Source organism: Loxodonta africana, chromosome 24, assembly GCF_030014295.1.
Source record: "Loxodonta africana isolate mLoxAfr1 chromosome 24, mLoxAfr1.hap2, whole genome shotgun sequence".
NCBI classification, from domain to species: domain Eukaryota; kingdom Metazoa; phylum Chordata; class Mammalia; order Proboscidea; family Elephantidae; genus Loxodonta; species Loxodonta africana.
Window position 1 is genome coordinate 1,791,105 of NC_087365.1, and position 72,089 is coordinate 1,863,193.

Consider the following 72,089-nt stretch of genomic DNA (forward strand, 5'->3'; position numbering starts at 1 on the left):
CCATATCTTTGTAGTTGCTTTGGGGGTGAGAAGATACCAGATCCTTAGCCCAACCTCTCCTTTATTCTCATAACCCCACCCCACCCTACCCCAGACCAAATGAGGAGCTGACCTGCAGCTGCCTCACTCACTTCCCAGCTTCTCACTCACATGGCATTCTGTCAATTCCAGGACCTAGAACTCCATAATCTGACTTGCCAGATCCAGGAGCTACTGCCCTGGATGTCAAAGCATTGGCAGACTTTAGACAAACCAGCAAGTAAGACCAACAAGCACTTTTATCATAGGTGTGGACAATCCCTGTATTGCTCCCATAGGGACCAGGCTCCTCTCTAGCAACGGCCAATCTGGGGCTTCCAGGGAAAGACCCTAATGTGTTGTCTTTTTCAGTGAGTGTTATATGTATATAGTACATGGTTTCATGAATTTTGGAAAGTTTATGGTTTGAGATCTTATTCTCAGGAGTTCAAGGAAAAAAAGGAAGGTGACAGTGTAACAGAATATTGGTAGCCCTAAATCTGGTGGTGTGACAGACAGGGGTGCTGTTATGTGCTCTACCTCATCGAGGAAGAATTTCTTTCTCCTAAACCTGATTTGGTTACCTCAGATGTGTCATGGCATGTTTCCCTTTCTGAGTATGTGGGAATGCTGTCACCTGAACACTATGTTTTAGATAAATGTTTAACTTTACCTTATTCCACGTGCCCTCTGTCCTAATACATGCTAAGGATGTGGATGCCTGGATAGACACAACATGCCTGGAACCACTGGGCAGTGAGAGTACTTGCAGTCACAGTTGCATTAGCCTAAATGGAAAATTCCTCCCTGGGGCTATTTATGAACAGAACCTGGTGGTGTCAAATGGAAGCGAGCACTTGGGATAAATCAAGGCCAGAGGTGGGGGCTTGCAGAGGCAAAATCATACTCCAGGCCTTGGGGTCAATAGCCTCCTTTTATTTCTGCCATCCTGGTACACGCATTCTGGACTTGTTAAAAAAACTACCACCCGTCTGTCAGTCTGCCGTACTGAGGTGGCCTGCGTGTTACTGTGATGCAGGAAGCCAGTATTTCAAATACCAGCAGAGTCATCTGTCGTGGACAGGTTTCAGCAGAGCTTCCATAATAAGACAGACTAGGAAGGAAGGCCTTGTGATCAACTTCTGAAAATTAGCCAATTAAAACCCTGTGGGATCACAACAGAACACTGCCTGATATAGATGATGAGCCCCCTAGGTGGGAAGGCCCTCAAAATACACAACAGCTGAAACAATGCACTAGAGCATACCAACCATCGTGAAGATGGCGCAGGACTGGGCAACATTTTATTCTGTTATACGTGGGGTCACCATGAGTCGGAGCTGACTTGGCAGCAACTAACAACAACAAAGTTAAAAGAAACCATTTCCCTGCCTCTGGTTACCACTGAACCACAAAATTTAGGATTGGGAGAGTGAGACAACTGAAAACATCTTTTAATAACATGTCATTATCTACAGCATTTTTTTAAAGCTTTGCTTCAAAGGCTACAAGGATAAGGTCTAACATCTAATACCTGTATTAGATTTCTGGCCTCTTAAAATGAGCCCTACCCTGACTTGCCTTGGTGTGTATGATCTTCTCTCCTAAGAGAGTGCTGAGAAGTGAGCCAGTTAACAGGAACACCCAAGCAGGTTACCAGAGTAAAAAATGAGGCAACGAATATGGGTAGAGGTCACCTGGGATCTTATTAAATTTAAATCTTATTAAAAATGTTTCAGTGCCATTAAAAAACAAACCCTGAGGTCTGAGAAACCCATGTGGATTCCTAAAATGCACCCAAATTTAGTGGTGAGGTTGAGGAAGGAGGACAGGTCCCAGGGTGTGGATATTCAGGAATAAATCTGACATCTCGCCCCCGCACCCGTCTTCTCAAATAACCAGTGGCCTAAACGTCCATAAGCCAGATGGCTGCTTTCCAAGCCAGGCTGTGCTTGACCTCTCAGGACCAAACTGACCTCTGACAATTCCCTTCTCTGTGAGACAATTCCCCTTGGCTCCCATGACCCTACATTCTCTGGTCTTTCTTGCTGTTTCTCCAGGTCTCCTACCTGCTCTTCTTCACCAGATCACCTTCCTCCATACAACTCATAGGGAACGGGTTTAATCCTTTTCTCTTTCATAATCTCCTGTAGCCCATGGCTGCCACTACTATCCATGAGACAATGACCTCCAGACCCACTAGGATATCCTGGGCCCTCTGCAGTGTTCTCACCCACATCTGTGCCTGACTGGCATCATCATCTCTCCAACTGTGAAGCCCAAGCCTGGGAGTGAGTCCAGTTTCACTACCACCTCCTCCTCACCACCAAAACCTAATCATCTGACAAGCCCTGCCCATTCTCTGCTCTATCTCCCACCCTGGACAAGGCGAAAACCATCTCCCACCCAGACAACTTCAACTATCTTCCAAGCCCTTCCCACATCCATTCTTGGCTGTAGGGGTCTTCTAGAAAGGCAACTGATCTGTGACACCCCTGCATAAATTACCGCAGTGACTTCCCACTACTCCTGCAGTACAGAACAAAGGCCTTAACACAGCTTTCAAGGCCTAGTATGCACCAACCCCTGTTGGTTCCCCACCTCCATCCACCACCCCTAGCTTTCTGAGCTTCAGCCATCTGGCCTTTTTTATTCTCTGAAGTAAAAGCTGTTCTCCATGAAGTATAGACTTAGAAGTTTGGATCTTGATTCAGTCTGAAGAAAACTGTAAACTAAGAACTGTTATGCTTCAAAGCAAGGGCCGTTGTAAATCCCAAGTCCAGCTCCCGCACAGCCTGGTAGCTATAGATGGAGATACACCACAAGGCCAGTATGTTCAGATCCCATGCTTTCTCAGGGTGTGGTGCATATTACTTGAATTAAGACGTAAGCAAGGAGAAGAAAAGTATTTGCTTTTGTTTGCCCATTAGAAACATCAGATTCTGTACGTTGATACTGAAATGTCCAAATAGCTCAATGGCCCATGGAAACACACGGAAAGGGATAAACATAGCACTTTACGGAAAGGAATGTGCTTGATCCTTTCTTTGGTACCCCTAAGGCATTTCTATTTTTTTCTGGCATTTTCCATCAGTAACATCTTCCAACTCTATCCATTTTAAAAGAAGTATCAGAGCCACCATTTGGCATCATTTTCTGTATCACTTGAGATGTAAATAACTAAATCAAAGTGTAACCTGACCCTACAAATGCCAGCAAATTTCCATTAGTCCTTAAACTAGCCCTAGCCAGATTTCGCCCACGCTGCATGCACGGAAGGGCCAGGTGTGACCACTAACTGATATCAACAGTGGATGCAGCAACAGATGGAATCAATCAGAAGGAAAATCAGCACCTGGACCCTATTCCAAAGTGGGAGGTCTGACAGAAACCACGTCACCTCCTATTTCCTGGCCACCTTCTAGAATTTTCCTTCCCCAGTATCCCTATGTGGCCACTGTCTTGCTGCCCAAATCACATATAAGCCGTGCTTCCCCATAGCTAGGGAAGTCAGATCTGAGGAACTTCCTCATGGCTCCTTGCTTTACACATTGCAATACTTAGTTTCTCTTCTTCAAAGACTGGTGTCCAGATAACTGGCAAGTCTGAGGATGCCAGCCAACAACCCAACTTTGAGGGTTCAGTAGCAAAAGCACCACCCAGAGGGCCAGAGCTGCCAACTCTGCTCCATGATTTTGTCTGCACAGATGAACAGACACTGACTCCTGAGTCTGTCGCAGCAAACCAACAGCTGGTATATCGATAACTTGCTGGCCTTCATTTCTTTGCCTTTACTGATGCCCACCTTTTGACCATTTTGCTCCCCATCAAATCTGGGGAGATAAGTGGGTATAGAAAGAAAGTGACTATGGCACTTCCAAATGCAGCTATCTGCATTAGAAACATGCTTTGTTCAGAATCATTAAAATTAATGACATGAGTTATGAAGCATCTATTATCACTGATCCCTTGGCTAGTATTCAGGTGTCAGCCTTACATGTATTTACATAAACTAGTCATAAAGATTTCCATCTTGGGAGGTGGGGCTAAAATGGCAGCATAGTCAGATGTTTCCAGTGGTTCCTCTAAAAAACAAAGACCCCAAAACACAAGTGAATCGATCATATATATGACAAGCTAGGAACCCTGAATATCAAAGGCAAAGTTAAGAAATCAGACTGACTGGCAGGGGAAGGGAGAGACAGTGCAGAAGCAGTAAAGAGTTACTGGACCTCACTTGGTGGGAGCCAGCACCCCTCAGCCCCATCCCCTGGCACAAATGCAGTGGAGCTGGCAGTAGCATTTGGGACATGGTTATTTCAGCAAAAGAAGGCAAGCGAAGTGGTTCAAACCTGATGCCTGGTGCAACCGCAACCGGGCCAAGCCAGAGCATAGAATCTATGCATGCCTCCAGAATCAGTGAAAAAAAAGAGCTCTTGGCACAAGATAAGTGATTTCATCTAATTAACCATGTGGATCTAATAGCTCCTCCTTTTAAAAGAACTCTCTCTCATCTATCTGATCCCTCCTCCCTCTGCCCCAGCTGGCTTCAGTGACAATTGATCTCCCTGGGCCTGCTGCACTCCCTGAGCCATTCTCTTGGCATTTGAGAAGGAATTAATTAATGGGGGAACAAATAATCTGCTGGATTCCTTAATGTGGAAACTTAGAACAGAAGAGGCTACTGCCCAGGCACAAGTGGCCCACAGATTTTGAATGTCTTTCACCCCTCCGTGGACCCAGGTGGCCCCATTTCAGCAGCTAGGATCTGGCTGTTACATTGCAAGTGTAAATGTGCTTGAGGTCTGACTGTAACTGTTTCAGCTGTGCAGTGGAGAGGGGGATTTTTGATGTTTGATATCACTCTGCCTATTAAACAAGGTCTTCACCTACCCACATCAGGGGTCTGAGGATGGGTGGCTCCAACCCACACCACCTAGCCACTCATGACAGGGGTCCAAGGATAAGTGATTCCTCCCAGTCCTTACAGTTAAAAGCACTGGGTGCCTATGGTACGACTACAGAGCCCACCCACCAGTGTGCTCTACAGAACAGGAATGCACCTTCCCCAAAGACACTCGGGGGAAGGTTGTCAGCCCTTGCCTTCCTCAGACTTGGAACTCCTGATGCAACTGGAAACTTGTGCATACACCAATCACCATCTAAGATTGTAAGTGAGAGTGAGCACCCCACACTTGGTGACCAACTACCTGGACACCTGCCCTAAATCTATACAAGAATAGTGAAGGACTCCTAGGCTCATATACCTGATAATAGACCAAGCCTTCTAGTGACAGGACATTAGTGCTTCAAAGGCTCCAATAATCAAGTTAGTTCACTTTAGTAGCCTATTCGGGTATATCAAAACAAAACAAAGCGAGAGGCTAGAACACAGTGAACAAACATAAAATAAATTAATATGATAACTTATAGATGGCATGGAGAGAACTGTCAGTATCAAATCGCATAAAGAAGCAGACCATGATCACTTCAACAAACTCCCAAAACAAAGACCCAAGGAATCTTCCAGATGAAGATGTATTTCCGGAATTACCAGAGGTACGATACAAAAGCTTAATATACAGACCTCTTCAAGACATCAGAAAGGAAATCAGGCAAAATGCAGAACAATCCAAGGAGCACACAGATAAAGCAGTCAAGGAAATTAAGAAGGTTATCCAAAAACATAATGAAAAATTTAATAGCCTGCAAGAATCCGTAGAGAGACAGCAATCAGAAATTCAGAAGATTAACAATAAAACTTCAGAATTAGACAACTCAGTACAAAGTCACCAGAAGAGAATTGAGGAACTGAAAGTTAGGATAAGCGAGAATGAAGATAAAGCACTTGGCAACAATATATTCAAAGAAAAATCAGAAAAAAGATTAAAAAAAAAACGAAGAAACCTTAAAAATCATAAGTGACTCTATGAAGAAAAATCACCTATGAGTGAATGCAGTACCAGAACAGGGAGGGAAAACACAAAATAAACAGAGAATTGTTGAAGATTTGTTGGAAGAAAACATCCATGATATAGTGAAAGATGAGAAGACATCTATCCAAGATCCTCATTGAACCAAATACAAGGTAGATGCGAAAACAAACTCACCAAGAAATACTATAATCAAACTTGCCAAAACCAAAGATAAAGAGAAAATTTTAAGAATGGCTAGGGATAAACAAAAAGTCACTTATAAAAGAGTAAATAAAAATAAGCTGAAATTACTCAGCAGAAACCATGCAGGCAAGAAGGCAAAGGGATGACTTATAGAAAGCACTGAAGGAAAAAAATTGCCAGCCAAGAATCATATATCCTGCAAAACTGTCTCTCAAATACGAAGGCAAAATTAGGACATTCTCAGATAAAAAGAAGTTTACGGAATTTGCAAAAAACAAACCAAAACTACAAGAAGTAATACAGGGAATTCTCTGGTTAGAAAATCAATAATATCAGTACCAACCCAACACCACAACACAGGACAGAGAGCAACTAGATATCAACACAGACAGGGAAATCACAAAAATAAATCAACATAGTGGAGGCAGAGCCAAGACGGCAGAAGAGACAGATGCTTCCAGCGAGCACTCTTTACAACAAAGACCCAAAAAAAACAAGTGAAACAAGTGTATTTATGACAGCCTAGGAGCCCTGAGCATCAAAGGCAAGCATAGAAAACAAACAGAGGGTCGGAGGAAGAAGAGACCATTCAGAAGTGAAGAGGAGTTACCGGACCTGAATCACAGGGAGTCTTCCGGCATCATTCCCAGAGCGGTGGTGGTGTGCTGGTACTTGCATTCGGCCACAGTTTCCTCGGAGAGAAGCAGCCAGCCACACAGCCTACTCACACCTGTGGAACCAGGGAAGGACAGCGCTCTCAGCAAAAGCTAAGTACTTGCATATATTTTGTCATGCCCTCCCCACCCTCAAGCTGGCTCCAGTGGCTGAATTCCCTTCGCCTGAGATAGGCACTGCTGAGCGCCTATAGCCATCCTCCTGGCCTTGGAGAAGGAAAAAATTTGCAGTTGGGGGAGAAGATAATTTGCCAGCTCCACTAACTGGGGAGCTCAGGACAGAAACAGCTCCTGTCCAGGCATAAACAGTCTGTGGACTTTGAGCACCTTTCCATTCTGCATGGACCTCTGTGGGCCTATTTCAGGAGAATAGGGCACTGTTGGCAGACTCCAACCATTTCCGCTGTGGAGAGGTGGGTGTTTGATGGCTGACATTACTTTGCCTATTAACAGGATCCACACCTACCCACATCAAGGGCCTGAGGTCTAGTAGCTCCACTCAGTTGACCAAGCCACCTGCGACAGGGGTCCAAGATAACTGGTACCTCCCACGACTTACAACCAAAAACATTGGTACCCATGGTCGGTCTTCCCACCCACCTGCATGCTCTAGGGAACAGGGATGTGCTTTGCTCAGAGACACTGGGTGGCCATATCTCAGCACCCAGCCTTACTCAAAGTGTCACCCCCTGCTGCAATCAGATCGTACATATACCAATCACTCCTGCCACTCTCAGACTGTAGGACAGAGCATGTACCACACACTTGATGATTAGCTACCTGGAAACCTGAGGTGAATTCATACAAGAAAAGTGGATGGAATCCTAGACAGATATACCTAATAACAGCTCTACGAATCTGGAGACAGGACATCAGAGCTCCAAAGGCAAAAATAATGGAGCTAGCTCACTTAAGCAACCCATCTGGGTATACCAGAAAAAAAAAAAAAGCAAGCAGCTATGACACGGTAAGCAAGCATAAACTAATACAATAACTTATAGATGGCTCAGAGACAACAGTCAATTTCAAGAAACATAAAGAAACAGACCATGATTACCTCAACAAGCTCTCAAAACAAAGAATCCAGGGATCTTCTAGATGAAAGTGTATTCCTAGAATTAACAGAGGCAGAATACAAAAGATTAATATACAGAACCCTTCAAGACATCAGGAAGGAAATGAGGCAATACACAGAACAAGCCAAGGAACACACAGATAAAGCAAATGAAGAAATTAGAAAGATTTTTCAGGAACATAATGAAAAGTTTAATTAGCTGGAAAAATCCATAGGCAGACAGCAATCAGAAATTCCGAAGATTAACAATAAAATTAAAGAAGTAGACAACTCAATAGAAAGTCAGAGGAGCAGAATTGAGCAAGTAGAAGCAAGAATTTCTGAACTTCAAGATAAATCACGTGGCACTAAAATACTTGAAGAAAAAAAACAGATAAAAGAATTTGAAAAAATGAAGAAAACTTAGGAATCATGTGGGGCTCTACCAAGAGAAATAACTTATGAGTGATTGGAGCACCAAAACAGGAAGGGATAACAGAAATTACAGAGAGAATTGTTGAAGATTTCTGGACAGAAAATTTCCCTGATATCATGAAAGATGAGACGATATCTATCCAAGATACACATTGGACTCCACATAAGGTAGATGTTAAAATCACCAAGACCTATTATAATCAAACTTGCCAAAACCAAACATAAAGAGAGAATTTTAAGAGCAGCTAGGGATGAAAAGTCACCCACAAAGGAGAGCCAATAAGAATAAGCTCGGATTACTTGGCATAAACTATGCAGGAAAGAATGCAATGGAGTGACTTATTTAAAAAACTGAAGGAAAAAATTCCCAGCCAAGAATCATATATCCAACAAAACTGTCTCTTAAATATGAAGGTTAATTAGGACATTTCCAGATAAACAGAAGATTAGGGAATTCATTAAAACCAAACCAAAACCACAAGAAATATTAATGGGAGTTCTTTCATTAGCAAATCAATAATATCAGGTATCAACCCAAGACTAGAACACTGGGCAGGGCAATCAGAAGTCAACCTAGACAGAGAAATCAAAAAAACAAAGTAACATTTAAAAGAAAAAAAAAAAACTCAAACAGGGTAACAGTGATGTTATGTATAAAAGAAAACAACATTAAAATAATAAAGAGGACTAAGACATGCAATCATAGATCTTCCACATAGAGAGGAAGATACCACAAAACAAATAAATAAAAGTTAGGTTTAAATTTAGAAAAATAGAGGTAAAGGAGACAACTGTCCTACTCATTAAAATAAGGAGACAAACTATCTTACATATCAAAAGAAAATAATACAGACTCAGCAGAAACAAAATCAACAACAACAAATATGAGCAAAGGACAATGTAAAAAATAATCTACTCGGCACATAAAATTAAGTGGGAAAAAGAAACGATCAACAACACACAAAAAAAGACATCAAAATGATAGCACTAAATTCATTCCTATCTGTAATCACCCTGAATGTAAACGGACTAAATGAACCAATAAAGAGACAGAGAGTGGCAGAATGGATTAAAAAACACGATCCATCTATATGTTGCCTACAACAGACACACCTTAGAGACACGAACAAACTAAAACTCAAAGAATGGGAAAAAATATGCCAAGCAAACAACAATCTAAAAAGAGCAGGAGTGGCAATTTTAATTTCTGACAAAATAGATTTTGAAGTTAAATCCGTCATAAAGGATAAGGAAGGACAATATATAATGATTAAAGGGACAATATACCAAAAAGATGTAACCATATTAAATATTTTTGCACCCAATGACAGGACTGCAAGATACATAAAATAAACTCTATCGGCATTGAAAAGTGAGATAGACAGCTCCACAATAAGAGTAGGAGACTTCAACACACCACTTTCGGTGGAGGACAGGACATCCATACAACAAGCCTTAGCAGAATCCAAAACATTGAAATATTACAAAGCATCTTTCTCTGACCATAAGGCCATAAAAGTGGAAATAAATGACAAAAAATGCAGGTAAAAGAAATCAAACACTTGGAAACTGAACAATACACTACTTACAAAAGACTGGATTATAGAAGACATTAAGGATGGAATAAAGAAATTCATAGAATCCAATGAAAATGACAACCTTTGGGACACAGTGAAAGCAGTGCTCAGAGGCCAATTTATATCAATAAATGCGCACAAACAAAAAGGAGAAAGGGACAAAATCAAAGAATTATCCCTCTATCTTGAACAAATAGAAAGAGAGCAACAAAAGAAACCCTCAGGTACCAGAAGAAAACAATAAAAGTTAGAGCAGAACTAAATGAAATAGAAAACAACAAAAACAATTTAAAGACCAAAAGCTGGTTCTTTGAAAAAAAATAACAAAATTGATAAACCATTGGCCAAATTAACAAAAGAAAAACAGGAGAGGAAACAAATAACCCAAATAAGAAATAAGATGGGCAATATTACAACACACACAAATGAAATTAAAGAATCATATCAGATGACTTCAAAATATTGTACTATAACAAATTTGACAACCTAGAAGAAATGGATGAATTCCTAGAAACACGCTACCTACCTAAACTAACACAAACAGAGGTAGAACAACTAAATAGACACATGACAAAAGAAGAGATTGAAAGGTAATCAAAAAACTCCAAATGAAAAAAGCCCTGGCCCAGAGGGCTTCACTGCAGAGTTCTACCTAACTTTCAGAGAAGAGTTAACACCACTAATACTATAGGTATTCAGGGCACAGAAAAGGATGGAATACTACCAAACTCATTCTATGAAGCCAGCATATCCCAAATACCAAAACCAGGTGAACACACCACAAAAAAAGAAAATTACAAACCTATATCCCTCATGAACTTAGATGCAAAAATCCTCAACAAAATTCTAGCCAATAGAATTCAACAACATATCAAAAAATAATTCACCATGACCAAGTGGGATTCATACCAGGATGGTTCAACATTAGAAAAACAATCAATATAATCCACCACATAAATAAAACAGAAGACAAAAATCACACGATTTTATCAACTGATGCACAAAAGGCATTTGACAAAGTTCAACACCCATTCATGATAAAACACTCAACAAAATAGGACTAGAAGGAAAATTCCTCAACATAATAAAGGGCATTTATACGAAGCCAACAGCCAACATCACCTTAAATAGAGACAGCCTGAAATCATTCCTCTTGAGATCTGGAACCAGACAAGAATGCCCTTTATCACTGCTCTTTCAATATTGATAAGAAAAAAAAAAAAAAATTTTTTTTTTTCTTATTCAATATTGAGCTGGAGGTCCTAGCTGGAGCATTTAGACTAGATAAAGAAATAAGGGGCATCCAGATTCAGAAGGCAGTAGTAAAAGTAACTCTATTTGCAGATGACATGATCTTATACACAGAAAACCCTAAGGGAGCCTCAAGAAAACTACTGAAACTAACAGAAGAGCTCAGCAGAGAACCAGGATACAACATAAACATACAAAAATCAGTTGGATTCCGAGCCAGAGCCAAGATGGCGGAATAGACAGATGCTTCCGTTGAGCCCTCTTTACAACAAAGACCCAAAAAAATAAGTGAAATGAGTATATTTGTGACAAGCTGGGAGCCCTGAGCATCAAAGGCAAGCTTAGACAATGAACTGATGGGCAGGGGGAGGAAGAGGCTGTTCAGAAGCAAAGAGGAGTTACCGGACCTGAATTGCAGGGAGCCCTCAGGTACCATTCCCACAGCAGCGGCAGCGGAGGCGGGCTGGTCCTAGCGTTCAGCTGCAGTTTCCTCAGGGAGAAGCAGCCAGCCACAAAGCCCACTCGCATCTCCGGAACCTGAGCAGAAGGGTGCTCTCCGCAAAAGCTAAGTACTTGCGTATATTTTACCGCACACCCCAACCCCAAGCCGGCTTCAGCGGCTGAATCCCTAGACCTGAGATAGACCCTGGTGAGCACCTAGAGCTGTCCTCCCGGCCTTGGGGAAGGAAAAAATTTGCAACTACAGGGAAAAGATAATTTGCTAGCTCCATTAACTGGGGGAGCTCAGGACAGAAGCGGCTCCTATCTGGGCATACACCATCTGTGGACCTTGTGCACCTTTCCCTTCTGCATGGACCTGTGTGGGCCTATTTCAGAATAGGCCCTTGTTGGCAAACTCCAACCATTTCAGCTGTGCGGTGGAGAGGTGCGTGTTTGACGTTTGACATTACTTTGCCTATTAAACAAGGTCCTCACCTACCCACAACAGGGACCAAAGGACTGGTAGCTCCACTCAGGTCACACAGCCACCCCCAACAGGGGTCCAAAGATAACTGGTACCTCCCAGTCCTTACAACAAAAACTTTGGGTGCCCATGGTCCCTCTGCAGAGCCCACCCACCAGCACGCTCTAAGGAACAGAGACATGTTTTCCTCAGAGACACTTGGGGGTCGGTTCTCAGCCCCTGCCTTGTTCACAGCATGACCCCCTGCTGCAGTCAGATATGGGTATATACGCCAATCACCCCTGCCCCTCTAAGACTGTAGGAGAGAGCCTGTACCACACACTTGATATCAGCTACCTGGAAACCTGAGCTGAATTCATACAAAAAAACTGAATGGACTCCTAGACTGATATACCTGATAACACCTCTAGCCAGCTGGGACAGGACACCAGAGCTCCGAAGGTGAAAATAGTCAAGTTAGCTCATTCAAGCAACCCATAGGGGTATACCAAAACAAAACAAAGCAAGCAGCTACGACACAGTAAGCAAGCATAAACTAATACAATAACTTATAGATGGCTTGGAGACAACAGTCAATATCAAGTTACATAAAGAAACAGGCCATGATCACCTCAACAGGCTCTCAGAACAAAGAATCCAGGGATCTTCTAGATGAAATTGCATTCCTGGAATTACCAGATGCGGAATACAAAAGTTTAATATACAGAACCCTTCAAGACATCAGGAAGGAAATGAGGCAATACGCAGAACAAGCCAAGGAACACACAGATAAAGCAACTGAAGAAATCAGAAAGATTATTCAGGAACATAATGAGAAGTTGAATAAGCTGGAAAAACCCATAGACAGACAGCAATCAGAAATTCAGAAGATTAACAATACAATTACAGAATTAGATAACTCAATAGAAAGTCAGAGGAGCAGAATTGAGCAAGTAGAAGCTAGAATTTCTGTAATTGAAGATAAATCACTTGCCACTAATATATTTGAAGAAAAATCAGATAAAAGAATTTAAAAAAATGAAGAGACCTTAAGAATCATGTGGGACTCTATCAAGAGAAATAACCTACGAGTGACTGGAGTACCAGAACAGGGAGGGATAACAGGAAATACAGAGAAAATGGTTGAGGATTTGTTGGCAGAAAACTTCCCTGATACTGTGAAAGATAAGACATCTATCTAAGATGCTCATTGAACTCCACATAAGGTAGATCTTAAAAGAAAGTCACCAAGACATATTATAATCAAGCTTGCCAAAACCAAAGATAAAGACAATTATAAGAGCAGCTAGGGATAAATGAAAAGTCACCTACAAGGGAGAGCCAATAAGAATAAGCTTGGACTACTTGCCAGAAACCATGCAGGCAAAAAGGCAATGGGATGACATATTTAAAAAACTGAAGGAAAAAAAATGCCTCATATATCCATCAAAACTGTCTCTTAAATATGAAGGTGAAATTAAGACATTTCCAGATAAACACAAGTTGAGGGAATTTGTAAAAACCAAACCAAAACTACAAGAAATACTAAAGGTAGTTCTTTGGTTAGAAAATCAATAATATCAGGTATCAACCCAAGACTAGAACACTGGGCAGAGCAACCAGAAGTCAAACCAGGCAGGGAAATCAAAAAAACACAGCAAGATTTAAAAAAAAAAAAAAGCCCATAAAAGAAGACAGCAATAAAATAATAAAGAGGGACTAAGAAATACAATCATACATCTTCCATATGGAGAGGAAGATACGGCGATACAAAGAACTAAAAGTTAGTTTTAAATTTAGAAAAATAGGGGTAAATAATGAGGTACCCACTAAGGGGACAAACTATCCTACTCATCAAAATAAAATACAAAAGAAAAATACAGGCTCAGCAGAAACAAAATAACCAACAACAAATACGAGGAAAGGACAACATATAAAGAAAATCTACTCAGCACATAAGATCAAGTAGGAAAAAGAAACTGTCAACACACAAAAAAAGACATCAAAATGATAGCACTAAATTCATTCCTATCCATAATTACCCTGAATGTAAATGGACTAAAAGCACCAATAAAGAGACAGAGAGTGGCAGAATAGATTAAAAAATAAAAAGCAAGATCCGTCTATATGCTGCCTACAAGAGACACACCTTAGACTTAGAGACACAAACAAACTAAAACTCAAAGGATGGAAAAAAATATATCAAGCAAGCAACAATCAAAAAAGAGCAGGAGTGGCAATATTAATTTCTCACAAAATAGACTTTAAAGTTAAATCCATCAGAAAGGATAAGGAAGGACATTATATAATGATTAAAGGGACAATACACCAAGAAGATGTAACCATATTAAATATTTATGCACCCAATGACAGGGCTGCAAGATACATAAAACAAACTCTATCAGCATTGAAAAGTGAGATAGACAGCTCCACAATAATAGTAGGAGACTTCAACACACCACTTTCGGTGAAGGACAGGACATCCAGAAAGAAGCTCAATAAAGACACCGAAGATCTAAATGCCACAATCAACCAGCTTAACCTCGGAGACATATACAGAACACTCCACCCAACAGCAACCAACTATACTTTCTTTTATAGCACACATGGAACTTTCTCTAGAATGGACCACATATTAGGTCATAAAGCAAGCTTTAGCAGAATCCAAAACATTGAAATATTACAAAGCATCTTCTCTGACCATAAGACCATAAAAGTGGAATTCAATAAGAGGAAAAGCAGGGAAAAGAAATCAAACACTTGCAAACTGAACAATACCCTGCTCAAAAAAGACTGGATTATAGAAGACGCTAAGGATGGAATAAAGAAATTCATAGAATCCAATGAGAATGAAAACACTTTCTATCAGAACCTTTGGGACACAGCAAAAGCAGTGTTCAGAGGCCAATTTATGTCAATAAATGCACACATCCAAAAAGAAGAAAGGGCCAAAATCAAAGAACTATCCCTACAACTTGAACAAATAGAAAGAGAGCAACAAAAGAAACCCACAGGCACCAGAAGAAAACAAATAATAAAAATTAGAGCTGAACTAATTGAAATAGAAAACAGGAAAACAATTGAAAGAATTAACAAGACCAAAAGCTGGTTTTTTGAAAAAAATCAACAAAATTGATAAACCATTGGCCAATATGACAAAAGAAAAACAGGAGAGGAAGCAAATAACCTGAATAAGAAATGAGATGGGCGATATTACAACACATCCAACTGAAATTAAAAGAATCATATCAGATTACTATGAAAAAGTATACTTAAATTGGAAAACCTAGAAGTGGATGAATTCCTAGAAACACACTACCTACCTAAACTAACACAAACAGAGGTAGAACAACTAAATAGACCCATAAAAAAGAAGAGATTGAAAAGGTAATCAAAAAACTCCCAACAAAAAAAAGTCCTGGTGAGGACGGCTTCACTGCAGAGTTCTACCTAACTTTCAGAGAAGAGTTAACACCACTACTACTAAAGGTATTTCAGAGCACAGAAAAGGATGGAATACTACCAAACTCATTCTATGAAGCCACCATATCCCTGATACCAAAACCAGGTAAGGAAACCACAAGAAAAGAAATTTATAGACCTATATCCCTCAATAATGTAGATGCAAAAATCCTCAACAAAACTCAAGCCAATAGAATTGAACAACATATCAAAAAAAATAATTCACTGTGACCAAGTGGAATTCATACCAGGTATGCAGGGATGGTTCAACATTAGAAAAACAATTAGTGTAATCCACCACATAAATAAAACAAAAGACAAAAATCACATGATTTTATCAATTGATGCAGAAAAGGCCTTTGACGAAGTTCAACACTTATTCATGATAAAAACTCTCAGCAAAATAGGAATAGAAGGAAAATTCCTCAACATAATAAAGGGCATTTATACAAAGCCAACAGCCAACATCACCCTAAATGGAGAGAGCCTGAAAACATTCCCACTGAGATCACGAACCAGACAAGGATGCCCGTTATCACCACTCTTATTCAACATTGTGCTGGAGGTCCTAGCCAGAGCAATTAGGCTAGATAAAGAAAAAAAGGGCATCCAGATTGGCAAGGAAGAAGTCAAAGTATCTCTATTTGCAGATGACATGATCTTATACACAGAAAACCCGAAGGAATCCTCCAGAAAATTGCTGAAACTAATAGAAGAGTTCAGCAGAGTATTGGGATACAAGATAAACATACAAAAATCAGTTGGATTCCTCTATACCAACAAAAAGAACGTCGAAGAGGAAATCACCAAATCAATACCATTTACAGTAGCCCCCAAGAAGATAAAATACTTAGGAATAAATCTTACCAGAGATGTAAAAGACTTATACAAAGAAAACTACAGTATACTTCTGCAAGAAACCAAAAGAGACTTACATAAGTGGAAGAACGTGCCTTGCTCGTGGATAGGAAGACTTAACATTATAAAAATGTCTATTCTTCCAAAAGCGGTCTATACATTTAATGCAATACCAATCCAAATCCCAAGGACATTCTTTAATGAGATGGAGAAACAAATCACCAATTTCATATGGAAGGGAAAGAGGCCCCGATAAATAAGGCATTACTGAAAAAGAAGAACAAAGTGGGAGGCCTTACTTTACTTGATTTTAGAACCTATTATACCGCCACAGTAGTCAAAACAGCCTGCTACTGGTACAACAACAGATACGTAGACCAATGGAACAGAATTGAGAATTCAGACATAAATGTAGCCATGTATGAGCGGCTGATATTTGACAAAGGCCCAAAGTCAGTTAAAAGGGGAAAAGACAGTCTCCTTAATAAATGGTGCTGTCATAACTGGATATCCATCGGCAAAAAAAATGAAACAAGACCCATACCTCATACCATGCACAAAAACTAACTCAAAATGGATCAAAGACCTAAATATAAAATCTAAAATGATAAAGGTCATTGAAGAAAAAATAGGGACAACTCCTGGAGCCCTAATACATGGCACAAACAGTATACAAAACATTACTAACAATGCAGAAACACCAGAAGAGAAGCTAGATAACCTGGAGCTCCTAAAAGTCAAGCACCTGTGCTCATCCAAAGACTTCACCAAAAGACTAAACAGATTACCTACAGACTGGGAAAAAGGTTTTAGCTATGACATTTCTGATCAGACTCTGATCTCTAAAATCTACATGATACTGCAAAAACTCAACAACAAAAAGACAACCCGATTAAAAAATGGGCAAAGGATATGAACAGGTACTTCACTAAAGAAGACATTCAGGTAGCTAACATACATGAGGAAATGCTCATGATCATTAGCCATTAGAGAAATGTAAATCAAAATGACAATGAGATTCCATCTCATTCCTACAAGGTTGGGAGTAATCCAAGAAACACAAAATCATAAGTGTTGCAGAGGTTGTGGAGAGGCTGGAACACTAATACACTGTTGGAAATGTAAAATGGTACAACCACTTTGGAAATCAAATTGGCACTTCCTTAAAAAGCTAGAAATGCAACTACCATAGGATCCAACAGTTCCACTCCTTAGAATATATCCTAGAGAAATAAGAGCCTTCACACGAACAGATGTATGCATACCTATGTTCACTGCAGCACTGTTTACAATAGCAAAAAGATGGAAGCAACCAAGGTGCCCATCAACAGATGAATGGATAAATAAATTATGGTATATTCACAAAACAGAATACTACACAATGATGAAGAACATGGAGGAATATGGAAGGCAATACGCTGAGTGAAATCAGTCAGTTGCAAAAGGACAAATATTGTATGAGACCACTATTATAAGAACTCTAGATAAAGTTTAAACACAGAAGGGGGTGGGCAGGGAAAGAGAGGGATATTCCCTAATTAGATAGTAGACAAGAATTATTTTAGGTGACGGGAAGGGCAACACACAACACAGGGGAAGTTGGCACAACTGGACTAAACGAAAGGGAAGGAAGTTTCCTGAATACAACAGAATGCTTCGAAGGCTAGGGGTGGGGGTTTGGGGACCATGGTTTCAGGGGACATCTAAATCAACTGGCATAGCAAAATGTATGAAGAAAACATTCTGCGTCCCACCTTGGTGAATGGGGTCTGGGGTCTTAAACGGTATCAAGCAGTCATCTAAGGTGCATCAATTGGTCTCAACCTACCTGGAGCAAAGGAGAACGAGCACCAAAGACATATGGTAAAGATGAGCCCAAGAGACAGAAAGGGCCACATAAGCCAGAGACTCCATCAGCCTGAAACTGGAAGAAATAGATAGTGCCTGGCTACCACTGATCACTGCCCTGAGAGGGAACACAACAGAGAATCCCTGATGGAGCAGGAGAACAGTGAGATGCAGATCTCAAATTCTTGTAAAAAAAGACCAGGCTTAATGGTCTGACTGAGACTGGAGGGACCCTGACGGTCATGGTCCCCGGACCCTTTGTTAGCCCAAGATTGGAACCATTCCTGATGCCAACTCTACAGACAGGGATTGGACTGGAGTGTAAGATAGGCAATGATACTGGTGAGGAGTGAGCTTATTGGCTCAAGCAGACACATGAGACTATGTGGGCAACTCCTGTCTGCTGGTGAGATGAGAAGGAAGATGGGGACAGAAGCTGGTTAAATGGACATGGGAAATACAGGGTGAAGAGAAGGAATGTGGTATCTCATTAGGAGGAGAGCAGCTATGAGTACATAGCAAGGTATGTATAAATTTTTGTATGAAAGGCTGACCTGACTTGCAAACTTTCACCTAAAGCACAATAAATAAATAAATAAAAAGAAGGGAGGAGGGGGCAGGAAAGCTGGACAAATGGAAATGGAGAACCCAAGATGGGAAGAGTGCTGACATGTCATAGGGTTGGCAACCAATGTCACAAAACAATACGTGTATGAATTGTTGAATGAGAAACTAATTTGCCCTGTAAACCTTCACCTAAAAAAAAAAGCACAGTAAAAATAAAAAAAGATTTCCCTGTTGTTTTACAGAACTGTTAAATGACAAGAGTGTGTTCTCTACTTGCTTTACCTAGGGTGCCTGTTTTTCTCACTTTCCCACTGGTGAGCAACCTCTACCTGATAAGGCTGGGGAAACTGCCATTTGTGTATTTGAGATTCTCTGCAGAGCTAGTTTATCTGGAGGGATACCATCCACCTCTAACAAGTCACTCCTAATTATTGATATTAAATATCCTGTTGTTTATAAGACACCAGGTCAGCATTATGGTTCTCATTTTATGTTAGGTGCACTCATATGTTCATGGGTAAATGCCATAACTGCCAATTTACAGGAGACACAAAGTGAAGACTTGCCCGGAGCAGCGACGGTGGACAGTGGAGAATATAAACCAATTACCTGCCACCACTCGCCTGAAACAAACTGTGCAGCACTCAAGTTGAAAATGAGAGAGAATAAAACCTCATTTTCCTGGCCCTCTTCTGACCACTTATTACTGACAATTGAATCAGGAAAAAATTCCATCTCTCCTTAAGAGAGTAAAACTTAAATGCTCTGCTAAGTAAAATAAGTCAGACACAAGAGAACAAATATTGTATAATCCCACTAATATGACACACCTAAAACAGGCAATTATATAGAAACCAAAGGAGATTAATGGTTACCAGGGACTGCGGGGGAGGACGAGTTAAGGCTTATGGGGCACTGAGTTTCTGTTTGAGTGATGAAAAAGTTTTAGAAGTAGATAGTGGTGATGGCTACACAACTTGGTGAATGTAATTAAGGTCACTGAATTCCACTTAAAAATTGTTAAATGAAAATATATATATATACATATTTTACCACAATACATTTTTTAAAGAAATCACCACAAACAAACACAAAGAGTAAAACTCATGCATATCAAGAGTATGAATTGTGATGCTTCTTTAAGGTCTAGACCATGATATCCCCATGCAAGAAGCCACCCAAGAATGAGGGCTTTGAGAGCTTTGGGTGTTTATTTAAATAACGTGTCTGTGCACCAGACTGAAAAAAAAATCTCTGCATAAGAGTGTGTATTGAGTTCCCATTGTAAAATCATATATTTCAACAGCCCAGGTGGAGAAAGTCATTTACTATTATTATCTAGCCATCATTTTCCATCTAGCTCTGGCAGAAGTGAAATTATGCATCACGTGTAAAATCAGAACAGTGAATGGTCTACAAATATTCCCTGGGGTTGTTAGATAACTCAGTATTTGAATTCATGTTGCTGGCATTCTTCACCAGATCATGGATTTTCTTTTAACAGCAACGGCTTCCAGTGTTATTTAAAAGTCTAATTCTATTTATTTTGTCAGAGTCCTAAATTGCTCTTACAAGTTCATCCAACTAAGCAACAAAGAGCAGACACACTTGTGTACACCACAGCAGTGTGTGCAATGGTACACCTGTCACCAACTGCAGGTGTGCAGCACGGCACTCCCTTCTCCCCACTGCGTGTGTGTGCCACAGCACACCCCTACCCCCCACAGCATGTGTGCACAGCACACCCCTACTCCCCACTGTGTGTGGGTGGCACAGCACACCTGTCACTCCACCTGCAGTGTGTGCAGTGCAGCACATGTGAAATGACTGGGCCTGTCCCTTGAAGGCCAGGTGGTCAGTCCCTCAGTGTCCTGAAATCCAAGTATTCCATGCACAATAATGAATTAAAGACTGGTAATAAACTTGCCTGACCTACAGGGCCTAGGCATCAGTCAGTTCATTTATTTCATCATATTCTTAAGTATGATAAGGTGTATTTATATATACGTAAGGACAGAACAGAAGAATGAAATTCTGATAAAACTCAACGCTTCTAAGAGAATATGAGCTAATAATGAGGTATTACCTGTCGTTTTTGAGATGATTCCAACTCAAAGTGACCCGACAGGATGAAGTAGAAGTGTCCTATAGGGTTTCTAAGGCTGTAATATTTACAGAAGCAAACTGCCACATCCTTCTCCTGTGGAGTGGCTGGTGGGTTCAAACCACTGACTTTTCAGTTAGCAGCTGAGTGCTTAGCCGGTGGGCCACCAGGGCTCCTTAAAAGACGTAAATTGTATTATTATTGATGTTGTTGACTGCCATCAAGTTGGCCCGATTCATGACAGCACCGTGAGCAACAGAATTAAATGCTGCTTGGTCCTGCACCATCCCGATTATCAGTTGCAGATTGGACTGTTGTGATCCATAGGGTTTTCACTGCCTAATTTTCAGAGTTAGATTGCCAGGCCTTTCTTCCTAGTCCATTTTAGTTTGGAAGCTCTGATGAAACTGGTTCACCATCACAGCAACAGGCAAGCCTCCAATGACAGATGAGTGGTGGTTGCACATGAGGCCTGTTGGCCAGGAGTTGAACCTGGGTCTCCCACACGGAAGGCAAGAATTCTACCACTGAACCACCACTGCCCCCGAATTACATTCACGCTATCTTAAAGAGGTGAGACTGTTTAATAAACTCAAAGACTGGTTTTAAATTGAAGAAGCTCAGAGATTCCAGTGTTTGGGGCAGGCAGAGAGAATGGAGAATTAGAAATACATTTTTTAAATTATATCATTGAAGAGAAAGAAAGAGTGAAAAATATATATTTTTTCTAACTCTGTTGAAGGTACTTTGATTCAGGAGGGTAAGATGTCATATGTGAAAAAAATAATTTTACTGCAGATCAAATAAAAGAAGGAGTGAAACTAATATTTGTTAGCATTGTGCTATGCATGTTCATATACATCATCCTTGGTGATCATTTCACCAACCCCAGCAAGAATGACTTATGATGCCCAGTTTAAAAATGATGAAATAGAAGTTCAGAGAAACCAGTATCTACAAACCTGGTCAGTACAGATACAGAATTTAAACCTAGTTTGTCAAACGCCAAAACTCATGCTTGTTCCACTCCATGCTTTTAGCATCAAAAAGAATAAAATAATTAGGAATAAATTTCACAAAAGAAACACAAGGCTCATGCACTGAAAACTACAAAATATCATTGAAAGAACTTTAAAAAGACCTAAATAAATGGAAAGATATTCCATGTTCATTGTTTGGAAAACAATATTGTTATGATGGGAATAATTCCCAAATTGATTAACAGGTGGTACGTCTAAGAATAAACATGTATTGGAGGCAGGGCCAAGATGGTGAAGTAGTCAGACGATTCCATTGATCCCTCTTACAACAAAGACCCAAAAAAACAAGTGAAATGATTACATATACGACAAGCTAGGATCCCTGCACATCAAAGGCAAAGTTAGGAAATCGGACTGAGCAGCAGGGAGAGGGAGAGACAGTTCAGAAGCAGTGAGGAGCTGCTGGGCCTGACTCGGCGGGAACCAATGCCCCTCAGGCACGATCCCCTGGAGTGACTGCAGCGAGGCGGTAGCCTTAGGGAGCGGTTTCCTCAGGGAGAGACAGCGAGCCATGCAGCCTACTCACACCTCCGGAACCAGAGAAGAACAGTGCTTTCGGCAAAAGTGAAGTACTTGTGTTTATTTTACTGTACCCCCAGCCCCCAAGCTGGCATCAGTGACTGTCGATTTCCCTGGGCCTGAGATAGGTCCTGCTGCACCCCCTGAACCATTCTCTAGCCTTGGAGAAAGAATAAATAAACTGTTGGGGGAAAAGATAATCTGCCAGCTCCACTAAGCTGGGGCGCTCAGGAGAGAAGCGGCTCCTGTCCAGGCACAAACAGTCCGCCTGTGGACATTCAATATCTTTCACCCCTGTGTGGACTGTGTGGGCCCATTTCACTAGGTTAAGCCCTTGTTGGCAGTGTATGTGCTTGAGATCTGACTACAACTGTTTCAACTGTGAGGCCCAGAGGTGGGTTTTTGATGTTTGACATCATTTTGCCTATTAAACAGGGTCCTCACCTACCCACATCAGGGGACTGAGGACTGGTGGCTCCACCCACTTCACCTAGCCACCCGCGACAGGAGTCCAAGGATAAATGGCACCTCCCAGTCCTTACAACCCAAAGCATTGGGAGCCCATGGTCCAGCTGCATAATGCACCAAGCTGTGAGCTCATGGGAACAGAAACGTGCTTTCCTCACGTATACTCAGGAGACAGATGTCAGCCCCCTGCCTTGTTCAGAGCATGACCCCCTGCTGCAACCAAATACCTGTGCCTAGATCTATCACCCCTGCCCCTCTAAGACTGTAGGACAGAGCCTGAAACACACACTTGATGTCCAACTACCTGGACACCTGAGCTGAATCCGTAAAAGTGAATGGACTCCTAGGCTAATATACCTAGTAATTGCTCTAGCCATCTAGTGACAGGATGTTAGAGTTTCAAAGATAGAAAAAATCAAGCTAGCTCACTCAAGCAGCCTATCTGGGCATATCAAAAGAAAACAAAGCAAGAAGCTAGGATACAGTACACAAACATAAAAAAAATTAATACAATAACTTATGGATGGCTCAGAGACAACAGTCAATATCAAATCACATAAAGAAGCAGACCACGATCACTTCAACAAGCTCTCAAGACAAATAATCAAGGAATCTTCTGGATGAAGATGTATTCCTGGAATTACCAGAGGTAGAATACAAAAAAATTAATGTACAGAATTCTTCAAGAAATCAGGAAGGAGATAAGCAAAATGCAGAACAAGCCAAGGAACATGCAGATAAAGCAGCTGAAGAAATTAAAAAGGTTACTCAAGAATATAATGAAAAATTTAATAGGCTGCAAGAATCCATACAGAGACAGTAATCAGAATTCAGAAGATCAACAATAAAATTATAGAATTAGACAACTCAGTAGAAAGTCTGGGGAGCAGAATTGAGGAAATGGAGATCAGAAATAGCAGGACTGAAGATAAAACACTTGGCACCAACATATTTGAAGAAAAAACAGATAAAAGAATTTTTAAAATGAAGAAATGCTAAGAAACATGTGGAACTTCCTCAAGAGAAATAACCTACGAGTGATTGGAGTACCAGAACAGGGAGGGAGAACAAGAATACAGCAAGAATTGCTGAAGATTTGTTGGCAGAAAACTTCCCTGATTTCATGTTGGATAAGAAGATATCTATCCAAGATGCTCATCGAACCACACATAAGGTAGATCTCAAAAGAAAGTCACCAAGACATATTATACTCAAACTTGCCAAAACGAAACATAAAGAGAGAATTTTAAGAGTGACATGGGATAAATGAAAAGGCACCTACAAAGGAAAGTCAACAAGAATAAACTCAGACTACTCGGCAGAAACCATGCAAGTAAGGAGGAGACAATGGGATGGCTTATATAAAGCCTTGAAAGAAAAAAGCTGTCGGCCAAGAATCATATATCCAGCAAAACTGTCTTTCAAATATGAAGGTGAAATTAGGACAATTCCAGATGAAGAGAAGTTTACGGAATTTGCAAAAACCAAACCAAAACTACAAGAAATATTAAAGGGAATTCTCTGGTTAGAAAATCAATAGTATCAGATATCAACTCAAGACTAGAACATAGGACAGAGCAACCAGATATCAACCCACATAGGAAAATAACAAAAATAAATAAAGATAAAAAAAGTCTCAAAACAGGGAAACATCGATGTCATTATGTAAAAGACGACAACATTAAAACAATACAGAGGAACGAAAACATGTAGTCATAGATCTTTCACATGGAGAGAAAGTAAAGGTGATACAAAGAAATAAAAGTTTGCTTTAATTTAAGAAAACAAGGGGTAAATATTAAGGTAACCACAATGGAGACTAACATTTCTACACATCAAAATAAAATACAAGAAAAAAAATAGAGAATCACCAAAAACAAAATAAACAACAACAAATGAGAGGAAAAGACACTATGTAATGAAAAATTACTCAGCCCAAAAAATTCAGTGGAAAAAAGAAACTGTCAAAACACACACATAAAAGACATCAAAATGACAGCACTAAATTCATACCTATCCATAATTATGCTGAATGTAAATGGAATAAATGTACCAATAAAGAGACAGAGAGTTGCAGGATGGATAAAAAAAACACGAGCTGTCTACATGCTGCCTGTAAGAGAAACACCTTACACTTAATGACACAAACTAAAACTCAAAGGATGAAAAAAAATGTATCGCGCAAACAACAATCAAAAAAGAGTAGGAGTGGCAATGTTAATTTCTGACAAAATAGACTTTAAAGTTAAACCCACCACAAAGGATAAGGAAGGACAGTACATAATGATTAAATGGACATATACCAGGAGTATATAATCATATTAAATATTTATGCACCCAAGGACAGGGCTGCAAGATACATAAAACTAACTCTAACAGCATTGAAGAATAAGACAGGCAGCTCCACAATAACAGTAGGGGACTTCAACACATCACTTTCAGGGAAGGAGAGAGCATCCGGAAAGAAGCTCAATAAAACACAGAAGATCTAAATACCACAATCAGCCACCTTGACGTCATAAACATATACAGAACACTCCACCCAACAGCTGACAAATATACTTTCTTTTCAAACACACAAGAAACATTGTCTAGAATAGACAACATATTAGGTCATAAAGCAAGCCTGAACAGAATCCAAAACATCAAAATATTACAAAGCATCTCCTCTGACCATAAAGCCATAAAAGTAGAAATCAATTACAGAAAAAGCAGGAAAAAGAAATCAAACACTTAGAAACTGAACAACACCCTGCTCAAAAATGACTGGGTTATAGAAGAAATTAAGGATGGAATAAAGGAATTCATAGAATCTGATGAGAATGAAAACAGTTCCTATCAGAACCTTTAGGACACAGCTAAAGCAGTACTGAGAGGTCAGTTTATAGCAATAAACTCAAAAAGAAGAAAAGGCTAAAATCAAAGAATTTTCCCTACAACTTGAACTAATACAAAGAGAGCAACAAAGCAAACCTTCAGACACCAGAAGAAAGCAAATAATAAAAATTAGAGCAGAATTAAATAAAATAGAGAACAGAAAAACAACTGAAAGAGTTAACAAGACCAAAAGTTGGTTCTTTGAAAAAAATAATAAAATTGATAAACCATTGCCCAAACTGACAAAAGAAAACCAGGAGAAGAAGAAAATAACTCAAATAAAAATGAGATGGGCAATATCACAACAGACCCAACTGGAATTAAAAGAATTATATCCAATTACTATGAAAAATTGTACTCTAAAAAATTTGAAAGCCTAGAGGAAATGGACAAATTTCTAGAAACACACTACCTACCTAAACTAACACAAACAGAGGTAGAACTAAATAGACCCGTAACAAAAAAGAGATTGAAAAGGTAACTAAAAAACTCCCAGCAAAAAAAAAAGCCCAGGCCTGGACAGCTTCACTGGAAAGTTCTACCAAACTTTCAGAGAAGAGTTAACACCACTACAACAAAAGGTATTTCAGGGCATAGAAGAGGATGAAATACTCCCAAACTCAATCGATGAAGCCAGCATATCCCTGATAACAAAACCAGGTAAAGACAACACACAAAAAAAGAAAATTACAGAACTATACCCCTCTGCTGGCGTAGTGGTTAAGAGTTTGGCTGCTAACCAAAAAGTCAACAGTTCAAATCCACAAGGTGCTCCTTGGAAACCCTATGGGGCAGTTCTGCTCTGTCCTATAGGATCACTATGAGTCGGAATCGACTCAACAGGAATGGGTTTTTAATGGGTAATATCCCTATTTTTTAACATCCCTCATGAACTTAGATGCAAAAGTCCTCAACAAAATTCTGCCCAATAGAATTCAACAATATATCAAAAACATGATTCACCACGGCCAAGTGGGATTCATACCAGGTATGCAGGGATTGTTCCACATTAGAAAAACAACCAATGTAATCCTTCATAATAAATAAAACAAAAGATAAGAACCACATGACCTTATCAATGGATACAGAAAAAGCATCTCAAAAAGTCCAACACACATTCATGATAAAAACTCTCAGCAAAATAGGAATAGAAGGAAGATTCCTCAACGTAATAAAGGGCATTTATACTAAGCCAACAGGCAACATCGTCTTAAGTGGAGAGAGTCTGAAAGCATTCCTCTTGAGAAGGAGAACCAGACAAGAATGCCCTTTATCACCACTCTTAGATAAGGACGCCCTTTATCACCACACTTATTCACACTGTGGTGGAGGTCCTAGCCCGAGCAATTAGGCTAGATAAAGAAATAAAGGGCATCCAGATTGGTAGGGAAGAAGTAAAAGTATCTCTATTTGCAGAAGACACGACCTTATACGCAGAAAACCCTAAAGAATCCTCAAGAAAACAATTGAAACTAATAGAAGAGTTCAGCAGATTATCAGGATACAAGATAAAACATACAAAAATCAGTTGTATTCCTTCACACCAACAAAGAGAATGTCAAAGAGGAAATCACCAAATCAATACCATTTACAGTAGCCCCGAAGAAGATAAAATACTTAGGAATAAATCTAATCAGAAACGTAAAAGGCATATACAAAGAAAACTACAAGACACTATTGCAAGAAACCAAAAGAGACCTACATAAGTTGAAAAACATACCTTGCTCACGGATAGGAAAACTCAACACTGTAAAAATGTCTATTCTACCAAAAGCAATCCATACATACAATGCAATTCAGATCCAAATTCCAAAGACATTTTTTCATGAGACGAGAAACATATCACCAACTTCATATGGAAGGGAAAGAAGCCTCGGATAAGAAAAGCATTACTGAAAAAGAAGAAAAAAGTGGTAGGCCTCACATTACCTGATTTTAGAATGTATTGTATCGCCACAGTGTCAAAACAGCCTGGTACTGGTATGACTACAGATACATAGACCAATGGAACAGAATTGAGAATCCAGACGTAAATCCATCCACACATGAGCTGCTGATATTTGACAAAGATCTAAGTCAGTTACCCCACATGTCTGTCAGTGTGTCGTACTGTGGGGGCTCGCGTGTTGCTGTGATGTTGGAGGCCATGCCCCCAATATTCAGATATCAGCAGGATCACCCATGGAGGACTGGTTTCAGCTGAGCTTTCAGACTAAGACAGACTAGGCAGAAGGATCTAGTGGTCCACTTCTGAAAAGAATTAGCCAGTGAAAACCTTATGAATAGCAGCAAAACATTGTCTGATATAGTGCAGGAAGATCAGCCCGCCAGGTCGGAAGGCACTCAAAACAAGAATGGGGAAGAGTTGCCTCTTCAAAATGTAGTCAACCTTAATGACGTGGACGGAGCAAAGCTTTCGAGACCTTCGTTTGCTGATGTGTCATGACTCAAAATGAGAAAAAACACCTGCAAACATCCATTATTTGGAACCTGGAATGTACAAAGTATGAATCTAGGAAAATTGGAAAATGTCAAAAATGAAATAGAACACATAAACATCAATATCCTAGCCATTAGTGAGCTCAAATGAACTGATTTGGGCCCTTTTGAATCTGACAATCTTACAGTCTACTACACCAGGAATGACAAGTTGAAGAGAAATGGTGCAGTATTCATCATTAGAAAGAACAATTCAAGATCCATCCTGAAGCACAACAATGTCAGTGATAGGATAATATGCATATGCCTACAAGGAAAACCAGTTAATACGACTATTATTCAAATTTACACACCAACTACTAAGGCCAAAGATGAAGAAATGGAAGATTTTTTTATCAGCTTCTGCAGTATGAAATTGACCGAACATGCAGCCAGAATGCATTGATAATTACTGGAGATTGGAATGTGACAGGCAGAAACAAAGAAGAAGGATTGGTAGTTGGAAAATACAGCCTTGGTGATAGAAACAATGCCAGAGATTGCATGACAGAATTTTGCAAGACCAATGACTCCTTCACTGCAAATACCTTTTTTCTTGAACATAAATGGTGACTATACACATGGACCTCGCCAGATGGAATACACAGGAATCAAATCAACTACATCTGTGGAAAGAGATGATGGAAAAGCTCAGTATCATCAGTGAGAACAAGGTCAGGGCCAACTGCAGAAGAGAACGTCAATTGCTCATAAGCAAGTTCAAGCTGAAAATGAAGAAAATGAGAGCAAGTCCATGAGAGCCAAAATAGGACCTTGAGTATATCCCACCTGAACTTAGAGACCATCTCAAGAATAGATTTCATGTGTTGCACACTAACAACCGAAGACCTGACGAGTTGTGGAATGACATCAAGGACATCATACATGAAGAAAGCAAGAGGTCACTGCAAAGACAGGAAAGAAAGACCAAGATGGATTTCAGAGGAGATTCTGAAGCTTTCTCTCGAACACTGAGCAGATAAAACAAAAGGAAGAAATGATGAAGTAAAAGAACTGAACAGAAGATTTCAAAGGGCGGCTCAAGAAGATAGTAAAGTATTGTAACGACATGTGCAAAGAGCTGGAGATAGAAAACCAAAAGGATAGAACACTCTTGTTGTTTCTCAAACTGAAAGAACAGGAGAAAAAATTCAAGCCTCGAGTTGCAATAGTGAAGGATTCTATGGGGAAAATATTAAATTACACAAGAAGCATCAAAAGAAGATGGAAGAAATACACAGAGACATTATACCAAAAAGAATTAGTTGATGTTCAACCATTCCAAGAGGTAGCATATGATCAGGAACCAATGGTACTGAAGGAAGAAATCCAAGCTGCACTGAAGGCACTGATGAAAAACAAGGCTCCAGGAACTGACAGAATATCAGCTGAGATGTTTCAGTAAATGGATGCAGCACTGGAACTGCTCATTCATCTATGCCAAGAAATATGGAAGACAGCTTCCTGGCCAACAGACTGGAAGAAATCTATAGTTCTGCCTATTCAGAAGAAAGGTGATCCAACCCAATGTGGAAATTATAGAATAATATTGTTAATATTGCACCCAAGCAAAATGTTGCTGAAGATCATTCAAAAGTGGCTGCAGCAGTATATCCACAAGGAACTGCCAAAAATTTAAGCTGGATTCAGAAGAGGGCGTGGAACCAGGGATATCATTGCTGATATCAGATGGATCCTGGATGAAAGCAGAGAATGCTAGAAGGATGTTTACCTGTGTTTTATTGACTGTGTGAAGGCATTCAACTGTGTGGATCATAACAAATTATAGATAACATTGCGAAGAACGGGGATTCCAGAACACTTAATTGTGCTCATGAGGAACCTGTACATAGATGAAGAAGCAGTTGTTCAGACAGGACAAAAGGATACTGAGTGGTTCAAAGTCAGGAAAGGTGTGCGTCAGGGTTGTACCCTTTCACCATACCTATCCAATCTGTATGCTGAGCAAATAATCCGAGAAGATGGACTATATGACGAAGAATGGTGCAACAGGATTGGAGGAAGAGTTATTAACAACCTGTGTTATGCAGATGACACAACCTTGCTTGCTGAAAAGGAGGACCTGAAGCACTTACTGACGAAGATCAAAGACCACAGCTTTCAGTATGGATTACACCTCAACATAAAGGAAACAAAAATTTTTACAACTGGATGAACTAGAGACAGCATGATAAACTGAGAAAAGATTGACGTTGTCAAGGATTTCACTTTACTTGGACCCACAATCAACACCAAAGGAAGCAGCAGTCAAGAAATCAAAAGATGCATTGCACTGGGCAAATCTGATGCAAAGGTCCTTTATCAAGTGTTGAAAAGCAAAGATGGCACCTTGAAGACTAAGGTGCACCTGACCCAAGCCATGGTATTTTCAATTGCATCATATGCATGTGAAAGCTGGACAATGAACAAAACCAGGAAGACCAAAAAAGAACTGACGCCTTTGAAGAGTGGTGTTGGCAAAGAATATTGAATATACCATGGACTGCCAAAAGAATAACAACTCTGTCTTGGAGGAAGCACAACAAAAACGATCCTTAGAAGTCAGGATGGTGAGACTGTGACTTTCATACCTTGGACATGTTGTCAGGAAGGATCAGTCCCTAGAGAAGCACATAATGCTTGGTAAAGTACAGGGTTAGCAGAAAAGAAGACCCTCAATGAGATGCACTGATGCAGTGGCTGCAACAATGGGCTCAAGCATAGCAGTGATTGTAACGATGGGACAGGACTGGGCAGTGTTTCATCCTGTTATGCACAGAGTCACTACGAGTCGGAACCAACTCTACGGCACGTAACAACTAACAAAGCCAGTTAAATGGGGAAAAGACAGTCTCTTCAACAAATGGTGCCAGCATAACTGGATATCCATCTGCAAAAAATGAAACAAGACCCATACCTCACACCGTGTACAAAAGCTATCTCAAAATGGATCAAAGACCTAAATATAAAATCTAAAACAACAAAGATCATGGAAGAAACAATAGGGACAATGCTAGGAGCCCTAATACATGGCATAAACAGAATACAAAACATCACTAACAATGCACAAATACCAGAAGAGAAAACTACATAATTGGGAGCTCCTAAAAATCGAACACCTATGCTCATCAAAGGACTTAACCAAAAGAGTAAAAGGACAACCTACAGACTGAGAAAAACTTTTGGCTATGACAAATCCTACCAGCATCTGACCTCTAAAATCTAAAAGATAATGTATAACCTCAACAACAAAAAGACAAATAACCCAATTAAAAAATGAACAAAGGATATAAATAAACACTTCACCAAAGAAGACATTCGGGCAGCTAACAGATACATGAGGAAATGCTTAAGGTCATTAGCCATTAAAGAAATGCAAATCAAAAACTACAATGAGATTCCATCTCACTCCAACAAGGCTAGCATTAATCCAAAAAACACAAAAAATTCAATGTTGGAGAGGTTGTGGAGAGCCTGGAACACTTATACACTGCTGGTGGGAATGTAAAATGGTACAACCACTTTGGGAATTGATTTGGCACTTCCTTAAAAAGCTGGAAATAGAACTAGCATACAATCTGGCAATCCCACTCCTTGGAATATATCCTAGAGAAATAAGAGCCTTTACACGAACAGATATATGCACACCCATGTTCACTGTAGCACTGTTTACAATAGCAAAAAGATAGAAGCAACCAAGATGCCCATCAATGGATGAATGGATAAATAAATTATGGTACATTCACACAATGGAATACTACACATCCATAAAGAACAATGATGAATCCATGAAACATTTCATAACATGGAGGAATCTGGAAGACGTTATTCTGAGAGAAATTAGTCAGCTGCAAAAGGACAAATATTGTATGTGACCACTATTATAAGAACTCAAGAAATAGTTTAAACAGAGAAGAAAATATTCTTTGATGGTTAGGAATGTGGGGAGAGAGGAAGGGACAGGGGCATTCACTAATTAGATAGTAGACAAGAACTATTTTAGGTGATGGGAAAGAAAACACACAACACAGGAGAGGTCAGCACAACTGAACTAAACCAAAAGCAAAGAAGTTGCCTGAATAAACCAAATGCTTTGAAGGCCAGAGTAGCAGGGGCCAGGGTCTGGGGACCATGGTTGCAGGGGACATCTAGGTCAACAGGCATAATAAAACACATTAAGAAAACATTCTGCATCCCACTTTGGTGAGTGGCCTCTGGGGTCTTAAACGCTAGAAAGTGGCCACCTAAGATGCATCAACTGGTCTCAACTCACCTGGAGCAAAGGAGAATGAAGAACACCAAAGACACAAGGTAATTATGAGCCCAAGAGACAGAAAGGACCACATAAATCAGAGACTACATCAGCCTGAAACCAGACATACTAGATGGTGCCTGGCTACAACTGATGACTGCCCTCACAGGGAGCACAACAGAGAATCCCCGAAGGCGCAGGAAAACAGTGAGATGCAGACCTCAAATTCTCATATAAAGACCAGACTAAATGGTCTGACTGAGGCTAGAAGGACCCCGGAGGTCATGGTCCACAGACCTTCTGTTAGCACAAGACTGGAAGCATTCCCAAAACCAGCTATTCAGACAGGGATTGGACTGGACTATAAGGTAAAAAATGATACTGGTGAGGAGTGAGCTTCTTGGCTCAAGTAGACCCATGAGACTACGTGGGTACCTCCTGTCTGGAGGGGAGGTGAAAAGGCAGAATGGGACGGAAGCAGGCTGAATGGACACAGGGAATACAGTGTGAAGGGAAGGAGTGTGCTGTCTCACTAGGAGGAGAACATCTAGGAGGACATAGCAAGGTGTATATAAATTTTTGTATGAGATACTGACTTGATTTGTAAACTTTCATTTAAAGCACAACAATAATAATAATAAAATAGAATAAACATGTATGGATGGAATAGGATTGAGAATCCTTAAATAAACCTAAACATTTATGCTCCACTGAATTTTAACAAGGGTTTCAAGACAATTCAATACAGAAAGGATAGTTTTTTTTTTAAAATGGTGCTGAGACAATTGGATATTTACATGCAAATGAGTAAAGATGGACTCCTACCTCACAACATAAACAAAAATTAACTCAAATGGGCCACAAACCTAACTACATAAGCTAAAACTGTAAAATTATTTGCACAAACTATAAAACTCTTAATAAGTGTAAATCTCCTTGAACTTGAATTTGGCTACTGTTTCTTACATATGACACCAAAAGTGCAAGCAACCAAAGAAAAAACAGATAAACTGGACTTCATTAAAACCAAAAACATTTGTGCGTCCAAAGACACTATCAAGAAAATAAATAACCAGAGGAGGCGGGGCCAAGATGGCAGACTAGGTGGACACTACCGCGGATCCCTCTTGCAACAAAGACTCAGAAAAACAAGTGAATCGATCACATACATAACAATATACGAACCGTGAACAACAAACACAGATTTAGAGACGGAGAACGAACAAATACGGGGAGGCAGCAATTGTTTTCAGAGCCTGGAGCCAGCGTACCAGTCACCGGATTTTCTGGAAAAACTAGTTTCCCAGTGATGGCTCGGAGACAGCAGTCCATATCAAACCACATAAAGAAGCAGACAATGAAAGCTTCTCCAACCCCCCAAACAAAAGAATCAAAATCTTTCCCAAATGAAGATACAATCCTGGAATTATCAGATACAGAATATAAAAAACTAATTTACAGAATGCTTCAAGACATCACAAAAGAAATAAGGCAAACTGCAGAAAAAGCCAAGGAACACACTGATAAAACTGTTGAAGAACTCAAAAAGATTATTCAAGAACATAGTGGAAAAATTAATAAGTTGCAAGAATCCATAGACAGCATGTAGAAATCCAAAAGATTAACAATAAAATTGCAGAATTAGACAACGCAATAGGAAGTCAGAGGAGCAGACTCGAACAATTAGAATGCAGACTGGGACATCTGGAGGACCAGGGAATCAACACCAACATAGCTGAAAAAAATCAGATAAAAGAATTAAAAAAAAAGAAGAAACCCTAAGAATCACGTGGGACTCTATCAAGAAGGATAACTTGCGGGTGATTGGAGTCCCAGAAGAGGGAGGGGGGACAGAAAACACAGAGAAAATAGTTGAAGAACTCCTGACACTAAACTTCCCTGACATCATGAAAGACAAAAGGATATCTATCCAAGATGCTCATCGAACCCCATTTAAGATTGATCCAAAAAGAAAAACACCAAGACATATTATCATCAAACTCACCAAAACCAAAGATAAACAGAAAATTTTAAAAGCAGCCAGGGAGAAAAGAAAGGTTTCCTTCAAGGGAGAATCAATAAGAATAAGTTCAGACTACTCAGCAGAAACCATGCAGGCAAGAAGGGAATGGGACGACATATACAGAGCACTGAAGGAGAAAAACTGCCAGCCAAGGATCATATATCCAGCAAAACTCTCTCTGAAATATGAAGGCGAAATTAAGATATTTACAGATAAACACAAATTTAGGGAATTCGCAAAAACCAAACCAAAGCTACAAGAAATACTAAAGGATATTGTTTGGTCAGAAAACCAATAATATCAGATACCAGCACAATACAAGGTCACAAAACAGAACGCCCTGATATCAACTCAAATAGGGAAATCACAAAAACAAACAAATTAGGATTAATTTAAAAAATAAATAAATAATACACATAACAGGGAATCATGGAAGTCAATAGGTAAAAGATCACAATAGTCAAAAAGAGGGACTAAATACAGGACGCATTGAACTGCCAGATGGAGAGTGATACAAGGCGATATAGAACGATACAAGTTAGGTTTTTACTTAGAAAAATAGGGGTAAATAATAAGGTAACCACAAAAAGGTATAACAACTCCATAACTCAAAATAAAAGCCAAGAAAAACACAACGACTCAACTAACATAAAGTCAAACACTATGAAAATGAGGATCTCACAATTTACTAAGAAAAAGTCTCAGCACAAAAAAGTATGTGGAAAAATGCAGTTGCCAACAACACACATGAAAAGGCATCAAAATGACAACACTAAAAACTTATTTATCTATAATTACGCTGAATGTAAATGGACTAAATGCACCAATAAAGAGACAGAGAGTCATGGACTGGATAAAAAAACACGATCCATCTATATGCTGCCTACAAGAGACATACCTTAGACTTAGAGACACAAACAAACTAAAACTCAAAGGATGGAAAAAAATATATCAAACAAACAATAAGCAAAAAAGAATAGGAGTAGCAATGTTAATTTCTGACAAAATAGACTTTAGACTTAAATCCACCACAAAGGATAAAGAAGGACACTACATAATGATAAAAGGGACAATTGATCAGGAAGACATAACCATATTAAATATTTATGCACCCAATGACAGGGCTGCAAGATACATAAATCAAATTTTAACAGAATTGAAAAGAGAGATAGACACCTCCACAATTATAGTAGGAGACTTCAACACACCACTTTCGGAGAAGGACAGGACATCCAGTAAGAAGCTCAATAGAGACACGGAAGACCTACTTACAACAATCAACCAACTTGACCTCATTGACTTATACAGAACTCTCCACCCAACTGCAGCAAAGTATACTTTTTTTTCTAGTACACATGGAACATTCTCTAGAATAGATCACATATTAGGTCATAAAACACACCTTTGCAGAGTCCAAAACATCGAAATATTACAAAGCATCTTCTCTGATCACAAGGCAATAAAACTAGAAATCAATAACAGAAAAACTAGGGAAAAGAAATCAAATACTTGGAAACTGAACAATACCCTCCTGAAAAAAGACTGCGTTATAGAAGACATCAAGGAGGGAATAAGGAAATTCATAGAATGCAACGAGAATGAAAATACTTCCTATCAAAACCTCTGGGACACAGCAAAAGCAGTGCTCAGAGGCCAATTTATATCGATAAATGCACACATACAAAAAGAAGAAAGCCAAAATCAGAGAACTGTCCCGACAACTTGAAAAATAGAAAGTGAGCAACAAAAAACCCATCAGGCACCAGAAGAAAACAAATAATAAAAATTAGAGCTGAACTAAATGAATTAGAGAACAGAAAAACAATTGAAAGAATTAGCAAAGCCAAAAGCTGGTTCTTTGAAAAAATTAACAAAATTGATAAACCATTGGCTAGACTTACTAAAGAAATACAGGAAAGGAAACAACCCGAATAAGAAACGAGAAGGACCACATCACAACAAAACCAAATGAAATTAAAAGAATCATTTCAGATTACTATGAAAAATTGTACTCTAACAAACTTGAAAACCTAGAAGAAATGGATGAATTCTTGGAAAAACACTACCTACCTAAACTAACACGTTCAGAAGTAGAACAACTAAATAGACCCATAACAAAAAAAGAGATTGAAATGGTAATCAAAAAACTTCCAACAAAAAAAGCCCTGGCCCGGATGGCTTTACTGCAGAGTTCTACCAAACTTTCAGAAAAGAGTTTACACCACTACTACTGAAGGTATTTCAAAGCATAGAAAATGACGGAATACTACCCAACTCATTCTATGAAGCCACCATCTCCCTGATACCAAAACCAGGTAAAGACATTACAAAAAAAGAAAATTATAGACCTATATCCCTCATGAACATAGATGCAAAATCCTCAACAAAATTCTAGCCAATAGAATCCAACAACACATCAAAAAAATAATTCACCATGATCAAGTGGGATTTATACCAGGTATGCAAGGCTGGTTTAATATCAGAAAAACCATTAATGTAATCCATCACATAAATAAAACAAAAGATAAAAACCACATGATCTTATCAATTGATGCAGAAAAGGCATTTGACAAAGTCCAACACCCATTTATGATAAAAACTCTTACCAAAATAGGAATTGAAGGAAAATTCCTCAACATAATAAAGGGCATCTGTGCAAAGCCAACAGCCAATATCACTCTAAATGGAGAGAACCTGAAAGCATTTCCCTTGAGAACGGGAACCAGACAAGGATGCCCTTTATCACCGCTCTTATTCAACATCGTACTTGAAGTCCTAGCCAGGGCAATTAGGCTAGACAAGGAAATAAAGGGTATCCGGATTGGCAAGGAGGAAGTAAAGTTATCACTACTTGCAGATGACATGATCTTATACACAGAAAACCCTAAGGAATCCTCCAGAAAACTACTGAAACTAATAGAAGAGTTTGGCAGAGTCTCAGGTTATAAAATAAACATACAAAAATCACTTGGATTCCTCTACATCAACAAAAAGAACACCGAAGAGGAAATAACCAAATGAATACCATTCACAGTAGCCCCCAAGAAGATAAAATACTTAGGAATAAATCTTACCAAGGATGTAAAAGACCTATACAAAGAAAACTACAAAGCTCTACTACAAGAAATTCAAAAGGACATACTTAAGTGGAAAAACATACCTTGCTCATGGATAGGAAGACTTAACATAGTAAAAATGTCTATTCTCCCAAAAGCCATCTATACATATAACGCACTTCCGATCCAAATTCCAATGTCATATTTTAAGGGGATAGAGAAACAAATCACCAATTTCATACGGAAGGGAAAGAAGCCCCGGATAAGCAAAGCATTACTGAAAAAGAAGAAGAAAGTGGGAGGCCTCACTCTACCTGATTTCAGAACCTATTATACAGCCACAGTACTCAAAACAGCCTGGTACTGGTACAACAACAGGCACATAGGCCAATGGAACAGAATTGAGAACCCAGATATAAATCCATCCACGTAGGAGCAGCTGATATTTGACAAAGGACCAGTGTCAGTTAATTGGGGAAAAGATAAGTCTTTTTAACAAATGGTGCTGGCATAACTGGATATCCATTTGCAAAAGAATGAAACAGGACTCATACCTCACACCATGCACAAAAACTAACTCCAAGTGGATCAAAGACCTAACATAAAGACTAAAACGATAAAGATCATGGAAGAAAAAATAAGGACAACCCTAGGAGCCCTAATACAAGGCATAAACAGAATATAAAACATTACCAAAAATGACGAAGAGAAACCAGATAACTGGGAGCTCCTAAAAATCAAACACCTATGCTCATCTAAAGACTTCACCAAAAGAGTAAAAAGACCACCTAACCTACAGACTGGGAAAGAATTTTCAGCTATGACATCTCCGACCAGTGCCTGATCTCTAAAATCTACATGATTCTGTCAAAACTCAACCACAAGAAGACAAACAACCCAATCAAGAAGTGGGCAAAGGATATGAACACACATTTCACTAAAGAAGATATTCAGGCAGCCAACAGATACATGAGAAAATGCTCCCGATCACTAGCCATTAGAGAAATGCAAATTAAAACTACGATGAGATTCCATCTCACACCAACAAGGCTGGCATTAATCCAAAAAACACAAAATAATAAATGTTGGAGAGGCTGCGGAGAGATTGGAACTCTTGTACACTGCTGGTGGGAATGTAAAATGGTACAACCACTTTGGAAATCTATCTGGCGTTATCTTAAACAGAAATAGAACTACCATACAACCCAGAAATCCCACTCCTCGGAATATACCCTAGAGAAACAAGAGCCTTCACACAAACAGATATATGCACACCCATGTTTATTGCAGCTCTGTTGACAATAGCAAAAAGCTGGAAGTAACGAAGGTGTCCATCAACGGATGAATGGTTAAATAAATTGTGGTATATTCACACAATGGAATACTATGCATCGATAAAGAACAGTGACGAATCTGTGAAACATTTCATAACATGGAGGAACCTGGAAGGCATTATGCTGAGCGAAATGAGTCAGAGGCAAAAGGACAAATATTGAATAAGACCACTATTATAAGATCTTGAGAAATAGTAAAAACTGAGAAGAACACATACTTTTGTGGTTACGAAGGGGGGAGGGAGGAAGGGAGGGAGAGGGTTTTTTATTGATTAATCAGTAGATAAGAACTGCTTTGGGTGAAGGGAAAGACAACACTCAATACATGGAAGGTCAGCTCAATTGGACTGGACCAAAAGCAAAGAAGTTTCCGGGATAAAATGAATGCTTCAAAGGTCAGCGGAGCAGGGGCGGGGGTCTGGGGAACATGGTTTGAGGGGACTTCTAAGTCAATTGGCAAAATAATTCTATTATGAAAACATTCTGCATTCCACTTTGAAATGTGGCGTCTGGGGTCTTACATGCTAACAAGTGGCCATGTAAGATGCATCAATTGGTCTCAACCCACCTGGAGCAAAGGAAAATGAAGAACACCAAGGTCACACGATAACTAAGAGCCCAAGAGACAGAAAGGGCCACATGAACCAGAGACCTACACCATCCTGAGACCAGAAGAACTACTTGGTGCCTGGCCACAATCGATGACTGCCCTGACAGGGAGCACAACAGAGAACTCCTGAGGGAACAGGAGATCAGTGGGATGCAGACCCCAAATTCTCATAAAAAGACCATACCTAACGGTCTGACTGAGACTAGAGGAATCCCGGCGGCCATGCTCCCCAGACCTTCTGTCGGCACAGGACAGGAACCATCCCCGAAGACAACTCATCAGACATGAAAGGGACTGGTCAGCGGGTGGGAGAGAGATGCTGATGAAGAGTGAGCTAATTATATCAGGTGGACACTTGAGATTGTGTTGGCAACTCTTGTCTGGAGGGGGGATGGGAGGATAGAGAGAGAGGAAGCTGGCAAAATTGTCACGAAAGGAGAGACTGAAAGGGCTGACTCAATAGGGGAAGAGCAAGTGGGAGTACGGAGTAAGATGTATGTAAACTTATATGTGACAGACTGATTGGATTTGTAAACGTTCACTTGAAGCTTAATAAAAGTTAATTAAAAAAAAGAAAATAAATAAACAACCCACGGTATGGGAGAAAATATTTCCAAATCACATATCTGATAAGGGTCTGGTATCCAAATAAGTATCTAGTATCCATTGTAGTCCAAGCTGCACTGAAGGCATTGGCAAAATATAAGGCTCCAGGAATTGATAGAATACCAGCTGAGATGCTTCAGCAAGTGGAAGCAACACTGAAAGCACTCACTCATTTATGGCAAGAAATGCTACCCAGACAACCAACTGGAAGAGATCCCTATTCAAGCCCATTACAAAGAAAGGCAATCCATCAGAATGCAGAAATTACCCAAGAATATCATTATTATCACATGTAAGTAAAATTTTGCAGAAGATAATTCAAAAACAGCTGCAACAGTACATCCACAGGAAACTGCCAGAAATTCAAGTCAGATTCAGAAGGGAACATGGAAAGAGGTTTATCATTGCTAAGGTCAGATGAATCTTGGTTGAAAGCAGAGAATATCAGAAAGATGTTCACTTGTGTTTTCCTGATGATGCAAAGGCATTCAATTGTGTGGTTAATAACAAATTATGGATAACATTGTTAAGAATGGGAATTAATTCTGCTCTTTTTGAGCCTGTACATAGACAAAGAGGCAGTTGTTCAAACAGAACAAGAGGATAATGTGTGGCTCAAAATCAAAAAGTATACATCAGGGTTGCATACTTTCACCACACTTATTCACTCTGTATGCTGAACAAATAATTCCAAACGCTGGACTATATGAAGAAGAACATGGCATCAAGATTGGAGGCAAGCAACCCTCGATACACAGATAACACAACCTTGCTTGCTGAAAGTGAAGAGGGCTTGAAGCACTTACTGATGATGATCAAAGACTACAGCCTTCAGTATGGATTACACCTCGACATAAAGAAAACAAAAATCCTCACAACTGGACTGATAAGCAACATCATGTTAAGTGCAGAAAATATTAAAATTGTCAAGGAATTAATTTTCTGGGATCTACAATCAATGCCTATGGAAGCAACAGTTGAGAAATCAAACAACGTATAGCATTGGGCCAATCTGCTGCATAAAAAAAAACCCTTTGAAGTGTTCAAAAGCAAAAATGTCACTTTGAGGACTAAGATGCACCTGACAGAAGCCATGATATTTTCAATTGCCTAATATGCATGTGAAAGCTGGACAATGAACAAGAAGATGGAACAAAAATTGATGCACCTGAATGAATATTCCACTGGCAAAGAATACTGGATATACTACGGACTGCCAGAAGAATGAACAAATTGTCTTGGAAGTACAGCCAGAAAGCTCTTTAGACACATACTTTGGACATGCTATCAGGAGGGACCAATCCCTGGAGAAGGACACCATGCTTGGTAAAGTAGAGGGTCAAGGAAAAGAAAAGACCCTCAATGAGATGGAAAGACACAGTCACTGCAACAATGAGCTCAAACATAGCAAAGATTGTGAGGATGGCACAGGACTGGGCATCATTTCATTCTATCATACATAAGGTCTTTATGAGTTGGAACCGACTTGACAGCACCTAACAACAACACCATCCAGAATATATAATGAAGTACTACAAATCAACAATAAATATGGGCAAAATATTTGAATAGTCACTTCTTCAAATAAATTATACAAATGGTCAATAAATACATGAAAAGATGATCAATGTAACATTATTCTTTAGGGAAATATAAATCAAAACCACCACGAAATACCACCTCACGCTTACTAAGATGGCTATTATCAAAAAAAGAGAAAATAAGTTTCAGAGAGAATGTCTCCATAGAGACAAAAAGTAGACTACTGTCTGTCAGGGCATGGGGACAGGGGCAAATTAAGGGGGACTACTAAATGGTATTGAGTTTCTTTTTGGGGTAATGAAAATGTTTTGGAATTAGGTGGTGATGATGGTTGTACAACCTTGTGAATACAGGCAGTCCCCAGGTTAAGAAGGTCCAACTTAAAACTTGTACTTGCCCTTTAAGGTTATGTAAATTTGCCCTCACTTTGAAACGACTGAACCAACCCCCCCACTCGCAACAAATTCCTCATCAGAATCTTCTTCACTTTCTTCATGTGCAGCTTTTAAATCACTGAAAAGGCTTCCAGCCTGTTCTCGCACTAAAGTCAGGCTAAATAAGAGCCATATGTACCTGTTCCGACTTACCTCCAAATTCGACTTAAAGACAGTTAGGAAGAGATCTCGTTCATAAACCAGGAACTGCCTGTATATTAAAAAAAAAACTTTAAAAGAGTGATTTTATGGTACATGAATTATATTTCAATCTTAAAAAAGATTAAAAGAATAGGCTATGCTTTGCTACCTATTTCCTAATTCAATATTTCTCAGTCATCTGAATATAATGGATTAGGAAATTAAATGTGAAAAGTGGTTAGGGAAGAAATGAAAATAACACTGCCAACTTCTTATTTTTGTCAGGTAAGAAGAGAAAATATCATTTTGTTAAAAGGAAAATTTAACACTAAATAAGGAGAAAGCACATCATCTCAATCTTTACTTTTATAACTCTTGTATTCTAATCTCTCTTTGGTCCAGGGACAACTTACACCCAGATCAGCCTCTGTCTAAACGGCATAACCTAGAAATACCTGCAGCCTTGGAACAAATTCATCCTTTTATGGATAGTGGAACAGCATGACTCAAGGAGAAGTTATATTTTTCTAGAGGACTATCTTAGTCTGGGTCCTACAGAGAAGCAAAACCAACGAAGCATATATATACACACACACATATATATGCAGAGGTCAGATGATGATGAGGTGGATGCAGGATCCAGAGCAAAAGCCTTTCTGGAACATTCATTTATATACTGTAGGCAGGCCACACCCCCAAAGAAACTCTCTTTCAACTGACTGGCTGCTCATAGCAAAGCTCATCACAGAGTTGATTATATCATTACATAATTGCCAAATTACATCATTGCATAACTGCCATACCACTAAGAATCACGGCCCAGCCAAGTTGACACACAACCTTAACCACTGGAGTCCACCCCGTGTCAACTTGGCACCTGTATACCCAACCAAAACCCAGTGCCGTCAAGTCAATTCCGACTCATAGCGACCCTGTAGGATGGTATACATCTCCTTAAATAATAAATAATCTCTAAACAAAATAAAATTAGAAAGTCACACTTGCGTGTAACATGACACAATATGCACACAACTAAAATTGCACTATCCCCATTTACATTGTGTATTTTGTAAGTGAAGAAAACAAAAATATTTGCTGTTCACATACAAGGAACAAATACTCATAACAATTACAGCTCTCATTTCATGTAGTTGACCAGAAAGAATGGCCCGTCCCTGAAGCTTGAGTTCAGGGCTGTTTTCTGAGGTAAGGAGGCACCACCAGACCTACAGCAGCTGTGGTGCCCACCCACCCTGCCACAGCTGGGTTCGAGTCTCTTTAGGGACTCTTTTCTTCCTGTCTGATTGGAAGGCATCTGGAGCACAGACAGGGAGTGTTGCTGTCCATTTCACGCAATCCTACCAGGGGCAGGTGCGTGGTGGCAAAGGGAGGAAAGCAAGGACATTCTGTCTGAGTCGTCCCAGAGCGGCAGGCTCCTCTGAGCTTCCCACTGGCCCTCCATGCAACTGGCTGGAGATTCTCTGTCAGCACTGCCGAAAGCTCCATGAAGGCCTGCCACTCTCACAGAGCCAAAGCCTCTGGCAATGTCCACGAGCTCCAATAGAAGCATGAGCTGGAGACAGCACACTCCCTCCACTGCAGGAAACCACTGTGGGGCTCAGGAGCCCTGTCCTCCTCTCCTCCCTAGAAGAGCTGGGACAGGAGGGAGGGAGTGGGGACATTGTGTGCATGCTCAAAAATCTCGTCTTCTTTGGCTCGTCACCTCATGGGCCAGAGGTCAGAGTAGGGTTCAAGGAATGAAGGGGCACACTGCATCTCCCCTTCCCTCAGGAAGACACCCTAAAGCTCTCTCCCACGGCCCCCACCACTCCACATGGTGGGTCTGAGACCCTCAGCTCAGGGTTGTCATCCTACACAGCGCAGGTCCTGCCATCGAGCTTGGTACACAAAGGTCTGCAAGTAGCAGGCAGTTTGATGGAAAAGTTTGACTATTAACTGCACCAAGAGTCTTTCCCCAGGCAGCCTGGAAACAGGGCCACTCCTGGTTACCTCTGAATCTCCTGGCCTCACTCAATGATGGTCAGTGACAGCTGCTGGCTGGACCACGTATCCCCAGCAAGCCAATCTGGGCTCCTTCACAAGAGGGTGGACAAGGTCCAAAAGAGTGAGATAGGAAGTACACAGGCTTCTTGAGGCCTGACTCAGCAGCCTGGGCACATCGTCACTTCCATTTCATAGTATCAGTCACAGCCTGTCGCAAGGCTAGCCCAGATTCAAGGAAGGAAGAATGGACTCCTCTTCCTGATGGAGGAGTGAAAATGTCACAGTGCAAAGGGCTGTGACAGGAGACAAGAGGAACTGGTGCAGCACATGTTTGCCAACAGCCTACCAAATCTCACATGGGTTAAATATTACAGAGGGAGAAGAAGGGGCAGGGAGGTTAGCATGTATGTATATATCCATATGTATACATACATATATACACACATATATACGTGTGTGCACGTGTGTACTTACATATGTAGGTACAATTCATTTATTCATTAAGTTCTACTACATATCAGAGCCCTGGTGGTACAGTGGTCAAAGTACCTGGCTGCTAACAGAAAGGTCGGCAGTTCAAAACCACCAGTAGCTCCTCAGGAGAAAGATGTGGCAGTCTGCTTCTGTAAAGATTTATAGCCTTGGAAACCCTGTGGGGCAGTTCTACTTTGTCCTATAGGGTCGCTATGAGTTGGAATCGACTCAACAACAGTAGGTTTTGTTTTTTTTGACTACATATCCAGCGGGTAACGGTGGTTCAGTGGTAGCATTCTCATCTTCCATACAGCAGACCCAGGTTCGATTCCTGACAGATGCACCTCAAGCACAGCCGCCACCCATCTGTCAGTGGAGACCTGAATGTTTCTATGGTGCTGAACAGGTTTCAGCAGAGCTTCCAGACTAAGACAGACTAGGAAGAAAGGCTTGGCGATCTTACTTCCAAAAATCGGCCAATGAAAACCCTATGGACTGCAATGGTCTGATCCCATTGCGGATGGGGAAACCATGAGTCAGAGGTTGACTCCACAGCAGCTAACAAGAACAATGTGTCAAGAAGTGTGCTAGGCATTTTGTACAACATTATCTCACATCTTGGAGATAAAAGCACTTATCTTCACTGTGGAAATGGAGAAAAAAGCACTGAGAAGTTGTATGGGATGGCCACGGAGTTGGCCCAGAGGCAAAGTTGGCATTGGATACAGGCCCCTCGTCCAGGCTTCGGTTCTAGCCATGTCTCCTTGCAATGCCGAACCCCAGTAAGCCCAGAGGCACAACTGTCTCCAACTCTAGCCTTTATTTTCTACCTCCACATATTTAAACAAACGGGATACTCAGAATTGTTTTTATCATGCTGTTATATAAGACAAACTTTAAACATATAGTTCTTGACGCAAAATCCAGGTTATATAAGTTTACTTATGGTTGCAGGACTATGTATCAAAGCCTGCAGCTCTGCACCACTAGCATCTCTAGCTGAACAGCTTCCACTGTCACTTGCTCAAACCAGGGACAAAAGATGTCATTGTCTTCAGTGCCCACACACACTCCAGTGCCACCTCCACCTCCTGTGCACCACCATCTCAGTCCATCACTGCTGAGCTGCTGAAAGCGGGTCCAGGGACCAGAAGCAGCAGCATCACTGGCAGCTCAGTCTCCAGGCCAGACTCACTGGGCCAGACTCTGCACCTGTGCAGACCCCAGCACGCTGGCTGTGCGTGAGCATGAGGAGGACTGCTCTAACAGGTGTGTCCGTAAGCAAAACTAATTCAGCTGCCTCCTTAATATTAGTGACCCAACTCAATTTATTTTATTTACATTATGTGTGTGTAAGCCAATTTTTAAATATACCCAGATGACTCTAATGTGCAGCAAAAATTGAGAGCCTCTCTGGACCTGTTGTTGTTAGTTGCTGTCGAATTGACGCCGACTCATAACAACCCCATGTGTGTGGAGCAGAACTGTGCTCCATAGGTTTTTCATGGTTGTAACCTTTTAAAAGCAGATCCTCAGGCCCGTCTTCCAAGGCACCTCTGGGTGGGTCTGAACCACCACCTGTTCCACTAGTAGAGTGCTTAACCGTTTGTGCCACCTAGGGACTCCATTTGTGGCCTCATTTGTATCTGGGGTGCTCACATTGTGGCCCAAGAACCAGGAGCAGCAGCAGCAACGGCAGCTAGGACCTTGTCAGAAATGCAGGCTCTCCCCACCCTGATCCGCTGCATCTGAATCTGCATTTTAACAAGACCCTCATAGTTTCATACGCACACTCAAGCCTGGGCAGCACTCCTCTGCTGCAGTCCAGACCTCCGCCCCTGCTGCCCACCCTAACCACAAGGTTTGCCTCTTTTCTTGTCCCCATCTACTGCCATCCTTCCCACTTGCATCACACACAACTTCAGAGTCACCAGCCAGCCACCGAATGTTCTCCTCTTTAGTCACAAATACACACAGTGTTGCTATGACAGCCAGTGGCTGAGTGAGTAACCCGCCACTGGATTTCAGTCCCCTTCATCCTTGACAACTTCACCACTGAGACTGGCAAAGTTAAATACACTTCCTCGCATCCTTCACCCAGCCTTTTCCATAACAGAGACACAGCTCTGTCGAAAAAGCTATTAGCAAATGTTTTCTGGGAGGCTCTGTCCACCTTTTCTGCTTCTTGCCTTGGTCTCAGATATGATGACTGGGGCTGTGGCAGCCACCTGGGAACCAGGAGGGGAAGGCCGTGAAGATGTAGCAATGCCCACCCTGACTCCATTTGCTGCTGAATCAGCACTGGTGCCTCCTACCTCCAGACTTTTCTCATGAGGAAAAATACACACCAATTGTTTAGCTCCTATATTGCTGGTTTCCTATCACTGGTTGCTGTACCATTTCTAACTTATGTCTCACACACTGACTTAAAGGGGTCTTTCTTCAAAGAGACAGTCCTGTGCAAAATAAGGAAAAACAAAAAAAGAAGGAAAAGAGCAAAAAAAAAAAAAAAAAGAAGGGAAAAAGCTAGATCCAAATTAGCTTTGCGCTCATTGCTGCATGAGTCTGGAAAAATCACTAGATACAGAAGGACCTCAAACTTCCAATTTTTCTCACCTTTCTCTTCTATATCTTCATTAAAAAAAAAAAAAGGAGAGTGATAGGATGGAACGATTCCTTTGAAGACCTAGAATTCCCTTAAATAATAGCTAATGCACCCACCCATATAATGTGCAAAACTGGTGCTATTAATTAATATCCCAGTTTTTTACTTATGGACCTAACTATTGCATCAGCATCACACTGTAGAATATTCTTTTGAGGAACAATTTGACACACTAAGGATTTATGCTGACAGTGAAAAATAATTAATGAACTGTGTAAAAATCTATATATTCAAAATGGGTCTAGATAATTTTCTGATGAGGAAGAGTTCCGTTTTTTATTTATTTGTTATCTAAAAACCTACTATGTATGAGACAAGTAATTTGAGTATTTTATTTTTTAGTATTTGTGTTAGCCCATATTTTTCAAAGGTAGACACAACACTATTTCTCATCCCACATCTATGCCATAAGGTTGCCTTGACACTCCTTTCATTGGGAGGTGGGACCTCTGCTCCTCTCCTGAATACAGGTGGGCTCACAATACGTAGGAAACCTGGTAGCTTAGTGGTTAAGAGCTACGGCTGCTAAACAAGAAGGTCCGCAGTTCAAATCCACCAGGCGCTCCTTAGAAACCCTATCAAGCAGGCACTTCTACTCTGTCCTTTAGGGTCACTATGAGTCAGAATCGACTCGACAGCAACAAGTTTTTGGTTTTTAGGATGCATATATCCAATAGAAGGTGGCAGAGATGATGTTATGGAACTACTAAGGCTGAGTCAGAAGAGATCATGCCACTTCAGCCTTTTTTTAGAATCCTGCACTGGAGCCCTGCAGAACCATTTAATAGCCCAACATCTCAAGACCACTGGGGCGTGAGGAAGCCCAATCTAGCCTATGTGGAGAGACCACCTGGAGAGTTACTGACGTTACACATGGAGATTTCTGGCCAGCCCACAGCTGCTCAGTACTTGTTCTTCCAGCTCCAGACACTCTCTAGCTTGGGACCCTCCATTGACTACTTATCTCCAGTAACTCAGGCCAGGTAAATTGGAGAGGATACGAGACTCTTGGTGACACAGTCCTGTCTACCCTCTAGCCTCATATCCACCCCTGTATGTTCCAAGAAGAAACAGAAAATCTTAAAAGACCCATAATAAGTGAAGAGATTGAATCAGTAATCAAAAATCTCACAACAAAGAAAAGTTCCAGACCAGATGACTTCACTGAGGAATTCTACCAAACATTTAAAGAACAACTGACACCGATCCTGCTTAAACTCTTCCAAAAATAGAAGAGGGAACACTTCCTAACTCCTCTATGAGGCCAACATTACCCTGATACAAAAGCAAGTCAAAGATACTACATGAAAGGAAAACTACAGACCAAAATCACTTAAGAATATATATGCAAAAATACTGAACAAAATACTAGGAAACCTAATCCAACACCATATTAAAAATATTGTACACTATTATCAAGTCGGGTTTATTCCAGGAATGCAGGAGTGGTTCAGCATTAGAAAACTGACCTTTCTAATACAATGCATTAATGGAACAAAGGAAAAGAATCATATGATCATCTCAATCAATGCAGAGAAAACATTTATTGAAATCCAACACCCTTTCATGGTAAAAACATCCAACAAACTGGGAATAAAAGGGAAATTCATCAATGTGATTAATAGCATTTATGAAAAACCAACAGGCAACATACACTCAATGGAGAAAGATTGAGAGTTTTCCCCTTAAGCTCAGGAACACAACATAGATACCTGCTGTCACCATTGTTATTCTACATTGTACTGGACGTCCTAGTCAGAGCAGTTAAGGAGAAAAAGAAACAAAAAGTATTCAAATCAGAAAGGAGGAAGTGAAACTATCCCTTTTCACAGATGATAAAACAACTTGTTGCCGTTGAGTCAATTCCAATTCATAGACATGATCCTATATATAGAAAACCGCCAAATCCCCACAATAAAACTTCTAGAGCTTATCAGTGAATTTACTGAGGTTGCAAGGTACAAGGTCAACACACAAAAATCAGTTGGGTTTCTAAACACCAGCAATGAACAAGCTGTAAAGGAAGTTAAGAAAATAATTTCATTTATAACAGCATCTAAAAGAACAAAACGCCTAGGAATAAATTTAACCAGAGATTTGAAAGACTTGTTTAAAGAAAACTATAAAACCTTGCTGAAAGGAATTAAAGAAGACCTAGATAAATGGAAAGGCATACCATGTTTATGTATTTGAAGACTTAACATTGTTAAAATGACAATACTACCCAAAACAATCTATAGATTCAATGCAACCCCTATCAAAATTCCAACATCCTTCATTGAAGAAATGGAAAAGCCAATTCTCAAATTCATATGGAATTGCAGGAGCTCTGAATAGCCAAAGCAATCCTGAAAAAGAAGAACAAAACCGGAAAATTCACACTTTCTGATTTCAAAACATACTCTAAGGGCACAGTAATCAAAACAGTTGGTACTGGTATAAGGATAGACATGCAAACCAATGAAATACAATTGAAAGTTCAGAAATAAATCCATATATTTATGGTCATTTGATTTGAAACAAGGCTGCTGAGTCTATACAACAGCAGAAATGATAGTCTTTTTAATAAACAATGCTTGGACAACTGAATTTCCACATGCAGAAAAATGAAGCCGAACCCACACCTCACACCATATGAGCAGGGCTCCAAGAACACACCATATGCAGAGATCATAATGCATCAACAACCTAAATGCATGAGCTAAAATCCATGACACCCTTAGAACAAAACATAGGGGTAATGCTAAGGGACCTAGTTTTTGACAATGGAGTCTTAGATATGACACCAAAAGCATGAGAAATAAAAGACAAAATAGAGAAGTTGGACTTCACCAAAATTAAAAACTTTTGTCCACTGAAGGACTTTATCAACAATGAGAAGAGACACCTAGAAAATGGCAGAAAATATCTGGGAACTGTGTATCTTGTAAGGGTTTAATATCCAGACTGTACAAAGAACTCCCACAACTGAAAAACAAAAAGACAATCCAATCAAAAATGGGCAAAGAATTTGAACAGACATTTTACCAAAGATATACAAATGGCTAAGAAGCACATGAAAAGATGAACAATGTCATTAGTCACTCAAACCAAACCCACTGCTATCCAGTTGATTTCAACTCATACTGACCCTATAGGGCACAGTAGAACTGCCCAACCAGGTTTCTAAGGCTGTAATCTTTATGGAAATCGGCTGTCACATCTTTCCCCCGCAGAGCAACTGGTGTGCTTTAACTGCCTACCTTTTGTTTAGCAGCCAAAAGCTTAACCACTATGCAACCAGATCTCATTCATTAGTCATTAAGGAAATACAAATCAAAGTCACAATGAAATACCACTTCAACCCCACTGTTGTTGTTGTTGTTGTTGTTAGGCACCATTGAGTCAGTTCTGACTCACAGCAACCCTAAGCACAACAGAACGAAACACTGTCTGGTCCTGCACCATCCTTACAATCATTGTTATGCTTGAGCTCATTGTTGCAGCCACTGTGTCAATCCACCTCATTGAGGGTTTCCTTTTTTCGGCTAACCCTGTAGTCTGCCAAGCATGATGTCCTTCTTCAGGGACTGATCCCTCCTGACAACATGTCCAAAGTATGTAAGATGCAGTCTCGCCATCCTTGCCTCTAAGGAGCATTCTGGTTGAACTTCTAAGATAAATTTTTTCGTTCTTTTGGCAGTCCATGGTATATTCAATATTCTTCGCCAACACCACAATTCGAAGGCGTCAACTCTTCTTCAGTCTTCTTTATTCATTGTCCAGCTTTCACATGCATATGATGTGATTGAAAATACCATGACTTGGGTCACGCACACCTTAGTCTTCAAGGTGACATCTTTGCTCTTCAACACTTTGAAGAGGTCCTTTGTAGCAGATTTGCCAATGCAACGCGTCTTTTGATTTCTTGACTGCTGCTTCCATGGCTGTTGAATGTGGATCCAAGTAAAACGAAATCCTTGACAACTTCAGCCTTTTCTCCATTTATCCTGATGTTGCTCATTGGTCCAGTTCTGAAGATTTTTGTTTTCTTTAATTTTTTTTTCTTTTTTTTTTTATGTTGAGGTATAATCCATACTGAAGGCTATGGTCTTTGATCTTCTTTAGTAAGTGCTTCAAGTCCTCTTCACTTTAAGCAAGCAACTTTGTGTCATCTGCATAACACTGGTTGTTGATGAGTCTTCCTCCAATCCTGATGCCCCGTTCTCCTTCATATAGTCCAGCTCCTGGTATTATTTGTTCAGCATACAGATTAAATAGGTATGGTGAAAGAATACAACCCTGACACACACCATTCCTGACTTTAAACCAATCAGTATCCCCTTGTTCTGTCTGAACAACTGCCTCTTGATCTATGTAAAGGTTCCTCATGAGCACAATTAAGTGTTCTGGGATTCCCATTCTTCCCAATGTTATCCATAGTTTGTTATGATCCACACAGTCGAATGCTTTGCATAGTCAATAAAACACAGGTAAACATCCTTCTGGTATTCTCTGCTTTCAGCCAGGATCCATCTGATATCAGCAATGATATCTCTGGTTCCACGCCCTCTTCTGAAACTGGCCTGAATTTCTGGCAGTTCCCTGTCGATATACTGCTGCAGCCGTTTTTGAATGATCTTCAGCAAAATTTTGCTTGCATGTGATATTAATTATATTGCTCCATAATTTACACATTCGGTTGGATCACCTTTCTTGAGAATAGGCATAAATATGGATCTCTTCCAGTCTGTTGGCCAGGAAGCTGTCTTCCATATTTCTTGGCATAGATAAGTGAGGACCTCCAGCACTGCATCTGTTTGTTGAAACATCTCAATTGATATTCCATCAATTCCTGGAGCCTTGTTTTTTGCCAATGCCTTCATAGCATTATATTAGTATTATAATGACACGTGCAAAGAGTTGGAGATGGAAAACCAAAACAGATGAAAATGCTCGGCATTTCTCAAGCTGAAAGGACTGAAGAAAAAATTCCAGCCTCGAGTTCCAATAGTGAAGGACTCCATGGGGAAAATATTAAATGACACAGGAAGCATCAAAAGAAGATGGAAGGAATACACAGAGTCATTATACCAAAAAGAATTAGTCGATATTCAACCATTTCAAGAGGTGGCATATGATCAGGAACCGATGGTACTGAAGGAAGAAGCCCAAGCTGCTTTGAAGGCACTGGCGAAAAACAAGGCTCCAGGAATTGATGGAATATCAACCCCACTAGGATGGCTATTATCAGAAAAAGGGAAAACAAAAAAGTCATTGGCAAGAATATGGAGAAATTGGAACCCTCATCCACTGCTGGTAGGAATATAACATGGTACAGCTGCTGTGGAAAACTGTTTGGCAGATCCTCAAAAAGTTAAACATACGACTACCATAAGACCCAGCAATTCCACTCCCATGAACTGAAACAGATACCTGTATACCAACCAGTGTTCATTGCAGTATTATTCACAATAGCCATATGGGAGAAACAATCCAAGTATTCAACAGATGAATAGGTAAAAAAAAAAAAGTATGCTATGTACATTCAATGGAATATTACTCAGTCATAAATGGAGCACAGGTGATGCAGTGGTCAAGAGTTATGTCTGCCACAAACAAACTAAAACTCAAAGCATGGAAAAAAATATATATCAAGCAAACAACAATCAAAAAACAGCAGGGGGGATAATATTAATTTCTAACAAAATAGATTTTAAAGTTAAATCCATCAAAAAGGATAAGGAAGGACACTACATAATGATTAAAGGGACAATAAGCCAAGAAATATAACCATATTAAATGTTTATGCACTCAATGACAGGGCTGCAAGATACATAAAACAAACTCTATCAGCATTACAAAGTGAGATAGACAGCTCCACAATAATAGTAGGAGACTTCAACACACCACTTTTGGTGAAGGACGGGACATCCAGAAAGAAGCTCAATAAAGACACGGAAGACCTAAAAGACACAATCAACCAACTTGACCTCAAAGACATACACAGAACACTCCACCCAACAGCAATCAAGTATACTTTCTTTTCTAGTGCACATGGAACATTCTCTAGAATAGACCACATATTAGGTCATAAAGCAAGCTTTAGCAGCATCCAAAACATCAAAATATTACAAAGCATCTTCTCTGACCATAAGGCCATAAAAGTGGAAATCAGTAACAGGAAAAGATATCAAACACTTGCAAACCAAACAATACCCTGCTCAAAAAACACTGGATTATAGAAGACATTAAGGATGGAATAAAGAAATTCATAGAATCCAATGAGAATGAAAACACTTTCTATCAGAACCTTTGGGACACAGCAAAAGTGGTGCTCAGAGGCCAATTTATATCAATAAATGCACACATCCAAAAAGAAGAAAGGGCCAAAATCAAAGAATTATCCCTACAACTTGAACAAATAGAAACAGAGCAACAAAAAAGACCCACAGGCACCAGAAAAAACAAATAATAAAAATTACAGAACTAAATGAAACAGAAAAACAATTGAAAGAATTAACAAGACCAAAAGCTGGTTTTTTGAAAAAATCAACAAAATTGATAAACCACTGGCCAAACTGACAAAAGAAAAACAGGAGAGGAAGCAAATAACCTGAATAAGAAATGAGAGGGGCGATATTACAACAGACCCAACTGAAATTAAAAGAATCATATCAGATTACCATGAAAAACTATACTCAAACAAATTTGAAAACCTGGAAGAAATGGATGAATTCCTAGAAACACAATACCTACCTAAACTAACACAAACAGAGGTAGAACGACTAAACAGACCCCTAACAAAAGAAGACATTGAAAAGGTAATCAAAAAACTCCTAACGAAAAAAAAGCCGTGGTCTGGAAGGCTTCACAGCAGAGTTCTGCTAAACCTTCAGAGAAGAGTTAACATCACTACTAGTAAAGGTATTTCAGAGCATAGAAAAGGACAGAATACTCCCAAACTCATTCTATGAAGCCACCGTATCCCTGATACCAAAACCAGGTAAAGACACCACAAGAAAATTATATACCTATATCCCTCATGAATGTAGATGCAAAAATCCTCAAAGAAATTCTAGCCAATAGAATTGAACGACATATCAAAAAAATAATTCACCATGACCAAGTGGGATTCATACCAGGTATGCAGGGATGGTTCAACATTAGAAAAACAATTAGTGTAATCCACCACATAAATAAAACAAAAGACAAGAATCACATGATTTTATCAATTGATGCAGAAAAGGCATTTGACAAAGTTCAACACTCATTCATGATAAAAACTCAGCAAAATAGGAATAGAAGGAAAATTCCTCAACATAACAAAGGGCATTTATACAAAGCCAACAGCCAACATCACCCTAAATGGAGAGAGCCTGAAAACATTCCCATTAAGACCAGGAACCAGACAAGGATGCCCTTTATCACCACTCTTATTCAACATTGTGCTGGAGGTCCTAGCCAGAGCAATTAGGCTAGATAAAGAAATAAAGGGCATCCAGATTGGCAAGGAAGAAGTAAAACTATCTCTGTTTGCAGATGACATGATCTTATACACAGAAAACCCTAAGGAATCCTCCTGAAAACTACTGAAACTAATAGAAGAGTTCTGCAGAGTATCGGGATATAAGATAAACATACAAAAATCAGTTGGATTCCTCTACACCAATAAAAAGAACATCAAAGAGGAAATCACCAAACTAATGCCATTTACAGTAGCCCCCAAGAAGATAAAATACTTAGGAATAAATCTTACCAGATGTAAAAGGCTTATACAGAGAAAACTACAGTACACTTCTGCAAGAAACCAAAAGAGACTTAACATAAGTGGAAGAACATACCTTGCTCATGGATAGGAAGACTTAACATTATAAAAATGTCTATTCTACCAAAAACGATCTATACATTTAATGCAATACCAATTGAAATTCCAATGACATTCTTTAATGAGATGGAGAAACAAATCACCAACTTCATATGGAAGGGAAAGAGGCCCTGGATAAATACGGCATTACTGAAAAAGAAGAACAAAGTGGGAGGCCTTACTCTGCTTGATTTTAGAACCTATTATACCACCACAGTAGTCAAAACAGCCTGGTACTGGTACAACAACAGATACATAGAACAATGGAACAGAATTGAGAATCCAGACATAAATCCATCCACATATGAGCAGCTGATATTTGACAAAGGCCCCAAAACAGTTAAATGGGGAAAAGACAGTCTTTTTAACAAATGGTGCTGGCATAACCGGATATCCATCTGCAAAAAAATGAAACAAGACCCATACCTCACTCCATACAAAAAACTAACTCAAAATGGATCAAAGACCTAAACATAAAATCTGAAACGATAAAGATCATGGAAGAAAAAACAGAGACAACATTAGGAGCCCTAATACATGGCATAAACAGTATACAAAACATTATAAAGAATGTAAAAGAAAAACGAGATAACTGGGAGCTATTAAAAAGCAAACACCTATGCTCATCCACGGACTTCACCAAAAGAGTAAAAAGATGACCTACAGACTGGGAAAAAGTTTTTAGCTGTGACATTTCTGATCAGCACCTGATCTCTAAAATCTACATAATACTGCAAAAACTCAACTGCAAAAAGACAACCCAATTAAAAAACGGGCAAAAGATATGAATAGACGCCTCACTAAAGAAACCATTCAAGTAGCTAAAAGATATATGAGGAAATGTTCACGATCATTAGCGAAATGCAGATCAAAACTACAGTGAGATTTCATCTCACTCCAACAAGGCTGGCGTTAATCCAAAAAACACAAAATAATAAATGTTGGAGAGGCTGTGGAGAGACTGGAACACTTATACACTGCTGGTGGGAATGTAAAATGGTACAACCACTTTGGAAATCGATTTGGTGCTTCCTTAAAAAGCTAGAAATAGAACTACCATACGATCCAGCAATCCCACTCCTTGGAATATATCCTAGAGAAATAAGAGCCTTTACAAGAACAGATATATGCACACCCATGTTTACTGCAGCTCTGTTTACAGTAGCAAAAAGATGGAAACAACCAAGGTGCCCCACAATGGATTAATGGATAAATAAATTACGGTATATTCACACAATGGAATACTATGCATCGATAAAGAACAGTGAGGAATCTGTGGAACATTTCAAAACATGGAGGAACCTGGAAGGCATTATGCTGAGTGAAATTAGTCAGTTGCAAAAGGACAAATATTGCATAAGACCACTATTATAAGAACTTGAGAAATAGTTTAAACTGAGAAGAAAACATTCTTTTTTGGTTACGAGATGGGGAGGGAGGGAGGGTGAGAGTGGGGCATTCACTAATTAGATAGTAGGTAAGGATTACTTTAGGTGAAGGGAAAGACAGCACACAATACAGAGGAGGTCAGCACAATTGGACTAAACCAAAAGCAAAGAAGTTTCCTGAATAAACTGAATGCTTCAAAGGCCAGGGTAGCAGGGGCAGGGGTCTGGCCATGGTTTCAGGGGACATCTAAGTCTACTGGCATAATAAAATCTGTTAAGAAAATATTCTGCATCCCATTTTGAAGAGTGGCATCTGGGGTCTTAAGCGCTAGCAAGTGGCCATCTAAGATGCATCAATAAGTCTCAATCCACCTGGATCAAAGGAGAATGAAGAATACCAAGGACACAAGGTAATTATGAGCCCAAGAGACAGAAAGGTCCACATGAACCAGCGACTACATCATCCTGAGACCAGAAGAACTAGATGATGCACGGCCACAATTGATGACTGCCCTGACACACAACAGAACACAACAGAGAACCCCTGAGGGTGCAGGAGAGCAGTGAGATGCAGGCCCCAAATTCTCATAAAAAGACCAGACTTAATGGTCTGACTGAGACTAGAAGGACTCCAGTGGTCATGGCCCCCAGACCTTCTTTTGGCCCAGGACAGGAACCATTCCTGAAACCATCTCTTTAGACATGGATTGGACTGGACAATGGGTTGGAGAGGGATGCTGGTGAGGAGTGAGCTTCTTGGATCAGGTGGACATTTGAGACTATGTTGGTATCACCTGCCTGGAGGGGAGATGAGAGGGTGGAGGGGGTTAGAAGTTGGAGAAATGAACACAAAAAGAGAGAGTGGAAGGAGAGAGTGGGCTGTCTCATTAGGGGGAGAGTTTTTTTAATGGGAGTGTGTAGCAAGGTGTATATGGGTTTTTGTGTGAGAGACTGACTTGATTTGTAACCTTTCACTTAGAGCACAATAAAAATTATAAAAAAAAGAGTTATGTCTGCTAACCAAAAGGTCGGCAGTTTGAGTCCACCAGCCACCAGGTCAGTTTCACTCTGACCTATAGGGTCAGTATGATTTGGAATCAACTCGACGGCAATGAGTTTATAAAAAGAAATGAAGTTCTGACACATACAAAGATATGGCTGAACCTTGAAAACATTATGCCAAGTAAGTCAGAAACAAAATGACAAATATTGTATGATCCCACTTATAAAAATATCTAGAATAGGCAAATACATAGAGATCAAAGTTTATTAGTGGTTACAAAGTTATTGATGAAACAGAGAAGAAGCACTGAGTTTGTGTGAAAGGTGATGAGAAAATTGGAAACTGTGGTGATGGCTGCACAACATGGTGAAGGTAATTAATGTCACTGAATTGTACATATAAAAACGGTTGAAATGGCAAATGTTTCCTGTATATAGTTCACCACAATTAAGAAAAATTCAAACACTAACTTAAAAAAAATAAAAAATCTGCAGCTGAGGAAGATGGAAGGGCCCAGGAGGTACACTCTTCACTGGTGTGGATACTTGGGCTGTGGAGCCCTGGGCCGTGGAGACCTAAGTTATAGATATCTGGGTTGCTGTTGTTTTGGAGCTCTAGTGGCACAGTGGATAAGAGCTCAACTGGTAACCAAAAGGTTGGCAGTTCAAATCCACCAGCACCTCCTTGGAAACCCTATGGGAAAGTTCTACGCTGTCTTATAAGGTCCGCATGAGTTTTTTTGAGTTGGAGTCAACTCGATGGCAACAGGTTTGGTGGTTTTGGGTTGTTTCATTATCAGAAGAAGGGACGTGGAGGTGGGGAGGGTAAAGTCATGAAGGAGGCTGGTGGGAGGACGACTTCAGCTGAGGTTGATACTCCAGGGAACCCCAGTGGAGGGGGCCAGTAAGCATTCGGATAGACAAGGCTGGGCCTTGGACAGAGCCCAGAAAGATAAAAATAAGTCCTGGAGCCAGAAAAATACTGATCACAACTCAAAGGAGAACACAGAGAAGTTGAGTTGGTAAGGGTGTGAGGAGTATGAAGACAACAGCCAAGGGTGGCCTACCAGGTTGGCTCACCACAGACATATGGAGAAGGCCTGGCCTAGAAATCAAGATGTGGATGAGGGCAAATTGTTGGAGGAAAGTGAAGTGCTGATCCAACCTTGCTCCCAGGACTTGCTCCAGGGCCCTGCCAGCCTCTGGGGGAGACACATTCCCTGTGATCTGGGCCCCAGAAGCACCTGGGCCCATCTTGCATGACTCCCTAAGAAGATACCAATTTCTTCTAAGGAGAGACTTAGCAGTGGGCAGTGTCTGAGTCACTGAAGTATACTTCTGAAATATATACAGTTCTGAACACAAATTCCAGTAAGGTTAATGTTTCTGGGCAGCCTCTCAGGAGAAAGGGCATTTCCTTCTTCTGGGAAAAGCCTTATGCTGAGAGTAAGATGCGAACAGTAACAATGGGGTCTCGCTGCCAAGCTGCTGTCTCTGTTCACAACTTGTTCTCTGTACACAACTGAGCCTGTGGCATTCTCTGGACATGAGTGTTCCCCTTTGACAGCCTGTATGTTCTGCAGGAGATTTCTCCTAGACTTTTCTAGGTGCACAACTTCCTTCCTCGCCCAGCCAACAATCCAGGTCCCCAGGCCCACAGGTCACCACGGCTGATTGCTGTGAGATCACTCCTCCACTGGAAGCACTCAGAAATCACAGGTGGAGAGATGGCCTAATTACAGTTTGTCCTTCTTGGGATTTATGGTCAAAACGAATGTCTGCATCTGCATGTTGGCTCAGCTATCAATGGAGGAAGTGCCTTGTTCTGAGCGGGATGCTGGTGCTAGCAGTACATCGATAACTGAGCATTGTGGAGTGGGAAACATGAACTTCAGAGACAAGAATAGAACATACCACCATGAACCTGAAAAAAGAGCCTGGTTCACATATGGCTCTTCCACAGCAACATTAAGGAGCAAGTCTGCGCACCCCTGGGCTCGGGCACTACATGTAAAATGGGCATCACATGAAGCTGTTGAGGGAGTCAGAAGGAATAACACATGTTTCCAGCCCTCATTTTTTCCTTCTTTGCTTCTCGCCTTCCATTCTTGGCACTGCCATTCCTGCCTGGATAGATAGCGATAATACAATACAGTGCATACAGCTCTGTTCCCTTCCCTGAGTAACCTTGCAACAAGATACAGGCAAGTGATTAAAACTTTTGTCTGCCCTCAGACTTTAGTTCTGCTTACTCTTCCAAATACACTGGCTCATCTCAACTTCACCCAGGAACCAGAAGGGCAGTAACCCTTCCAATGTGCCCGGACCGACTTTGCTGGTGAGGGGCAGGCTTTAGGCCATGCAGTGGTCTTAGGGAGGACAGCATGGGCATGGCCACCCATCACCCATGGATGACAGCTGTATCAAGTCAGTGGGGCCAAGACCCTGCAGTCAATAAGGCCAGAAAGAGTCAGTGTCCAAGGCCCAGACAGGTAAGGGACACCTCACGTCTGGAGATTGACCAATGTGTGCAAGCACCTGTGTGTGCCTGTGGATCTATGATCCAAGACAAGAGTGTGGACACTGGGGTTTGGGACATAGGTAAATGTTTGTGACCCTGGGCCTGACATGTGTTTTTTCTAGAAAGGTTCTGAGCAAATTAGCATCTCAAGGTCTAGCAACAGGAAAGGAAACTGCATTGTTCTGCACATTTTGAGCTGGAAAATGTATTTTTTCTCTATGGTTCTAGAATAGACTGTGATTCCCCAAAATATATCCAAGGATCGTATTCACAGATAATACATCTACACCCAGAACATTCAGATTTGCAATTGTGCCAATGAATATTCTGCAAGAGCACACAACAGGCAGGCCCAAGGGGTGATTTAAGGACTGAGACCCAGACGGGCAAATGCCCTCCTTTTTATGAGCCACTCAAGTAGAGTAGCGCTGTTGCAGGCTGCATGGCCCTTACGAAGCCCAGAGGAAGCTAGAAGAGGATTCCAAGAAGGATAAGAATGAAAGGCAGAGCACGAATTTAAAAACAAAAAAATGAGTTCTTTCTCACACTTAAAATTAGCTTTTAACAAAAATCTGTCTTTGTGAGGGAATTCAGAATACTGATTCAAATGCATCATATCTCTGAGTCCAGTATACAAGAAAAACTGTAGAACAGTATGCCTGTTAATTATTCTGCTCAGAGTTCTTTGCTGTAGAACTGCTTGTCCCAAAGGGGCAGGGAAAGGAAAGAAAAATGGAGAAAAAAAAATTGAAGATCCTAGTCCAGAGCTTCACCATGGCCTTCATGCATGTAGGTGGAGGGCGTCTACAGAAGATCTGGAGCATGTGAGCAGCTCTTAAAGTAAATCTATGAGGTTGGAGCCATTATCACAGAGCAGGCCCTGTGCTTAGATGGTGTCTCAGATACAGTGCACATTGCTTACCTATTACATCTCAGTTTTCCCGACCACCCTTCAGGGCACAGTGCCATTAGCCCTGGTACACTCAATGGTAAGGATAACATTTCCTATAAAGAAAACTGTGCAGTAATGGGCTGAGGCTGAGGCTTCAGATATTAAGCTTGGCTACAGAAATAAACAAGTTTTATTTAAAGGTATTTTTAGATAATTCAAAAAATTAACAATGGTAGGATGAGTTTGGTTACCCTTGGGGTCCAAGCCAATGCTAAAGCTAGAGCTCTCAGCATTGCAACTGGGTCCTTAACCGTGTTCCAGGATTTAAGCCATCACAATCCTTAAAGGCAAGCCTTTGTACTTCAAGCACCTACCCCAGATAAAGGCTTGCATCACCCAGGTGTGAGGACCCAGATCACACGGATAAGTTAAAAATGCAATTGTACACATGGCATAAAAGTAAGTTGATGCAGCATTTGTGTTTCTTTATTCTCCTGGGGGGGGGGGGGGCATGTGCCGGCCCAAGTGTATTTAAGGTAAGAGCACTTGTATCATTTTTTCAGAAATATTCTCAGTTTAAAGTTGAGGCAACTTTTGTGGTTCAAACTGTCTCAATTGTTCGTTTGCTTTTCTGTTTTTGGACACTGAACTTTCCCAACAGAGAAACAGAATAGGGAAGAGAGAGAAAGACATGTTTGAATGTTGGTGCATAGGGGTACAAATGATGTATTATAGCTGAACTTGTTTGAGATTTAATCATTTTTCAAAATATGGATTTCAACTAGGTGTATGTTTTTTAAAAGAGCCAGTTTACAATCAATACATGTATACAAGTTCTCTCGGAGCTTTTCCCTTAAAATGCATTACTCTAGTGTTATTGTGACCTAAGGTTTAAAAATGACAGTAATTGACACAAGAATAGATCTGGAGATAAAAGGTCAAAAGAAACCATTTCACACTCAACATTGATTTGAATCCTGAGAACAAAATACCCAGCACTGAATTATCAGTAAACTGTTATTATGCAAGCAGATATGCAAAGTTTTCCCCTGGATTGATCTACAGCCTCCTTTTATTTTTCCTATTTTCCATACATATATGTTGTCTCCTGGTTGTTATTCTTGGTTTTAACAGCTATCTTGGGTAAAAATGCTTACTTGTTTTGGCTGTTCATTAGCATTTTATTTGACTTTAGTTTTGGTAATTCAACATGTTACTTATAAGATGCCTTATAGCATACATGTTTTAAACATAGTTTTAACTTTAAACACAATTTGTAACTTAAATCATCACATATCATAGATGGTGGATTTTGGTTTGTTGGTAATTTGTTTTAAAATGTTTTGTAGTAGAAAATATGCAAATTTTATAATGTGATATGAATCTAAATTTGGTTGTATTAAAGGCACATTTCTTAAGATAGTTGCTCATATGCCTTTACTGTGCATTTACCTGACATTCTTACTGAGCACAAATGTCTACACAACTGAGGCACATCACTGTGCCAGTACGAACATCCCATGGGAATGTGGACACTCATTTCCAACTCTGGCAGATCCCAGGGTTAGGAGCCTGTCCTCTCACAGTCACTCCAGAAGGAAGCCATGAGACATCAGGCCACATGAAGAAAATGGGCGTGCCCCCAGCTCTCCTCCACTCCCGCTGAAACTTCAGTACATTGTGGGGACATAAGGAAGAGGGCAATCATGAGGGCACTAAATTGTCACCATGCGGCTGAAAGTCACCGCAGCTTCTCCTCAGGAGTCATGTACATGAACTCTTGGGAACAGTGTGAGATGTCTAAGTATAGTGTGTGGAGAATGTTGAAAATCTTATTTGTTAAAGCCACCCGGTACTACCTTCATTTTTCCAATCCAGTGACATGGGTGGGGACTCCTAGCCTATTTTTAATGTTTTGAATATTTCCACTTTTTCAGTTGTGGTGCAATGTTTTTTTTTTTATACATGGCCTTTCTGGCCCCTCAGTTTTTTAGTTCTCCAAGATGATTTGCCAGACCACAATCTTGCAAAGAGATTGGTTAGTCTGCTACTCAAATAAAAAAGCTAAACCAAACCCACTGCCGTCGAGTCGATTTCGACTCATAGCGACCCTATAGGACAGAATGGAACTGTCCCATAGAGTTTCCAAGGAGTGCCTCGTGGAACTGCCGACCTTTTGGTTAGCAGCCGTAGCTCTTAACCACTATGCCACCAGGGTTTCACAGGGCACATAAAATGTTTTCTGAGGACTGGTCAATTAATATGCAAATTAGATGACTGTGGCCTACGAAGGGGATTGGTCACTTTGTGGTCTTGGTGGGAGGGGTAGGCTTATAAAAGGGGCAATCTCACACAGCTTGAGGGTGACCACACTACCATCAAGAAGGAGAGCACATCCTTTGGGCCCAGGTCCCTGGCCTGAGAGCCTCCTAGACATAGTAGAGAGAGCTGTAACACTGTGAGAGACACCATGAGGCAGCGCAGGAGCACTAGCAGCGTGAACGAGGAGGCTGGTGTGAGGCAGCTGCAGTGAGCTTGTCAACCCACGGAGCTAGAGAGAGCTTTGGGCAGGAGGCTGCCTCCAGGCACTTGCTGGAGGAACTAAAGAGCTGTAACACTTGCCTGAGCAGGGCTGAGGCCAGGCCAAGAGTGAGGTCCGGTAGCAGAGACCGGCAGCAGAGGCCAGGCTAAGAGTGAGGTCCAGCAGCAGGCATGGCTGAGAAGAAGCTGAGAGCAATCTTGGTTGGAAGTCATCTTGATTGAAGAACTGTATTTGTATTCTGCCTCCTGAGTTGTATGCTATTATTTCCGAGTTAATCCTGATCCTGGGTTATAGCCTGCTATTTCCCTAATAAACCACATAATCATGAGTATGCCAGTCATTTGAAAAGAACAAGGGGATACTGTGTGGTTTAAAGTCAGGAAAGGTGTGCATCAGGGTTGTATCTTTTCACCATGCTTATTCAATTTATATGTTGAGCAAATAATCCCAGAAACAGGGCTATATGAAGAAGGATGCAGCATCAGGGTTGGAAGACGACTCATTAACAACCTGCAATATGCAGACGACACAACCTTGCTTGCTGAAAGTGAAGAGGACTTGAAGCACTTACAGTATGGGTTACATCTCAACATAAAGAAAACAAAAATCCTCACAACTGGACCAATAAGCAACATCATGATAAATGGAGAAAACATTAAAGTTGTCAAGGATTTCATTTTACTTGGATCCACAATTGACACCCAAGGATGCAGCAGTCAAGAAATCAAGCGACTCATATTGGGCAAATCAGTTGCAAAAGACCTCTTTAAAGTGTTCAAAAGCAAAGATGTTACTTTAAGGACTAAGGTGCACCTGACCCAAGCCATGGTGTTTTCAATCACCTCATAAGCATGCAAGGAAACCCTGGTGGCGTAGTGGTTAAGTGCTACAGCTGCTAGCCAAAAGGTCAGCAGTTCAAATCCACCAGGCACTCCTTGGGAATTCTATGGGGCAGTTCTACTCTGTCTTATAGGGTCAGTATGGGTCGGAATCGACTTGACAGCAGTGGGTTTTCATATGCATGTGAAAGGTAGATAAAGAATAAGGAAGGTCAAAGAAGAATCGATGCCTTTAAATCATGGTGTTGGCGAAGAATATTGAATATGCCAAGGCCATCCAGAAGAACGAGCACATCTGTCTTGGAAGAAGTACAGCCAGAATCCTCCTCAGAAGCAAAGATGGCGAGACTTCCTTTGGCCATGTTATTAGGAGGAACCAGTCCCTGGAGAAGGACATCATACTTGGTAAAGTAGAGGGTCAGTAAAAAAGAGGAAGACCCTCAATGAGATGGACTGACATGGTGGCTGCAACAATGGGCTCATGCATAACAACGATTGTGACGATAGCAGAAAACTGGCAGTATTTGGTCCCGGTCGCTGTGAGTTGGAACTGACTTGACGGCACCTAACAACAACAATGGTCTGAGTTCTGTGTGGCATTGTAAGGAATTAGCAAACCCAGAAGAGAAGTAGACAGTGCTGTGGGAGAATGGCAAGTATCAGAAATGGTGAAAAAGTTGGAGAGTGGAGGTTTGCCTGACCTCTACCTCATAGGAATCGCCAAAGACAATGGTGATTCTCCTGCCTTCCCCTGAAGTTAGAAGGCTTCTGGCACCACTAGGTTACACTGACATGTTGCCATAATGTCTCGAGTGCATGATGCTGGGCCAAAGCTATGGCTCCAATGTGATGTCCTATCTGTGCATTTCCACAGAATGGTCTCTGTGACTTGCCATGAACAGGGTGCTTGGCTTCCCATTTACCCCACTGCATTGCTCATGCTGACAAATAAACATATCAAACTTTGATCTTTGCCGCCTTTACCCACTCGCTCAGAGACTCGCACTGATAGCCTGGAGCCTGTTTAAACTCTAGGCATAGCACTGCACTTAGTGCATGGGGTCAATGAGAATCTGTGTTTCCCAGTATCTAGGGGCACTGCGACGCCAAAGTGAGGGGTACGGGACCATGTGATGTCATGAAAAGACAGGTTTTATTTGGGAGGACTTATAAAATTGTTCCTCCACAGGAGGGTTATTCATATTACAGGTTAACTAATGAAGACTTTAAATAGCATCCCTTAAAAAGTTATAAAAAGTCTGAATGCTCCCAGAATGTCATTGACAATTATTACGATCAGCTTTTATATAAAGTTAGGCACAGAGGCGTGCATGTGGGAGGGGCGTGTGGGGAGGAAGCCACCTCCCGCTAACTCACCTAGTCCTCTCCAGCCATGAAATCACACCTGAGAGAAACCTGAGCCAGAAGAATTCTCTACACAGGGTCTCTCTCATCAGATGGCCAAGCATTTTCTAATTCTACATTAAGTATTCAGCACAGCGCTGGGACCTCAGAGGAGCATCAACTAGTGTCACAAAGAGAAAACTTACGTAAGAAACCATCTTATAATTCTCTGATAGTAGCAAGAATTCCCTTGAAAATATGAGTTAAATTTAATGAGAAAGATGAGTCGAGTACATTTTTCATTTACGGCAAGGCTGTATATGGGAGAAATTAATTGCTTATGATTTATTAACTGAGTTTTAAAGTTTGTACCAAAAAACTGATTTCCCTGTCATGATTCATCGGGAATCTTGTTGATCCCTTGTACAACCATTAGCATAAATCAAATCCAATGATTTAAAATGTCTGTTTTCACAGGTCCTGGATTTCTCTTTCCTCCACCCATTTCTCAATGCCTCAAGGAAAGCTAGCTCGTTTTCTGTTCCTATCCAAAAATGGAAATGGGGGGGGGGTACCTTTACTTTTATTTTAACATCACTTATGTTCTAATGGAATCATTAAAAGCAGTCATTTCTGATGATGGTTAGGGGGAAATAAAATGAAGCGTCATCAGCTGTAGATACACAGGGATGAGTTTAGAAGTGAAATGAGGCTTGGATTAGGTTTTCAAATCCTTCATCAAACATGATCCCCAAAACAGTGATAAAGACGGATAAATAAGATGGAAGGGACAAACTGTCAAACTGTGAAGGACATGGCAAGTGGGTGAGGGGTGTATGGAGGGTCATTTACTATCCTACCTTTGCACCATAGAAATTTTCCCTAATACAAAAGTTTAAAAATAGATTTCTCCATTTTTCCTCTTTCTTTAACAAGGTCCTGTTGACTATATAATTCAGTTTTCATGCAGTCGGTAGGGATGGGATAGGAAAAGGGCACCTGATAGCTACCAGCCAACACCTGGAGCTTGCCAAGTGGCCAGCTGATACTGCTGGGAAGAGGGGATGAAGATGGACACCCTTCCTCACAAATCCCACAGGACCCACACTTGTGTATGCATCTCCAAAAAATAAAGTCAGTCAGCAGGACCGGTTACCAGCTACACAACACAACACGCAGCTCCTCGGAGTATTCGGCTCCACATCCTTTCTGTCCTCCCCAGGGCAGACAGCCAGCTGACACCAGCCACTTCTGTGTGTCCTTTTTACTTTCGCTGCTATGATCTGAGAAATCAGGACCCGTTTGAAGATCTCATCATCCCAGCATGGACTCAGGCGGCACCAGCAATCGCATCTTAGCGAGAAAAAGTTGGCTGGCTAGGGGTTTGTCAGAACAGGCTGCTCATGCCCCCGGCTGCGGGTCTCCGCAGCACTCCTTCGCTTTAGTCTCTGACCAAAGCTGCTTGCCAGGAGGAGGGGGTCAGTTAGATACACAGCCACTGATGCGCAGACACCCCACCCCTGACACTAACCCTAAAATGGGGCCACCCAAGTCAACCAAGCCCTAGCCAGTGCCTGCTGCGCTGGACGCGAGGATGAGGCCAGCGGAGTCGCAGACAGGGTCGGGGCCAGGAGCATGACGCCAGGGCTTCTGACGCCGCAGGAGGGCCGCCAGCATCTGAAGTGTGGGTACCGAGGCACCCAAGCCTCTGAGTGCAAGGGGACACCCAAGCGACCAGAGGACCCCTTCTTCTTGTCCTTCCCCAAAGCCAAGCGACTCCTCTGACATCCTCCCCAAAGCTGGGCTGCTGGCATTCTTTCTCCTCGGGTTTCCCAGAAAGCATATAACAACCAAAGCCCTCTTCCCTAAGAAAAGTGCCTAACTCCTCTGACAACCAAGTCCCTCTCTGCTGCTTGGAGAGAGCACACCAAGAGGAAGAAATCGCGCCCAAAGGTAGTGAGACCATGATTTAAATCCAAAAAGCGCACCGCTGGGCTCCCTCGCGGTGTAGGGGACCGCGGCTCCCAGGGTAGCGGCCGGTCGCGGCTGCTGGACACCAAGGCCAGGGGGCCAGACCGCTCGCTCGGATGTCCGACTAGGTGTCCTCATCTTTGTCCCCGTCGCCGGTTGGGGTTCCTCATCTCCAGCTCGCTTGCCCCTCGCCTTCCTTTTCTTCTCAGCATGGAAAATCGGAGGCGGCTTCCCTCCCGGTCCCAGATGGACCTCGGTCCCCAGATACGCACCAGCGCGCTCACCAACCCCGCTCCAGGGGAGCCGCTCCACAAGAGTCGCCCGAAGCCGCCGAGCCTATCCCCATGCGCCCCACAGCCCAGGGCAACCAGCTCCGCCGCGCGCCCAGGTCTAGGTCTCACCCGCTCCCGCCGACTTCGCGCAGCAGTCCCTTGGCGTCGCCGGGGCACCTGGGGGATGGCGAGGTGCCACACTGCAGCGGGTCCGCCAGCCGCCGACCCCCTCCCGCGCATCTTCCCGCCGCTCTGCTTCTCCCCTAGTCCGGGGCCCCGCGCCTCCCGGGTCCCCGCCGCGACCGCCCTGACTCACCGCGGGTGCGGCGCCGCTGCCGGGTCTGCTAGCACCCAGTCGGAGCCAGGACGCCCGCCTGCTCGCCCTCGCTGGGGCCGTCTCCCTCGCCTGCCCAGCCCTCGCCCCGCCCGGGCCTGCCGGCCCCGGTCCCCCGGACCCCGGCCCCCGGCCGGCTGGACTTACCTCCAGGGCAAGGTGACCCGGCCGGTTCGCCCCGGCGGCCACCCAGCTGCCGCCCGCGCGTCTCTGGGCAAGCTTGGCGGGCGCAGAGCAGTGCAGAGCCCGCTGCTGCTCCGCGGCTCCTGCTCTCCCCGCCTCTGCTCCGCTCCGCCCCGCCCCCGCGCCCCCCTCCTTGCTCGCCACCCGCGCCCCCGGCTGCCCCGCGCGCACCGGAGCGCCGGGCGCTGGGGGTTCGGGAGCGGCGCCCGCCGAGGCGGAGCTCGGGTCTTCGGTCCGGAAAGGGAAGGGTGCAAGGAGACTTCCGCGGCTCGTGGTCCGTCACTGTGGTGGGCGACGATCGCCCTGAGGCGATCAGCTCGGAGTCTGGCGACGCTTAGTCGGAGGGAGCGGCAGCGGGCTGGGGGGATGGGGGTTTGAGGAAGGCCTTGAGGAGGAGGTATCGGCCACGCGCAAAGGCGGGGGCCAACTTTACCCCAGGCCTGCGGAGCCAGCGGGTGAGCGCTTGTGGCGCGTGGCCCCGGGGCCCGTGTCTGGGATTGTGAGGGAGACAGAGGATGGGAGGGGAGGAAGCTGCTGGGGACAGGGAGGACAGAATTTGCCGCCAGGCTCAAGGAGGAGATGGCTCCCCTCGGTCCTAAAGGCATCCCCAGACTCCTGTTCAATTTTGAGATTCATAAGGAACCACCTGACAGGCCCAGCGTCTGTTCAAGTCCTGACGCTGGAAGCCATCTAGGCCAAATGAGAGTGGAGCCCAGAGGCTGGAACCTGCCCCCGCCACCAGCCAGCTTGTCCACCAGCAGTAGGAACTAACTAGGCAGTTGGAATTGAAAGGAGACTAGGGGGGCATATCATGGCTGGGAGGGTGGTTAGTGGGAATCCAAGAAGGCTACCTCCAGGACACTATGCATTTCAAACTCGGTGTGGGGGGAGGGGGGCTCGGTGGTTTGGTTTGGGTATCTTAGAAAACCACCATTAAAGAAAGATTTCCCATTAAGGTCAAAAGTGATTCAGAAAAAAAAAAAAGTATGTCTCTTCCAACATCAGGCTGTGGTCCCACCACATGTACCAGCCCCACCAACCCAGGCACCCCACCAACCTAGGCTCCCCACCCTGCTGATCCCAGCTGATTATGCTCATGGAACTTGTCCTCCTACGGAACCTGTCCTCCTAGGTGCAGAGCCTTCCCTACCCTACTGCCTGGTAACCAATCCTTTGCCTCTGGTCTCCTCCCATGGCAGTGCTTCCAAAAGGCCAGAGTTGGAGGTGTTCCCTTGGCCCTTGTAGAGCCTCAGGAGCCCAAAGAGAAGAGCAGAATTCAGATGGGCCAGTAAGGGGGTGTATAGGTGGAGGAGCAGATCAGAGGGACCAGCGCCATGTGTGGTATGTGTCCATCTGAGGCACATCCCACCTTTGGTTCCATATCCTCAGGCACAACTCCATCTCCTTCCTCTGGATCCCTAGATCTGCAAGGCTGTGGTCTGGAACACTCAGAAAAAAGGGCATTTCACAAAATACAAAAAAGGGCAGAACGTCTCAAAATGGAGGATAATGCCGCCTTAACTTACTTAGTAAAGCAGTTTACAGTTCCTGGGTCCTTTTCCTGGGTGTATTCTCATCTGAACCACTGGGCTGAGCAGATAGTGTTAGATCCCTTTGAGGAAGAGAATCATTATTCCCGTTTATCAGATGAAGAAGCTGCGATTTAAAAAGATTGAGTTTTCTAAAGCCACCTAAAACGCTGGAGTAGGCTGGGACTCAGGCTTCCTGCCTCCAAATCAGTGCCTTTTTGCTTATCCAGTGCACTACTGCTAACCAAGATGGAAACCACCAGTGACCCCACAGCAGAAAGTTGTGACAGTCTGCTACCCTAGAGATTTACAGCCTTGGAAAACCTACGGGGCCGCTATGAGTTGGAATTGACTTGGTGGCCGCGAGTTCGATATGGCTTAGAGGTCAGTTTTATTTTACTAGGAATCTCTGGGTGATAGGAAATGCTGGCACACTAGGCTGCTAACAGAAAGGCTGGCAGTTCACACAGAGGTACCTCAGGAGAGAGTTCTGGTGATTTGCTTCTGAGAACTGGGCCACCGAAAACACTGTAGAGCACCGTTCTGCTTAGACACACATGGGGTCGCCACGAGCTGGAGCTGACTGGACAACAGCTGTTTTCGTTGTTTTTGCCAAGCCAGAAAGTCACTTCTGGGGTTGCAGCTATGGGGACTTTAACCTCCAGTGTACCATTTCAGTTTAAACTGGGCTTTTCACACTGCAGTCCACAGGCAGCCGTCTTGTAGCGTGCAGCCTGAGAGTCGCAGAAGTTAAAGGAAGAACTATGCCTCTGCACTTGCTTCCTGGATTGAGTCCTCGTGGAACAGCTCCATGTTTTAGGTCCTTTGAAAGTTTCCAGGGGAACTCTAAAATCTGGCTCTTAGGCAGTGTATTGAACATGGGTACAGCTCTTTTTTTGGTGGGCTTGCTTTTCCTAAAATTTTCTCAGGCTTAATTCTCATAACCTGCTTTCATTTTTTTTTTTTTTTCCTATTGTTGAATGAATTTGTAACATATCTCTCCCAGTTATATCATTGGGCCCCTTTAGGTGGCTGTTTTATACCTGCACAACTCTTTGCTTAGGCATATCCTAAGCAACACTCAACAAATACTTAGTGAGTGATAGTTATTGAAAAATCACACTGGGTTGTGGGGTCAAAAAATAGATGTCTACTAAAGAAAGAGGATGGCTTGAAAGAACAAGGATAAGTTCAGAGGTGGTGCCCCCTGCCCCACTACCCACAGAGCATCAAGATCCCAGATGTATGTTATCTTTTCTTGACCTCCCAATCCCCACACACATTTTAGTGTTTCTACAATCAGAACGGGCCTTACACTTATTTCAAAAGTGATGTGCCAGCTGCCAGGGCTGGGGGGTCATGTGTGAAGAAAGTGGTGTCATCCTCCTTTACCTCTTTCAGGTGGGTGTGCAGCTTGGGAAAGTTCTCTGGCTCCTCATGGACACCTCAGCTGGTTTATAACAATTGCACTTTCTCTTGACTCTGGATCCCGAATTGTTGCCTGGAATGTTATCACAAATATCATGCTATAACAGAGCGCTGAAATGAAAAAGGCATTGAAGGAAGCAAACAAGGGCCTTGCCATGTATGGGGGAACAGGACACTGTAGAAACTGCCAAATCTCTGCGAAATTGGGTAAGGTCCTCCACAATGCTGTATCTCATAGAAAAGATAACAGAATCTCCAGAGTGGAGCAAGGTTGGGACAGACTTACGTGTTGTGAGGAGCTGTCATTGGCACCCTGCCTTCTGTCAGGGTCTCTGGGCAACTCTCAGGAGAATCTATGGCATTCTCTGAGACAGGTGATCTGGTGACAGGAAACATGAATTTAAGAGTTTTTCAAGTAGGAAACATTCCTCGATATGTCTTAACTAAAGGGCATTAGACCACGGGTACAGGTTACAGAAAGCCCTGCGAAGCTGTGTGGACTAAGGGTTCACATTGCTCACTCAGAAACTATCTTTAGGTCAAATGCGTAAAATGCTTAGCCTCAAACATTGATTTTAATACTAAAGAAAAAACTGATATAACA